General features: G+C 31.3%; 5 protein-coding genes and 1 pseudogene across 5 annotated transcripts; all 6 read left to right on the forward strand.

Annotated features, from left to right (window-relative positions):
• Nucleotides 1–9,693: 9,693 nt before the first annotated feature.
• LOC141704440 (histidine-containing phosphotransfer protein 1-like) lies at nt 9,694–11,276 on the forward strand. Its single transcript, XM_074507678.1, has 5 exons — nt 9,694–9,765; nt 10,007–10,140; nt 10,251–10,319; nt 11,038–11,110; nt 11,229–11,276. The coding sequence occupies exons 1-5, from the start codon at nt 9,694–9,696 to the stop codon at nt 11,274–11,276; spliced, it is 396 nt and encodes a 131-aa protein (XP_074363779.1).
• A 3,418-nt stretch (nt 11,277–14,694) lies between these two features.
• LOC141704438 (glucan endo-1,3-beta-glucosidase, acidic-like) lies at nt 14,695–16,419 on the forward strand. Its single transcript, XM_074507676.1, has 2 exons — nt 14,695–14,853; nt 15,286–16,419. The coding sequence occupies exons 1-2, from the start codon at nt 14,766–14,768 to the stop codon at nt 16,260–16,262; spliced, it is 1,065 nt and encodes a 354-aa protein (XP_074363777.1). The 5' UTR covers nt 14,695–14,765; the 3' UTR covers nt 16,263–16,419.
• Nucleotides 16,420–18,221: 1,802 nt separating this feature from the next.
• Nucleotides 18,222–19,836, forward strand: LOC141704435 (glucan endo-1,3-beta-glucosidase, acidic-like). Its single transcript, XM_074507674.1, has 2 exons — nt 18,222–18,379; nt 18,637–19,836. The coding sequence occupies exons 1-2, from the start codon at nt 18,298–18,300 to the stop codon at nt 19,602–19,604; spliced, it is 1,050 nt and encodes a 349-aa protein (XP_074363775.1). The 5' UTR covers nt 18,222–18,297; the 3' UTR covers nt 19,605–19,836.
• Nucleotides 19,837–37,546: 17,710 nt separating this feature from the next.
• Nucleotides 37,547–39,510, forward strand: LOC141704436 (glucan endo-1,3-beta-glucosidase-like; annotated as a pseudogene).
• A 16,396-nt stretch (nt 39,511–55,906) lies between these two features.
• On the forward strand, nt 55,907–57,532 carry LOC141704441 (uncharacterized). Its single transcript, XM_074507679.1, has one exon. The coding sequence runs from the start codon at nt 55,907–55,909 to the stop codon at nt 57,530–57,532; it is 1,626 nt and encodes a 541-aa protein (XP_074363780.1).
• A 9,919-nt stretch (nt 57,533–67,451) lies between these two features.
• Nucleotides 67,452–68,215, forward strand: LOC141704437 (glucan endo-1,3-beta-glucosidase, acidic-like). Its single transcript, XM_074507675.1, has one exon. It carries the CDS (start codon nt 67,549–67,551, stop codon nt 68,023–68,025), a length of 477 nt encoding a protein of 158 aa, XP_074363776.1. The 5' UTR covers nt 67,452–67,548; the 3' UTR covers nt 68,026–68,215.
• The last annotated feature ends 3,874 nt before the right edge of the window (nt 68,216–72,089 follow it).

A 72,089-nucleotide genomic window follows, 5' to 3' on the forward strand; every position in this document is an offset into this window, starting at 1 on the left:
GGAGAACTTAGGAGAATTTCTTTTAAGTACTCAATTTCTGAACTTGATTTAGTTTTTGTTGAAGTCTCTGTGGTTTTTAAGAGTTGTTGCATCTGGTACTTGATTTGATGATTTTTGTTTATGTGGTTTGGTTAACTTGTGTGTGGCTATTTTTGTTTTTAAGACTTGTTTATGCATAAGCTGTTACTACTGATTTTGGGAATCTGTTAAGACGTTTATTATGCTGATTGTGATATCTTAAGTGTTAATTTATATTTTGAGATATGGATAGATTTAGGGGAGTTTTATAAATTCTCCTAGATGTGTGTAATCATCAAAAAGGGGGAGATTGTAAATCCCTTAGTTTTGATGATCAACACAGTAAGCTATAATACTGTTATCCAAGCTTGTTTTCAGGTAATCAGCTTAATGACTTTGTCATTCTAAGCATAATTGTAGCAAGCTGTTATAAGACAAATTTGTATCTCAGCAAGCTATGATCAACAGTGTCAGAATAACAGCAAGTTAAGATGCACAGTCCAGATTCAATAAGGAAGTCGAATTTCATGGAGATTTTATAGGAACTTCTTTTTTATCATTTGTAAGGACTTCTCTAATAAATATACGTGCATTATAGATATAGAGCTCAAGTATAATTCATTTTTACTTATTCAAATTGATTTCCTAAAGAATAGAAGTTTGTTTTTCTTTCAAACTCTATCTTCTATCTTCTGTTAAAAGTTTTATACTCTACAAAATAGAAGAGATGTTTTCTGAATGTTGTTCATCCTTCTTTCTCTTCTATCTAACGTACACATGAACGTTGGAAACCATCCCAATGATCTTAAATGGTAGAATTGGATTCTAGCTGTTGTAATTTGTTGAGAATGTTTCAAACGTTAATATGTGGTTATATATGTGGTTTCTTGCAGTTTTATGACTGACGACTTGGCAAGCAAGAACACATAAAACTCTTGATCTTTATTGATTTCAAAATACTCTCGAGCTCCTAATTATATACACGTATTTATTGAAGAGAGTCTATAGTTTGAGTTGTAAACTTTATCATTGATTTCTATTGTTGAAATTGTATTGATTAGTTACTGGATAAGTTGGCTAAGAGAAACAAGGGTTTAGTGGTACTTGCTAGAGGAGTTTGTAATACGGGGTAGTATAATACTTAGAGAGTAGGTTCTTAAACAGGGTTTCAGCAAGCCATTATCAGCAGCGGGTATAAAAGGAGATATTTTGTTGTATCTTGTAGTTGTAACTTTTATTGATCAATAATATATTCGCTTACCAAGTTTGGTAAGGGACCGGGACGTAGACCATAGGGGATTAGGGGTCGAACCTCGCTAAAATTCTTGTGTGTTCTATTTATTTTTCTGCACATTATATTCTGTATTGCATTTAGTTATCTCAGCTTACTATCATTGTTAGATTATAGTTCTGTTGGTAAAATCTCAGTAAGCTATTATCGGGTAAAATTTAAAAGTAATCATAGTTAGCCATAATCACCTATTCACCCCCCTCTAGGTGTAATTTCAGTTTATACATACCAAATTTTTATATATTATTTTGTTGCCTAAAATTTTTATACCGACCAAATTTTTAATGTTTCGGTAATTATAATATAATATTACAATATATTACAAATTATAGATAAGATATTTTTTTTAATCGATGAAAAGTGTGTCTAGAGTAGGGGTGAGAAAATTGTGCCTTCATCAGTGAATTGATTACCTAATCTTCTTTTGATCTTTAACTACTTCAATTAATAAATTCTTAATGACATCAATTAATAAATTGATTTGAATAATATCATTATAATTAGAATAAAATTAGAATATTTTAAATATAAGAGTAATTAACTAAATTAACACATAACTATACCAACCAAAATTTTAATATTTATTGTATAATATAGTACAATATACATAGCTTATATTAGTTTTTTCTTTATATATTATATATACTTGAATCAGGTGACATCCACCTACTATTTGTATAAATATGTTTCCTCAAATTTATTTTATTTGCTGTATAAAAATCATATAATGAAATTTGATGTACCTGGTTAACCAACACAATAATGAAAAATGAATAGGGGTTGGTTAGTGGTTAGCCCCTTAACCTTAATAGGTAGCTCAATCCCCAAATGAGCGTGTTTGGATTTATAATTTCATGGGTGAAAATATAAACATCAATACACATAGATGGTAAACCATATAATTTTTACCAATCATTTCATTTCAATTCCATTTACGGCTCATTCAAATTTCCAAATCAAATGCCTCTTAGGCTCTTAAAAGGTAAAAGTAATGGGTTTCCATTAATGAATGTTTAAAACATCGGTTGCTGAAATGGAACTGTTGTTAAAATTGTTAGTAAACATCGGTCCAAAACCGATGTGAAAAATAGGGATCTTTTACTCAATTTTTAGCATTTTACATATCAGTTGTGAACCATTATTTATTGATATTTTTCTTGTGATATATATATAAAGACATAATCTTATATATTCGATATCGAAATGACCGATGGACATCTCAATCATGTGTAGCACCTTTATATCTTGGAAAATAATGAACTAACGTATATATCCATAATATACGTTTGATGTTTTATGAACTGGCGTATAAAATAGAGTCAAATGACCATAATATGTCTCCCTCCTCAAAATTCAACGTGTAAATCATTATATAAGTTGCATTTTTTAATTATTGTGCGACGTAAAATCCACAACATGCTTTATAAGTTATAAGTTATTCCCCATATAAAATATTTACATAATCTAGTTTTACTTTATTTTACATTAAAATATTATATGTATACTAAAACTTCATTCTGCAAAAGGCACTCACAAGTACAAAACATACTCCAATATTACAAAATCTACATAGTTAAGAAAAACCTACTCACACATCTTTTTCTTCAATTTACAATTTAAAAAAAAACTACATCTCACTTCCAATCATAATGTGTAATATAAAACCTACTTCAACTACTTATTAATACAAAACCTACTATTTATAGAAAATAATTCCATTATGAAAAACCTACTCTCCACCATACTAAATGCTCTAGCTAAGTACTCCAAAACTTACTTCATAATACTTAAACCTAATCCATTCTATAAAATATACTCGATATAAAATCGTTCTTCGTGCTATAAAACTTAGCCCATGGTACTAAAACCTACTCCACCCTTCAAATAAAAATGAAAGAAATCACTTATTCGCGATATTGTATTATGGTGCAATTTATATAAGAAAAAATCTTTCCTCACAAAAAAATACAAAATCTATTCTTCTTTAATTTTAGATTATATCTGTAATTATAGTTTATATATGTGTTTGAATCCATTGTGCAAAGTAGTGAAGCATCATTAAATGAATACATGAATGTACTCGAGATAACTGATATTATTATATTTTTCTAGATTTACCGGAAAGTTTTTATATGTTACATTAAGAAAATCAACATAAACCTACTCAATTCATGAATGACAGTGCTGTTATTTCAATTCAGTGCCACTGGATGAATACAATAATTAAAGCCTACATTAATTAAAGCCTCAATGACATTAGCTACAACTTTACTTTTAATTTTTGCACGGGACTACGCTGGGCGAGGGTTGGATCCAGCCCATGTCAAATTTTCTATGCCCATTTAATATGTAGTCTTCATTCTGGCCTTCTACAAGTCTAGCCCAATTAAAAAAAATTTAAACCCAACTCACGTAACAATCTATCATTATAATAGTTTACCAAAATTAGGTAGACCAGTACCTTCCATTGTGATGTCGTAAATCAAAGCAAATTTGAGGGGGCACCTAGATGAAATGCTGCTCTTTATAAAAAAAACAAACCCCATATTTAACAAAAATTGGCAGTTCGCCCGATATTTATGAAAATTTAATATAATTTGCTTTATCCTAGAATTCTTTTCTAATTTGATATTTTGTCAAATGTTGTTTAGATATCTCTACTTAGTTATACCGATAAATTACTTTCATTTTTTTATTTATCCTTTGATACACCATCAAAAATAAAAATCTAAGAAATATTTAAATAAATATTATAAATTTACATTAATACATATTAAATAAATAGTTTCAAATTTAAATTTACAAGATTTGACCACATTTCACTAAAAGAGTGTATGGTCGAATTTAGGATTAGGTTTAATTTTATATTATATTTTGTTGTCCGGAAACTTTACACCGACCAAATTTTTATATTATATTTTCTTGCGCGAAATCTTTATACCGATCAAAATTTAATGTTTCTATTATCCAATAAAAAAAAATTAAAATTCTCATATCACCTATATTTTTTCATCATCATAAATATTTGTACATGTGATACATGTTATGATATTATTAAAGTTTTAAATTAATATAATTTTATTTGGTTTGTCATTTTAACGGTCAAGCATTAGTTTCACTAGTACCGCTAAATAGCGTTTAGTCCTGAATTGGTATTTTGATATTTTTTAAAAAGATTTTTCATCGATCCAACCATATGGATGTCAAAATTTATATATTTTACTCATATAACCAAAGTTTCATATCAAAAAAATTATTTTTCTTTGCCATTTTAACGGTCAAGTATCAGTTCGACTAGTACCGTTAAGTAGTGTTTAGTCCTGATTTGGTGTTTTGATTTTTTTAAAATATTATTGATCAATTCAACCATATGGATGTTAAAATTTATATATGTTAGTGATATAACCAAAGTTTCATATCAAAATAATTTTATTGGATCTAAAGAAGCGAACCAATAATCAAAATTATAATAAAATTACATGCTATATATCAACTAAGTATCATTTATTATTCAAACAACTCGAATCATGTAATAAGAGCACTTTACTAAATTTTATATTTTTTTTGTCAGGAAATATGTATTGTTACATAAATTGCACTGTAATACAATATCGCGAATAAGTGATTTCTTTCATTTTTATTTGAAGGGTGGAGTATATTTTAGAAATATGGGCTAAATTTTACCGCACAAGGCACGATTTATATCGAGTACATTTTATAGAAAGAGCAGGTTTAAGAATTATGGAATAAGTTTTGAAGTACTTAGCTAGCACATTTAGTACTTTCGAGAGTAGGTTTTTCAGAATGGAATAGTATTCTAGCAAATAGTAGGTTTTGTACTAAGAAGTAGTTGTAGTAGGTTTTATATTACATATATAGCATGATTTAAAGCAAGATATAGTTTTTTAATTAAATTGTAAAATCAAGGAAAATATGTGTGAGTAGGTTTTTCTTAATTGAGTAGGTTTTGTAATAGTGATGTATGTTTTGTACTTGTGAGTACGTTTTTTTAGAATGAAGTCTTAGTATAAATATTATATTTTAATATAAAATAAAGTTAGAATAAATTGTTTAAATAATTTTTTATGAGGAATGACTTATAACTTATAAAGCATGTTATGGATTTTACAATGCACAATAGTTAAAAAGACAACCTATGTAATTATTTCACGTCGAATTTTGAAGAGGCAAACATATATTAGTGGTTTAGATTTACTTTATACGTCGGTTTATAAAACATCAAACATACATTGTGGATATATTCGTTAGTTCATTATTTTCCGACATATAAAGGTGCTACACATGATTGAATTATATGTCGGTCATTTTGATATCCAACATATAAGGTTGTGTCTTTATATATATATACACATATATATAGACATATATATATACATATATATATATATATATATATATATTTGAGTCAACCTTGACCCTCTCCTTCCCACATCAAGGAGAAGGTAACTTCTCAACGAAACTAATCATCTTATCAGCGAGTAAAGGGAGGAAACTTCTCATGATTTACATTCAGAGATTAATTGTAATTCTTTTACTTTGGACTAGCGTAATTAATCTTCTAATTGATACTTTACCATTTAGTTTTAAAGAATACAATTGTATATATATGTATACATGTTTTATCAATTTTATTAATTTACTCCACCTATTTTCCTAATTGAGTTCGTATCAAATCCTCTTCAAATTAGCCCTTCAGTAATATATCTCTCTACCTTTTCTATCTCGCTCCCTCTCGTTTTTTCATGTTATGTTTTTTTTAATTTTATTCACTTGTAGAATATAATCATATTAGATTTATTGTGGTTACTAATCTTGTCTCACAAGGGATATTATTTTAATGTATAATTTTTTTGTCTCGATTATGATATCCATGTTCCTTTTTTTGTTCAAATAACATTGTTAAAATACAAAATGACTATTTTGTTAGTTTGATACTTTTAAGAAAAAAAAATTTGATTACCTATTAAGTATGTATATTTATTGCTACACAAAGAAAATTTATTCACAAATAATATTGATAGACCCGACGATTATTTACATGGATATAATTTTCCTAATTTTTTACAATATTGCGTTTTTTAAGAGCCATGATAGTGAATTTGATGTTATTATTAATTATATTTTTTATTAAAAAATATATTTATTAAATGAATTATTACATATATATATATATATTTAATTAGTGTATAATTTATTAAATGATATTTTTTCTAAGGTTTTAATGTTACAACACATTATATCCTTATATATTATAAGCGTTTGGCGTTTGGTCCTGTATCGCCAAAACAATCTCAACCGTTTATACGATATTTTTAAAAATAGACGATCAAAATTATATCTTATTAGAAAACCTCCTCTAAAATCAATTAAAAACATTCTTAATACAACCATGAATAAAAAATGATCACGTTGTTCTAATACTAAAACACGAGACTACGATGCAGTATTTAAATACAATCCTATGATTAGAAGTTCAGCAAATATATAAAAGGATTACATTGTTCTACTAATCCTTAGCCGCTAAAATATGATCCAATGATACAACAATAATATAAATCAATATTTTACTATATATAGCTATATAATATACATGATAAAAAATTATTAAATTCAACATCCATATATTTTTCAATATATGCATATTTGTTGAAATAATATTGCAACAAAATATAAAAAATAATAACAATATAAATATAGACATCAAAAGTAATAATATAAGTACATTAAAGTTTTTAAAAATAAATTCATAAATTTTTTAAAAGTAGAACATGTATATTTTAGAAAAATCGTGCATCACATGGGTTATAAGCTAATATAATAAAATAATTATACTCTCTCTTTGAGAACCACATTCATTTTTTTGATGTCTTATAAAATAATGAACCTCCATTTATTAATTCTGTTGGGATTTTAATCTAAATTATATGTTTACTCCCTGTTTTAATTATTTAGGCTAATATTTAGTCACCTAGTTAGTCACTTAGTTAGTCATGTAGTTTAGACTTGGTCATTTATTTTTGTTGAGCTATTTTAGGAGAGTCATGCGGTGATGGGAGTGTTTGAGTTTTTCCAGGAGAAGGTTGTTTATTTGTAGCCATTATCTTTATTAGTCTATATATTAGACCTGTAAGTTATTTTTTATTTCTCTGAGACTTAATAACAAAATGTCTTCCTAGTTCTTCCAAAATAAGTGTTTATTGTGTGTTTATTACACGTGCTTATAAATATATATACATTAAATCTGTTCTTATATTCTACACTTGGTATCAGAGCTAGGTAATTTATGCCCAAGTACATGCGAGGAAAACAAGCATGGGCGTGCCAAGGATGAAGGAAGGTGTTGTCGGACCCAGTTATCCTATGTTGGCCAAAAACAATTACACGGCGTGGTCGTTAAAAATGAAGGTATTCATGCGGGCACAAGGGGTCTGGGAAGGTATTGAGAATAGCGACCCGAAGGGTGTAACTGATCCAAGGCAGGATAATGTGACATTGGCAGCCATTTATCAGGGAATTCCAGAAGACATATTGTTGTCCGTGGCGGAGAAAGAGACAACCAAATAGGCTTGAGATGCTATCAAAATAATGTGTGTCGGAGCTGATCATGTTAAGAAAGCAAAAATGTAGACTCTTAGGTCCGAGTTTGAAGCTCTCAACATGAAAGAGACAGAAAATATCAATGATTTCTCATTAAAATTGAATAATATTGTGAGTAATATTCGAGCTCTACGAGATAAAATGGAAGAGTCCTGTGTTGTGAAAAAATTACTACGAGCAGTCTCACCAAAATTTTTGCAGATTGCTTCAACTTTTGAACAATTTGGTGACTTGGACAACATGTCTGTTGAGGAGTTAATCGGGAGGCTAAGAGCTCGTGAAGAGAGGATTCGTGGACATGTTGGAGACAATGGAAATCAGCTACTGTTAACTCGGGAAGAATGGCAGGCAAGATCCCGTGGAGGATTATATAATAGAAATGGTGGACGTGACAAGAGCAAAATAAAATACTATAACTGTAACATCTTTGGCCACTACGCTGTAGAATGTTATAAACAAAGACAAGACAAGGAATGGAAACAAGAAGTGAACCTCATACACATGGATGATGATGAACCAGCTTTGTTATAGACAGAAGTAGCATGCTAGACGGGAAAATAAGAAATGCCATACGGGTAAACAAGACATGTCAGACGGGCAAAGAAAAGGCCAGACAGGCTATATTGAAGTGCCAAATGAGCAGAAAAGTTGAAAGCCACACAGGTTAGGTTAAAAGCCATACGGGCTGCTAGTATTTGTTGAGAAAAATTTAGATTAAGGGGGAGATTGTTGGGATTTTATTCTAAATTATATGTTTACTCCATGTTGTAATTATTTAGGCTAATATTTAGTCACCTAGTTAGTCACCTAGTTAGTCATGTAGTTTAGACTTCATTTATTTTAGTTGAGCTATTTTAAGAGAGTCATGGGGTGATGCGAGTGTTTGAGTTTTTCCCGGGGAAGGTTGCTTATTTGTAGCCATTATCTTTAATAGTCTATATATTAGACCTGAAAGTTATTTTTTATTTCTCTGAGACTTAATAACAAAATGTCTTCCTAGTTCTTCCAAAATAATTGTTTATTGTGTGTTTATTACACGTGCTTATAAATATATATACATTAAATATGTTCTTATATTCTACAAATTTAACATCTACTATCTCATTTTTATGGATTGAAATTAAAATCAGTCATTAATTTAGCAAATTTTTTCCTAAACTTAAATTTGATAAATAGGAAGAAGTTATCACATACAATTAAATTGAGTACTCCCTAATAAATATTCAAGGGAAAATAAAAAAAATTAAAACAAAATAAATTCTTTAGGTAATGAGTAGTTTTTGTTTTTATCGTCTACATTTGAACCACCCAAAAGTTTTCTTTTAGTTCAAAATGATCAGAATCAGCCAAAATTTCTCATCTGTATTTTTTATTTTTATATTATATCTATAAGAGCATTTTAACTAAAATTTTCCATCACATTAATTGCCCTTTTTTATCACAGCTAACATTTATTTATGACATTAAATGTTTTAAACATAAAAAGTCTAACGTGGGTGGGCCTACCTATTTTAGGTAGGTAGATGGCTATATGTCCAACGTAAAATAACCAAACACAAGTCACAAGTAACATCTTTAGTTTAAAGTATAAAAAGTCTACCGTGGGCCCGACTACTTCTTCTAGGTAAGTAGATGGCCATATCTCCTAGGTGAAACAACAAGCACAAGCATAAAATCAGAGGCAACATCTCTTACAATTTAAATTTCCAATAACTTATAGAAACTACTTCGCGCAGAACTCTCAACATTTTATTTGAATACTAGAAATGGCTAATGTCAGTACTATTGTTCAATTACAAAGACAAATACTTGACTATACTACCTATTTGTATAATGAGGTATTTTTTTCTTTCTCGATCATTTATGTACACTTAATTTACATTTTTTTCTCTTGTGTGTGTAATGATATGCTTACATATAAAATGTTCTTATATGTTTTTTATTATTTTGTGTTTGTGTTTTACTTGAAACTCAGCAAGATGTGCTTATGTGCATTTCTATTGTTGAATTTGTGTGTGTATTGTTTATTGTTTATGCTTACCCATTGATGATGTTTTTTGTTAGTTACGAAAAAATTAGGCATATCTGGACGATCAGTTCAAAAACCTTCAAAAGCTTCAAGACGATCTTAGCAACCCAAATTTTGTGGTTGAAACTGTGTCGAACTTCTTCATCAATTTTGAGAGAACTGTTCTTAATATTACAACAGCTTTGTAAGATTAATTCGACTTTGTTGTGTGTGGACATTTTTGGCCGTATTGTTGCTATTGATTAATATAATAAACCATACTTTATTCCTATTCCTATGTACCTTTATTTCTAGGCACCAACAGCTCATTGAGTGGAAAAAAGTTGAAATCCTTATCTTTTCCCTCAAAGGTTCCACATCGAGGTAAATTAATTTTATTAATGCATATGTGTAAAGTCATTATACCATGTATATATGTGGTGGGAAGCCATTTTCCACCTAAAACTTCTCTACTCGGTCCTAGTTTTGGTGTTTTAATGTTTTTCACATATAGTGTAACATCTTACTCAATTCATTTGCGGTTCAACTATAATTATTACCACAAGCATGTCCTTACTATAATATGAAAGTTTAATCAGTCACGATTCATATGCTTGTTAAACATTTGTTACGGTGCCTCATATATGTTTAAATATAATTAGCAGAGATTTCATTTTAAATAATTTAATTATTATAAGATGTTTACAAACTTACATCTATTGTGAGCCCTTATCAATTTTTATTATAAGCACTAGTTACTTTATTATAAGCAACACAACTATAAGCATGTGAATGCTAATTAGTAGCCACCACTTGTGGGATAAAATAGTTCAAAACTGAATAAGCCAAATTTTTAGTTGTCATGGTTAAAAGATTTAAAAGAAAGGGATAATTATAACTTATCAAAAATCATTGGTTTTTGTTTAACCAATATATTATGTTGTTAATATTATTGGAGCCCACAGACTTCACGAGGCATGTATTGTTCTCCTTGAGCACTACAATCAACAAAATGTTGAAGGGTAATTTTATTGTGAAGGGTATATTTTCATTAGTGGTGTAAGTTTATTGTTATTAACTAACTAAAACTTTATATTTGCAGATGTTTCGATTCGGTACAAAAAATGCAGACAGAATATTTTTTTGTGAAGAACAAGCTTGAGACCTTGCTCAAGGTACTTTTAATCTAGAGTAAATTTGGTGCCCATAAATACCTACATTACATGTTCTTATAAGATGAAAGCATATTTTGTAGAAGGGATTGTAATATAATCATTTGTTTGAAAATTGTAGTTACACAACGAACTTATTGCTGCTGGTGGATCAATTCCAAGGCAATGAAGTATTGCGGCACATGCTGGAATAGGTGGAATAGCGTCATGACATCTTAAAATAGTTGTTCTTGTTAAATGTTTTTTTTTGCTTATGGAGCTATGAACCATATTTTTGTTATTAAAAACTTGTGTTTTGGTTTATGGAGTATATTATATTACTCCATTGTACTCTTTTAATTTTTATGATTAAATTGTTTCAAACATTCTTGGGGTAAGTATTGTTTAATTATAATTGTGCATGTAGTTTGAGGCTTTTATTAATTATACTTAATTAATTAATTAATTAGAAATGATAGATAAATTCAGAATTTTACTATTTAGACCATTAGAATATGTAAATTACATAATTATTTTTAGGATATGGGGACAAAACTAACGGACATAAAGATCTTATTGTGTTGCATATGTGTAGTTATTTTTTTTAATAACTACACATGGTTGTTTTTGATAAGTGATAAATCTTGTGTTCATAAACTCTTATCTGATTTTATTACTTATGTTCAAAATCAATTTAATGTCACTATTAAGATGTTTCGTTCAGACAATGGTACTGAAATTGTGAATAAGAATGTGTCTGATTTGTGCAAGTCTTTTGGTATTATCCATCAAACCACATGTCCTTATTCTCCTCAACAAAATGGATTAGTTGAGAGAAGACATAGGCAACTTCTCAATATTGCTAGGGAAATCAGATTTCATGCCAAAATACCAGTGACTTTGTGGGGTGACTGTGTTTTAACTGCATGTTACCTTATCAACAGAACACCCACACCTCTGCTTAAGGGAAAGTCACCTTATAATCTGTTATTCAATAAAACTCTTAATTTCTCACTCCTAAAGGTGTTTGGGTGCTTATGTTATGCAACAATTATTCCTCAATCATCTGATAAATTTGCTCCTAGATGTATTAAGGGGGTTTTCATAGGTTATCCATTTGCTAAAAAAGGGTACAAGGTTCTGAGTCTTGCTGATAGGAAAGTGTACATCTCAAGGGATGTTCAATTTGTTGAGGATTCATTTCCTTTTGATACAATCACTGCTGCTGATTATACCACATTACCAACCATGTTCCCAGAAACTAGTTATTCTGTTTATGACACTGATCCCATCACTATTCCACCTGTTATTTTCCCTATTGTGCATGACAATTCAGGTTTCTCTTCCATTGTAGATGATACTACAGTTTCTGATTCTAGTGTACCTCCAGTAGTGTCTACTAGACCTCAACGACATAGACAAGTTCCTACTAAATTTCAGGATTTTACTGGTTTACCTCCATCTTTACATACACATCTAGCTTCCAGTGTTAAAATAGCAGAACCTACAACATATAGAAAAGCTGTGAAATCCAGTGACTGGTGTGTTGCTATGGTCAAATAGACAGATACAAAGCCCGTTTAGTGGCCAAAGACTTCACTCAAACTGAAGGCTTAGATTTTTTTGACACTTTTGCTCCGGTCACAGAAATGACCACATTCATGGTTATCCTTGCTATAACTGCTATGCAGAACTGGACCATCACTCAATTGGATGTTACAAATGCCTTTCTTCAGGGTACTTTACATGAAGAGGTGTTTATTGAGTTACCATATGGCTATCAGTTACCTAACCATATCCGGACTAAATACCATGGTATTCTCTTGGTCTGTAAATTGATAAAATCCCTTTATGGTCTTAGGAAAGCCCCCAGGGAATGGCTTACTACCTTGTCTGAAGCATTACTGCAGTTTGGTTTTACACAAACCTTTAGTGACTCCAGCTTGTTTGTATTTAGAACTGGGGCTAAGATTGTTGTACTCCTCGTTTATATGGATTATATGGTCCTCACAGGGAATGATTCTACTTTTATGGTTGAAGTAACTGCTTTTCTAGCTAGCAAGTTCAAAATCAAAGACCTTGGTCCTCTCAAATATTTTTTAGGGTTTGAAACTTCACGGACCTCAGCTGGTATTTACTTGCATAAGAGCAAGTATTCTATATACATTATCAAGGATGTTGATATATGGATGCCCATCCAGTGCTTGTTCCTCTAGATCAGAATCACAACCTTACTGCAGACTCTGATTCTCCTTTTCTTCAAGATATTTCAGATTACAGACGCCTCATAGGCAGGCTTATCTATATGACAATAACTAGGTCAGACTTGTCCTATGTAGTTCATATTCTGGCTCAGTTTATGCATAAACCTCAGGAAGTTCACTGGCTAGCTGCCCTCAAGATGGTTAAATATCTGAAACACATATGTGGCCAGTGTATCCTACTATCTAACTTGTCTACATTTAATCTCAAAGTTTTTACTGATGCCGATTGGGGGGGTTGCAAACAAACAAGACAATCTCTGACAGGTTTTTGTGTAACTCTTGATCAGTCATTGATTTCCAGGAAATGCAAACGGCAAGCTAGTGTTTCCCGTTCTACTGCTAAGGCCTAATACAGGGCCTTAGCTGATGCTTGTTGTGAGCTCTCTTGGTTGGTTTCCATGTCCCAAGAATTGTCTACACCATCCATTACTCCCGTTTATGTTTACTGTGATAACAAGTCTGCGCTTTATATTGCTTCGAATGCTGTGTTTCATGAACGCACAAAACATATTGAAATTGATTGTCATCTTGTGCGTCAAAAACTTCAGCAAGGATTTATTGTTACTCATCATTTGCCTTCGACTGAGCAACCTGTTGATTTGTTCACTAAATCTCTTCCTTCAGCTCAGTTAGCCTATCTGCTGTCCAAGTTAGGAGTGTGCAATTTGGTTCCCACTCCTCACTTGATGGGGGATGTTAGATATATAGATGCAGAGGTGGCAAGTAAGGCCAATTCAGGAGAAATCAGTCAAAGTACAGCTGGACAAAGTCAAACAGAAACTGACAGACAGATAAATATCTTCATCCCTAAAATGAGATCAAAGTTTTGGTGATAAAATATGTAAAATTTATATTCATGAGCACTTATTTTCGTTCCGTTTAAAAATTCGGGAGTACGATTAAGGAATAAAAATGAAACTATTTTACTTATTTTGCACTTGCTTTCCATCTTTATAAAACTCAGGAATAAGGGGTAAGCCAAGGCGAATAAGGCCTATATTTAGGTTCCCTAAAATTCAGTGCCCGTTTAGATAATGCGATTACAACTCAGTTATGAGAATGAGATTTCAGTACAATAAATATATTAGAACATCATTTTCATTCATGTTAACCGAGTTAAAATCTCGTGCGTTAATTTTTTTTAACTATTTTCATGTAATATATACTAGGTCCGAGGAGCTAGAATTGGCAAGAGCCTTTGCCGGGCCTGACTATTCAAAAACCCAAAAAGAACGCTACAAGACGCGTTTGGAATAAAATGGCAATTGGATGTATTAAATAGACGTTTGGATTTTTGCTTGGAATAATTTGCGATGCTTGGCTGAACGCTTGACTGAACACACCTTGAGTCTTTTGACGTACGAGGGGCTTCTAAATTCGTTCTATTTAAGTGTAGTTAGAATGTACACGATTCTATGTACAATTTTTCGATGTCTCCACTAAATTTTATGAAGACAATAGTTCTGTTTTTCGTGATCTTGGTGCCTGTCTTCAAGATAACAGGTTCTCCAACTTTCTTATTCTTATGGGTTTTATAAGAGTTAAGGCATCCTCTTGTTTCTTACTCTTCCTCGGTTTTTTATATGACGTGACGCTTTGATTTTACACCTATTTCAATGTGCTTCGATCTATTAGTTAGAAATATAAATTTTTAATTTTTTTTTTGTGAATTAAAATATATGTTGTCTATTTTAATTCAAAAAAAGAAATTTTTACAAACAATATTTCTAACTACCGTTTTAAATCATATTGAAATGTGGCAAAATCAAAGCGTCATATATAAAGAACAGAGAGAGTATTTTCTAACGGTGAATTATGTTTCTTATACCATATTGACGGGATTTCAGATAATTTATTTAGAGATGCACTGTTTTTTTTATAAAACTACTACTTGTGAATTTATTTTCTTAATATTTTAATATTTGTGTTTTGCAGGAGCGCAACCAATCGGTGTGTGTTACGGGAGAAACGGTGTTGGTTTAACATCACCGGGACAGGCAAAGAAAACAATTGATTTGTTGAATGCAAATCGATTTGGAAGAATTAGACTTTACGATCCAGTCCCTGAAGCACTGGACGCTCTCAAAGGAACAAACATAGAGGTCATTCTTGATGTGCCAAACTCAGACCTTGAATCCCTTTCAAACTCAGATCCTACTGCAGCAAGAGCATGGGTTCAGAATAATATTTTGACTTATACACCAGGAGTAAATTTTCGTTACATCGCTGTCGGAAATGAAGTTGATCCGAATCCAGAAAAGAGTACTTCCAAGTATGTTGATTTTGTTCTCCCCGCCATGCAAAATGTGCATAAAGCAATAGTCGACGCAGGATTACAAGATCAAATTAAGGTTTCCACAGCCACATACTCGGCCATCAGGAGTGGATTTCCTCCGTCACAGGGCTCCTTCCTCGACACTGCAAAGGGCTTCATTGTACCAATCATTGAGTTCTTAGAACAAAACAATTTGCCACTGCTAGCAAATATTTACCCTTATTTTAGTTATCTGGATTCTCCTCCTGATCTTCCATATGCTCTATTTACATCAGAGAAAGTGGTTGTAAAGGATCCAGGGAATAATCTCGAATACAGAAACCTTTTCGATGCATTGGTAGACACTTTGTATTCTGCTGTTGAGAACGCTGGGGGTCCAAACATCGAGATTGTTGTGTCAGAGAGTGGATGGCCTTCTGCAGGTGGTAGAGAGGCCAGTTTTGAAAACGCGCAAACCTATGTTCAGAATTTGATCGATCATGTTCGAGGAAACGGGACACCTAAACGACAAGGAAAATCCATTGAAACGTACATTTTTGCAATGTATGATGAAGACATGAAAGAAGGTCCAGACACTGAAAAACATTTTGGGCTCTTCGACCCAGCAGGGCAATCCAAATACCAACTCAATGTTTGAGCTAAGATTTTCGTATATTTGTCATTCTGAGAAAATTTTCTTATCATTTTCGCATTATAAATAATTCAGGCTGAGAGGCCATCTATATGTGTAAGCTAATAAGTTATATGTACGTTTCAGCAAAGAATAATCAATCTTATATGCATGATATTTACAATGTCTTTGAGTAACTCATCATCTCTGATCCCCTCCAAATATTTGGCTGTTATGCTTCTGCGAAATATAAAAACTATTTTCTACAATTTCTTTATTAGTCAGACATCGCCTACACATAAAAGAAAAGGCAACATTCATTCGTAACATATGGTTACGAATAACATCATGCATGGACAACACAAGATGTCAAGAACTAGTAAATTTATTTGTTTTGTTTAAAGCCGATTCAACCCAATAATATTACGGTTTTAAATTTTTGGGTTGGGTTGCCCGAAAATAGGGCCGGTTTATGTCGGTTTATTCAATTTGAACGAACCATGTAAACCTCTATCTCATGTGGCTCAAGTGGTGATTTAAACAAAGGAAACAGTTTGTAATGATATTATTTAGAGGGTGAGCACCAAAAGTCCAGCCAATTGCAAAAATCGTCCGGACTGCACCAATCTATACTATAAAATGCGAATTTTAATTTAAAAAAAATTTGATTTTTAATTTTCATGGTGTAGTTGTGGTTAGAATTTTGGGAAACCGCGTGGTACGGTATCGGTTGCGGTTTTAATTTTTCAATCTATATATAGTTCAAACTGTATCTCACTGCATTATTATAATAAATTATATAATTATGTTTTAATATTTGTTAACCTACGAGGATACTGTATGCATAAACTTATAAATTTAGGCAAGTATGCTTGGTTATTATATTTTACTTATTTCGTATATACATGTATAATAAACAAGGCAGGTGTGCATGCACTGTGTCTTAAAAAATTGAATTACTAATGTGTTCGATTGAACATGTCAATCTAATATCTTTTTCTTGAACAATTTGACTTGCCAAAGCATGTTGTTATCAAAAGAGTAAATCACACATGATGATATTTCTAAATTTAATTAACTATTATAAAAACAAAAATGTTAGTTTCCACAAAAAAAATTCACAATTTTTTTTTCAAATGATGATGTGTGAGATAATAGATAACAACCTTTTTAAATATATCATGAAACACCACGTGCATAAATATGCGTACACAAATCAAAAATAACCACGTGTTAGCCATATTATTTGGTAAAATTTTTGGGGGAAAGTTTTTTGGACCTCAACTTGTGAGTAATTTTTTACTATAATCTAGATATAGAATTATGTACAAATTACATTATCGGAAGTGTAAACCGCTATGAACCGTACCACAATAATGCACCGCGTTTTCGGCGTTTTCGTGATGTGTTTTATCCGATTTTAAAATTTTCTATGCGGGGTGCAGGTTGAGAACTTAATAAAACCATGTGAGATTTGGTCGGCGGTTTTTGAGAAAAATCTCACAATTCCACCGCGATCGGATCGCCCCTATATTAATTTCAAGGAGAAGAGCAAAGCTTCATAGACTCGATCCAGTATTGACATCATACGACAACGTCAGATGAATGAACCGACTTGGTCCTCATTTGCCTACTTTTCTATATTATTTTAATCTGTTAAAAAACTAAAGACATTTCATAGCTTAATTTCCAACTCATCTGGACCTTTTGAAACAAACTGTGATACAGAAATGATAGGTTTGTACAATTGAACCGTGTGAATGAGACTGAATCTAACTAGACTCCGGCTGCGAGACCATAGAAAATAAGCAAACAGCCTATATAAACTACTTTTCAATCAATTACTCCCATCTATGACGACAACACTTCTGTGGCATGTTCCGAAACAAATTGGCAATTTGACGACTTAAATATATGTGTAACAAATTCTCGGAAATTATGGCTCGTATGTAATTATTAGCATTATTAGTTGACTTGACATGTAGCTGACTACTATATAATTAGTGTTGTAAGATTGTATGAAGTAATTCACCCAACATATATAATTTCTATACGATTATATATGTGTGATTCTGCCATGTTAAGTTTTATGCAATCTATGTTTCTGTTTCTGGGGATCTGTATGCTCGCCAGTAACATATCAGGTTTAGTTCTCTCTTTCTCAAACACGTTATTAAGTGGCTTGTTAGTATAATGATAATGATACGTTGAATCGTGTTGTGCACTTATATGTCTTAGTTTGATACGATATTAAGTGACTTGTTATGTCTTTTGATACCATGAATATTGATGTTGTATAAGGTAAACTCAGTTTGTTTTGCATACTATGCTAACTAGCTGATCATATAAATTTTTCAGAAATGTTGTGATATTTAATTATGATGCGTTTTGATATTCACAGGGGCACAATCTGTAGGTGTGTGTTATGGGAGAAACGGAGATAATTTGCCAAACGAACAGGAAACAATCGATTTGTTCAAGGCCAATGGTATTAAAAAAATGAGACTTTACAATCCAGTGCAGGAGGCATATCAAGCTCTTAGAGGATCAAACATTGAAGTCATTCTTGACGTACCAAACAGGCAACTTCAATCTCTTCAAGATCCAGCTGCAGCAAGAACCTGGGTTCAAGATAATATTCAAAACAACATTCCAGGAGTAAATTTTCGTTATATTGCTGTTGGAAATGAAGTTGATCCGGATCCGAACAGTGGTACTTCCCAGTATGTTGATTATGTTCTTCCGGTCATGAAAAATGTGCATGATGCAATTGTAGCAGCAGGACTGCAAGATCAGATTAAGGTTTCCACCGCTACCTACTCAGGTGTCACTTCTGGATTCCCCCCCTCGCAGGGTTTATTCGATGAAAATGCAAAAGGGTTCATGGATCCAATTATTAAGTTTTTAGCCCAAAACAATTTGCCACTGCTAGCAAATATTTACCCGTATTTCAGCCACGTAGGAACTAATCCTCCGGGTGATCTTCAATATGCTCTGTTTACAGCACCAAATGTGGTTGTAACAGATCCAGTTGGTAATCGTGAATACAGGAACCTTTTTGATGCATTGTTAGATACAATGTATTCGGCTGTTGAAAATTCTACAGGTCAGAACATCGAGATTATCGTGTCAGAGAGTGGATGGCCTTCTTCAGGTCATAAAGAGGCAAGTGTAGAAAATGCAGGAACTTATAATCGGAATTTGATCAATCACGTTAAAAATGGGACACCAAAAAGACCAGGGAAACTGGTAGAAGCATACATATTTGCAATGTATGACGAAAACAGGAAAGGAGGGTTAGACACAGAGAGAAATTTTGGGCTCTTTAACCCCACAGACCGGAAGCTCAAATACCAACTTAGTTTTTGAGGTATGAATTATGATTCTGAAAAGAAGGCCCATTATCAACAATATGGATCAGGAAAAGATTGCAGTCATGTTCATGTTACTCCCTCCGTCCCTAAAAACGTTTGCTCTTTGTGTTGGACAAGTTTGCCAATTCACATTTTTGATCGTTAATATTTTTAAATTCGTATTAGTATTAAATATAAAAATTTCACTGTATTAAAGTACTGATAAATACGAATTCAACGAGATCACTCATGACTATGTTTAATATTATAGATTAAACGTATATTAGTAGTCAATCGTTTACCGTGAACAGTACCGAAAGTCAAAAGAGAAAACATATATTGCGACGGAGGGAGTATGCAGAGTGTTTTACTTTTTTGGTTTCAGATCAATTTGTTGGCACCCAACTGTCATGCGTACGTTGGGTTAAATGGCGTTTTGGTCACTCAAGTGACCACTAACTTTCACTTGGGTCATCGAACTCAAAAAGCTGTCAATGAGGTCACTGAAGAAATAATAATGTTCAACTTAATCATTGCACACGTTAAAAATTTCACGAACGTTAAATCTCGTTGACTATAGACGGTTCTCCGTTAAATATGTACAAGTCGGATGCCACATCAGATAATTGACCCGCCCAATCCTAAAACCACCCAACAAATTAAACCCGACCCAATTAAAACCCACGACCCTTTTAACTTTTATCCCAAAATTAAAACCCTTTATCCCAAAATTAAACCCCCCTCTTTACGATCTAAACCCTAATCGCAAGAATGGTTCGAACTCGATCGGGTGTTGAGGTTCGTTTAACTCAACCAATCGATGATATCGATAGCAATGATACCGATTACCTGTTTGCATCTGATGGAGATAACAATGAAACGGAGAAGGATAACGAAGCTGAATCAAATTTTGAAGATGCAAATCAGACCACCGATAAAGAAGCAACGTAAGTAATGTTATATCTGAACTTTTTACAGTTAATTAGGGCTAAATATTCTTGCTTTGAATATATGATTTTATATGGTCATATTTGCAATTAGGGTTCTTAATTTGTTTATATTTAACAGGAAAAACTTGTACAATGTGACAGTCTATTATGGAGGTTATTTTGTTCATGTTCCGTATTCCTCCTACACAAGTAATGTCAAAAAGGTTTATAAGGAAATCGACTTTGAAAACCTTGGTATTAATGATTTAAAGACCACATTTGGTGCTGTTGTTGGTGAGTATGATTCCCTTTATTTTAGAACTCTTGCATTGAAGATTTATGTACTGAATGTTGAAAGTAAGCCAATATTGATTGAATTAAGTGGAGCATAGATTTTGCACCAGACACCTATCTACCAACTTGAAGAGCAAACATCCAAGTAATTTGGTCATGAGTGCATTTTTTGAAGCATCAACAGCAACTCACCCCCAGGCCCATAAGAAAGCAATGAAGGCACTTGAGCAAGCCTCTAAAGGTGCTTTTGAGAAGATGAGTGACTTAGAACCAGGTATGTGGTCCAAGGCTTTCTTTAAGACACACTCATTGACTGATTCCACTGAAAATAATATAAGTGAGTGTTTTAACTCATGGATTTTGAAAGCAAGATATATGCCTATTATTGATATGCTTATAGAGATCCATGACATGCTTATGACAAGAGTTCATCAAAAAAGAGATAGAATGTCAAGACAAGATATTGTTATTATTCCAAAAGCTAAACAAATTTTAGATGAAGCAATTAAGGAATCATGTGGGCTTACTGTTCTGTGGGATGGTAGGGAGACTTATGTTGAAAGGGTAGGGGCACATCTTGTTCAGTTAATCTGCAAAGAAGGACCTGTTCTTGTAGAGTCCGGGATTTGTTAGGTATACCCTGTTGTCATGGTGTTACTGCAATTCAAGAGGCTAGAAAGAATCCCATTGATTATGTTCACTCATGTTATTTAAAGGAAACATATATGTAGACTTATTCATACTGTTTGGATGTGATAAGGGGGGAAGATTTTTGGGAAGATGTGGAGGGTGACTTGGTGTTATCTCCACTAATTAAAAAAAAACTAAAAGGCAGACCCAAAAAGATGAGAAGGAGAGAGGGTTGGGAGGGTGTTGTGTCCAGTGGTAAGAAGGTAAGAGTTAGCTATGAGGGTAGATTTATGCATTGTGGTCTGTGCAGAGAAGCTGGCCACAAAAGGGGTAAATGTCCAAATAAAGATAAGTTCCCAGAGAATTCAAAGAAGAGGAACAGGGGAAAGAAGACAAAGAATGAACAAACTGCAGAAGATGAAGTTATGGAAGAACTGGAGAGGCAGGGGAGAGAGGAAACAACAGGTGAAAATGATATGATGGATGAGATCTTGAGAGAACAAGAACAAACACAAGGACTCGATGAATTGGAGGCCTCAATCCAGAAATCACAGCCTAAGGAAACTACCAGCAGTTTTATGAAATTTGTAAGTTACATCAGTTTATGTTGATAAATGTTTAACATAAGTTTATATCAATGGTTTGTTTAATACATTTTTTATTTATATTGTAGATGCCAAATCCGGGGTTGAGGAAGCATATGGGACAAATGAGCACCGGCAATACTCCACCTGTTAGCACTCCACCCATGACCACTCCAACTGTGACTAATCCACCAGTTAGAAACAAACCTCCAACAAGTGCAGTGGGACAAATGAAAAAATCAACTCCAAGAAAGAGAGTAGCAGGACTGCCACACCTAAGAAAAAAATAGATGAATTACTTATGCCAAAGTTAGAACCATTTGAGTACTTTAAACTCTTGTCATTTGTGACATTGAACTACTATTTATGTAGTATAACTCTATGTACGCACTATGGATTAATCTTCTGGTCTTAATATATAACTTTGGCACTGTGTTTATTTCGAACATCTCAATGTTATACTATCACATAAACATAAACATTTCATTCATGAAAACATAAACAATAACATCCATAACATTACATTCACTAATTTTGACATAAATGTTACATCATTAACATTACTTAAAGAACATAACCACAAAACAAACTAAGATAACAAAGCATAGCATCTTCTTCGTTCTGAAATGAGCTTTTTCCTTCACCATTTCTGTTACGTCGTCCGTCTTTTTTTGCATTGCCATACGCTCTTCATCAATTACTAACATTTTCCTTTCTACGAAACTCAACTCTTGCTTGATTTTAGCCAATTCGACATCTTTCATCTTCAATTTTTCCTTCAATCCATGTATAACTTCTCGGGCTCTGTCAGTGTAGGGTGGATCAGCCCATAAAAAAAATTGCACTTCTTGCAGGGATCCCTATAGTTCTTGCAGCCAAAAAACCTCCGACCCGGATCTTGAGTACCTTCTTTCCAAGCTTCTTGAAGGGGTGATACAATATCACACTTACATTTAATATTATTATATCCATGATCGACACCGAAGTTGTTTTTATGGATTCTATACGAGTTAAATGAATTGTTCACAGATGGGGCTGAGGCTGTGGAGCTTTTGGAAGTGGACATGGTAGAAAGAAGGGTAAAAGGAAGAACCCTAATTGCAAGAAAATAAACTGAAGAAGAAGAGAAGTAGTGAATATGGGTTATGGGTTTTAATTTATGGGTTTTAAATGGTCTGGGCGGGTACAACGGTCACATGACGTGGAAGCCATGTCACTTGCTGATTCAGCTTTCCGTCCAAAACTTAACGACACTAACGGGTAGTGACTTGATTGAAAATTTTTATGAGTACGATCAGTTGACTGACAGCTTTTTGAGTTCGATGACCCAAGTGAAAGTTAGTGGTCACTTGAGTGACCAAAACGCCATTTAACCCTGCGTACGTTCTAGCAAGCAATGCAAATAATACTCCCTCCCTCTCTAAAAACGTTTCCTATTTGTGTTGGACACGTTTGCATGCACATTTTTTATTGTTAATATTTTTAATTTCATATTAATATTAAATATAAAAACTTCATTATATTAAAGTACTCATAAATACGAATCCAACAAAATCACTCATGACTATGTTTGATATTATAAATTACATGTAAATTAGTAATCAATCGCTTACCGTGAACAGTACGAAAATTCAGAAAGGGAAACATTAGGACGGAGGGAGTAATCTTTTAATGTCATTGCCTTATTGACTTGCTTTATTTGTGGAATTTAGCATCCAAATGCACTCAAATAGTCAGATGTATGTCAATAAGTTTAAAACCATACAAGAACAAATACCAACTTGTTTTTTTAGCTGTGATTTTAAATAAATCAAGCAATAAAATATAAGGCCAATAAGCATTTAACAAATGAGAGGGTAACAGAAGGATGACGATTTCAAGAGCCTTAAGTAGACCGAGTTCTCTTCGAGCCGAGTCAAGCAGAACTTTTTTTTTTAAACGAGCCGAGTCGATTAAATCAAATTTCTACTTGGGTATTAGATACCGCCTGTGGTTCTCATATCTGCAATTTGTTGCAGGGACCAAAGAGAAGTAGGACTCTTTGAGGAAGAGGAGGTGATTCTACTGATGGGAAATGGAGCAAGAGTTGCTGCTGAAGATGTAGAATCATTTCATTTACATATGCCTACGGGCAAGACTATTGTTTTAAATAATTGTTATTTTGTTCCCTCGATTGTGAGGAATATTATTCCATGTTAGACTTGGCTGGATTTTCTTTTATTATTGAGAATAATGAATGTTCTATTCTTAGAAATAATATTCTTTATGGACGTGGTGCTTTAAATAATGGTCTGTATTTATGTGACATAATTTACTTCAGATTGAACAAACTAATAAAAGAAAAGGGATGATGAAAATCTCACTTTATAGTGGCATTGCAGTCTCCATTTAGTAGACATGGAGAGAGGACTGTAAATTTGCTAGGAATGGTACACACAGATGTATGTGGACCAATGTCTACGCAAGCCATGGGTGGATTTTCATACTTCATTACTTTCATAGATGATAGATCTGGATTCGGATATGTGTTTAATGAAACACAAGTCTGAGGCCTTTGAAAGGTTCAAAGAATATAAGTATGAAGTGGAGAAACAACCAAACATAGTATTATAACTCTTCGATCAGATCGAGGTGGTGAATACTTTAATGGAGTGTTTCTAGATTATCTCAAACTAAATGGTATAGTCTCCCAGTGGACGCCTCCAGATTGGTATCTGAAAGGAGAAATCGAACTTTGTTAGACATAGTTCGGTCCATGATGAGCTATGCAAATCTTCCAGTATTCCTATGGGGTTATGCATTGGAAACCTCAGCATATTTACTGAATAAGGTGCCTTCCAAATCTGTTCCTCAAACTCTGTATGAGATATGGAAAGAAAGGAAACCGAGTCTTAAACACGTTAAGATTTGGGGATGTCCAGGTTATGTCAAGTATGTTGACCCAGATAAGCTGGAATATCGATCCGTAAAATGTAGTTTTGTGGGATATCCTAAAGAGACTTTAGGGTACTACTTTTACACCGATCATCGGGTGTTTGTCTCTAGACATGCTACCTTCTTGGAAAAGGAGTTTATCCTTGAAGGAAACAGTGGGAGCAAAATTGAACTTGATGAAGTTCAAGAAGCACAAACTACTACGGATCAAATGGAAACACATGTTCTGACTGAACAACCTTTTGTGGAATAGCCCATTCATAGATCATGGAGAGTGTCTCACCAACCTGAGAGGTAATATGGCCTTGTCATTGAGAATGACAATGAGTTGTCGATCATTGATGATGACGACCCTGTGACCTATAATGAGGCTATGAGTAGTGTTGACTCAGAGAAATGGCATAGTGCCATGAAATCCAGAATGGAATCTATGTATACGGTATACAAAAAATAGATTATAGCAGATGGCCAGGTGGAGACCTATAAGGCCAGGCTTGTGGAAAAAGGATTCAAACAAAGGCAATGGATTGACTTTGATGAAACCTTTTTACCTGTAGTCCTGTTAAAATCAGTTTGGATTTTGCTTGCGATTGCTGCTTACTACAACTATGAGATCTGGCAAATGGCCAGATGGTGGTTTTCTTTCCAAGGGAAATGAAAACCTAGTGTGTAAGCTACTGCGAACCATATGTGGTTTAAAGCAAGCTTCTCGAAAGAGGGAACATTCGTTTTTGATGAGACAATCAAAGAGTTTGATTTTATCAAAAACGCAGATGAACCATGCGTCTACAAAAGGGTTAGTGGGAGCGCGATAACATTTCTTGTATTGTATTGAATTAGAGTTGACACACATAACAACATAGCAGACCCACTCACAAAGATACTTTATGAAAGTCACTTTGATCGTCATAAAGATAAGATGGGTATTAGATACCAGAGTGATTGGCTTTAGTACAAGTGGGAGATTGAAAGGAATATGTCCTAAGTCCAATCATGTATGAGGATTTAGGAATAACTTTTATGTAATCTGTTTTGATTTCATTGATATTAATAAAATACTTGTTTTATTTTTATTACGGGCTTTATCTATTTAAGTGTTTAAATAAGATATACTATAGTTTAGAGTAAAGCTTTTTATAGATTATGATGAGATCATAATAGTGAGACCTAAAAGATGATAACTCTAAACTTAAATAGTTCCTGGTCATATGATTACTAACTGGTAATTAATAATAAGCAAAGATCAGTACATACTATGCTTGCTTCATTATGAAGGATGTCTGTTCTCATAGACATTTGTGTGGTGACACTATAGCTAGTATGTAGGTGCTTATTATAGAAGAAGTTCACTGAACATGACTCGCCCAGCTGAACAACTGATGAAGTTCACTCACGTGTCAGAAGTTGTTCACATAGTGATAGTTGTACAAGTATCCTTAGACTTGAGGTCATCATAGTCATCTTGCGTACACTGAACTATGCTTTGGTTTAGTTCTTAGTCTCCAGGGATAATTATTAGGGCTCTACTGGGTATAGGAATTTGTACACGAAGATAGTGTATGATCAATATAGGATCTACCCCTTCCAGTGAAGGAAGCGAATGTTCAAGGCTGATCCACTTATGCTAGTTCAGGAATCTCTGGCCAGAGTGAATGAAATTAGAAAGGAGTTTCTAATTTGCATAGAACTAAGCATAGTATATGGTAAGCAAGTGATTGAATTAGATAGGCTTGACACGAGATCCATGCCTTGTATTTAATCGGGATATTGTAGGGTAGAAGGAGTTTATTGTACGGTAACTATTCACTGAATAGGTTCTTGGTATTCTAAGCAGTGAATTCATGTTATCCGGATAGTCGCGATATGCTGAGAAGTATCCCTCACGATGTAGAATAAATGTGATTAATTAATTAATCATATTTAATAAATTAGAGAATTTATATAAATAATGATAAAATAGTTTTATTATTATTTATTTCTACTACTGGCTTAAAATTGAACCTACAGGGTCACACCATAAAAAGAGAATGATTTAATGGTGGAGGAATTAATTATTAATGGCTGATAATTATTTATTTATGAAATAAATAATTAATTGGCAAAGTTAATAATTGATTAAATGAGATTTAATTGATTATAAATTAATTAAGAAAAGTTCTTAATATTATTAATTAAAGGATTTAATTTTTGGAAATTAAATCAAGAGAGAGAATTATTTCTAAAGTGTTTAGAAAAAGGATTAATAATTAAAAGGTGTTTTAATTATTAATGAGAATAATAATATTATTATTTATGGGAAAATTTCAGCTGAAAATTTTGCCTATAAATATACTATTATAGACCCTATTTTCATTCTAACCTGGAACCCCAAAAAAAACCCAAAAAGTTTGGAAAACCTTATTCTCTCCACCTCCTTCCTCCTCTTTAACATCATTTTCTTGGTGGATACCGGTGGAGTGCTTCACACTTGAGGAGCAACTGCTAAGGATCTCTGATCGTTGTCTCCGAATTATTTTAAAGGTTAGATTCGATCCTATATTTTTACCACATTTTATATGCTTTTATTTGGATTTTATATGTGTAAAAGTGTTTTGCCATGCCCCGCTGCGATTAAAAATCCAACAGCAGGTACTCTACACTTTGCTAGTCCTGTTAATTCTTCTACTTCAAATTTGACTGAATGGAATATTGATACTGGAGCAACTGACCATGTTCCTCCATATCTTCATTTGCTACAGAATCCTATTAATTGTCAGTCACTTCTGCAGTTACCAAATGGTAATAATACTTTGGTTACTTGTATTGGTTCAGTGCATATCTCTCCGCAGATAACTCTACATAATGTCTTAGGAGTTCCTGATTTTAAGTACAATTTGTTGTCTGTTTCAAAATTTTTGGCCAACAATTATTCTTCTATGATTTTTAACAATCACAAGTGTTATCTTCAAGACCCTGCATTGATGAGGGACCTCGAGATTGGTAAAGCACAAAATGGATTGTACATCCTCAACTCTAGCGCTAAGTCTTCTCTTTCTTCTCGTGTTTTTACTGTTTCTCCATCCTGCAATACTGATCTCTGGCATTCCAGAACTGGGCATGTGCCTATAGCTGTATTGAAGTTGTGTCCTTTTCAATGCACATCTTCTATGTCTCATTCTTGTGACAGTTGTCATTTATCTAAACAAGTTAGAAGTTCTTTTACATCCAGTATTAGTAGTACTTCTTATTCATTTGATCTTGTACATATGGATCTTTGGGGTCCATATAGAGTTAAAACCCATGGCAACTGTTCTTACTTTCTTACTCTTGTAGATGACATGACCAGAGCAACTTGGTTGTTTTTGATAAGTGATAAATCTTGTGTTCATAAACTCTTATCTGATTTTATTACTTATGTTCAAAATCAATTTAATGTCACTATTAAGATGTTTCGTTCAGACAATGGTACTGAAATTGTGAATAAGAATGTGTCTGATTTGTGCAAGTCTTTTGGTATTATCCATCAAACCACATGTCCTTATTCTCCTCAACAAAATGGATTAGTTGAGAGAGGACATAGGCACCTTCTCAATATTGCTAGGGACCAAGTGAAAGTTAGTGGTCACTTGAGTGACCAAAACGCCATTTAACCCTGCGTACGTTCTAGCAAGCAATGCAAATAATACTCCCTCCCTCCCTAAAAACGTTTCCTATTTGTGTTGGACACGTTTGCATGCACATTTTTTATTGTTAATATTTTTAATTTCATATTAATATTAAATATAAAAACTTCATTATATTAAAGTACTCATAAATACGAATCCAACAAAATCACTCATGACTATGTTTGATATTATAAATTAAATGTAAATTAGTAATCAATCGCTTACCGTGAACAGTACGAAAATTCAGAAAGGGAAACATTAGGACGAAGGGAGTAATCTTTTAATGTCATTGCCTTATTGACTTGCTTTATTTGTGGAATTTAGCATCCAAATGCACTCAAATAGTCAGATGTATGTCAATAAGTTTAAAACCATACAAGAACAAATACCAACTTGTTTTTTTAGCTGTGATTTTAAATAAATCAAGCAATAAAATATAAGGCCAATAAGCATTTAACAAATGAGAGGGTAACAGAAGGATGACGATTTCAAGAGCCTTAAGTAGACCGAGTTCTCTTCGAGCCGAGTCAAGCAGAACTTTTTTTTTTAAACGAGCCGAGTCGAGCTGAGTCGAATTTAATAACCAAGCGGAAAGTGATGTTCAAACTTGACTCGTTTATAAGTGAGTCCGAGCCGAACACGAGTTTGTTCACGAACAACCGAACTGAATCAAACTCGAGCCGAGTCGAGTTGTCCACTAATAATTTGCATAATTTTTCAATCGAATAACCTTAAATTACAGTTTATAATTTTATAAGTTGTATTGAGATGAACTACTAGTCTTATCTTACAATTATAAATTCACACTCTACACTTTTTTCTTATTTTATATAATTTTATTTCCCAATGCGACTTTTAAAAATATAACCAATTTTATTTTTTTAATTATTGAGACATTCGTAACTTTATAAATCGTACATTACTTTTAAAAATGACGATATCATAATTTATTACATTTTGCTGTTATTTAAATTGGACTTATGTAAATTCCAAGTTATTTAATGGCGTTTATGAAATACGAAGAATTGGAGATGAATGTATCATGATAACAATTTGATAGTTTACTTACGAAACAACTAAGTGTTAAATTAATAAAAATAAACCAAAATTCTAAAATAATTAAATTATTTATAATTAATGATGAAAAATGTACTAATAAAAATATTTAAATGATTATTTATAAACTTTATCCGAGTCGAGTTACCCAGTTAGAGCCGAGTCTGAGCCGAACCCGAACTAAACGAACCGAGTCCGAGCCGAACAGACAAAAAGTTCAGCTCAGATTATTTATTTATCCGAGTTCATTTTCATGTTCAATACTGACTCGTTTAAGAAAACGAGTCAAACCGAGTTCACTTAAATGACTCGATCCCGAATTTCGTTTAAAAACAGTTCTGTTCATTTATAGCCCTAGCCTTAAGCCAATGCCAACAAGACTTGTACTCAAGGTCCCCAACATTTAGTGTCACAAATATGTATAGTACTATATATAAGCCCCATGAGTTATCAAAGTAAAGTTATAATAGAAATTACCTACACTAAAAGAAAATAGGATTAAATACAACTGATTTAAATTTGAAAGGGGTTAAATTCGACCGCAGGCGGTCGAATCCTTTGGAAACGGCTAAATTCGACTAGCCTCAGTCGAATTCCAGCGGTCATATTTAAATGGTCGTATCTACAATCAATTTTAAACGAAAATGGTTGAATTTTTTTTTCGATTGAATTTAGCCCAAATAAAAAACTAGAGGGAATTTTCCTGCAAAAATATTTTATTTGGCACTCCTAAATTTAACCGATTTCAGTCAAATTTTTTATTTAAAAATAGAGGGAAATTCGCTCATACTTTTAAAATTTTTGAAAAGAAGTGAGGGAAATTTCCCGCCCTTTTTGAAATTATATTTCAATGGAATTCAGATGTATTTATGATTTTTCAGAATTTTATTTTTTGATAAAAAAACTTATTTAATGGTAGTGAATATTTTGAAATTATGAATATTGGAGAGAATATTTTTATTGACATCCGTACGGTTGGATCGAAGAAAAATATTTTTTTAAAAATCGTAATACCAATTCAGGATTAAACACTAGTTAGTTGTATTAGTCAAACTGATACTTGACTTTAAAAATGGCAAACCAAATAAAATTATTTTGATATGAAATTTTCTTTATCTCACTAATATATATATATATATATATATATATATATATTGACAACCGTACGGTTGGATCGATGAAAAATATTTTAAAAAAAATCGAAATAGCAATTCAGGACTAACCAGTAGTTGATTATACTAGTCAAACTGATGCTTGACTTTTCAAATGGCAAACCAAATAAAATTATTTTGATCTAAAATTTTCATTATATGACTAGTTTATATATATCTATTGACATCCGTACGGTTGGATCGATGAAAAATATTTTTTAAAAAATCGAAATACCAATTCAGGACTAAACACTAATTAGTTGTAGTGCTATATTCGTGTGATGCACAGTTCTTCTAAGTAATTTTTATTTACTATTTTTATTTTTAAATTTTATATATATATATATGAGAAACCAATAATTATATAAACTTTTTATATTAATTAAATTCAAGTAATTATAATTAATTAGTTCATTTCAATTTTATTTTAGTCCAAACCGAATATTATTTCACTTTAGCCTGAATGAGTAGTATGCATTATTTAATTTTTCAATTTTAACTGTTTTAGTCTGCTTCAATAATATAATTTTTTAACTGCGTCAGTAGTATTTATCATTTTGTTTTAGCCAGATTCGAGTAATTCAACCAACTAATTTTTTTTTTTGTATGTTTCAATAGTATTTTTTTGTTTAAACCCGAATAAATAGCACATGTTATTACTTTTATCCCAGGGATAATACCTACAACCGAATTATCTTTTGATTTTAATTTTATTTTACACCGATTCAATAATATAATCTTTTTTTGCCGGCTGAATAACATGTAATATTTTGTTTTGGTCGGAGGTGATCTAATTCTATTTGTCTATGTATAATTATATTGGAGTAATAATTTTAACGAGAGTGCTTTAATTTATTAATAAGAGTGCTTTATGTAATCTGGATGACCAAAATACAGATGACTACCGAATTTTTTCTAATTTGTAATATTATTTTAAATAATATAGATAATATAGATGTAGAATAATACACATAACTATATAAACTTGTTATATTAACGAAATACAAGTAACTGTACTTAGTCTGTTTTTAATTTTATTTTAGTCCGGTTTGAAAATTATTTTATTTTAGCCCGAATGAGCAATATATATAATTTTTTTCCCGATGTCATTATATGGACCAACGAATTATTTTTCAATTTTAATTTTTTAATCCTGTTTCAATAATATAATTTTTAAACATCGTTAAATATATTGTAAATATTAATCTATTAATCAGAGTGTTTAATGTTAAAGATAATTATATATTTAGACGATGACCAAAATATAGCAGATGACCAGATGGCTACCAATAAAACTTATAATGTTTAATTTTTGTTATGCAAGACATTCATGTACTTTAACAAGACTAAGTCAAAATTAATAGTACTAAGTAAGTTGTATGATAATCTAAGTTTGCATTCCGTATTATATCACTTAAGTTTGTAAAAGTTTAAATAGATTAGACTGGAGTATTTTTCTGTAAACAGTCTCAAGCCTAAGAATAAATTATGGAAGAAGATCATGAAGATCATGCCTCAGAGACAATGTGAAGAAGTTTGGAGTTGAATAAATCTGTTTTGGGAAAAACATTATAAGTCAAGAAATCTATAAGTCACAGATTAAGTCTTATAGAGAAGTCATTCGAGAACTCAAGAATGACTTATTGAGAAGTCAAGAAAAGCTTTTAGAGAAGTCTCAGAGATATCGACAAGCCAAAATGAAGACATGAAGATTGAAGATATCGATAAGTCAAAATATCACTAGAGATCTCTGAGATATCGATAAGTCAAATTATGGAAGAAGATCATAAAGATCATGCCTCAGAGACAATGTGAAGAAGCTTGGAGTTGAATAAATCTGTTTTGGGAAAAATATTCTAAGTCAAGAAATCTACAAGTCACAGATTAAGTCTTATAGAGAAGTCATTCGAGAACTCAAGAATGACTTATTGAGAAGTCAAGAAAAGCTTTTAGAGAAGTCTCAGAGATATCGACAAGCCAAAATGAAGACATGAAGATTGAAGATATCGATAAGTCAAAATATCACTAGAGATCTCTGAGATATCGATAAGTCAAATTATCACTAGAGATCTCTGAGATATCGACAAGTAATTTCTTCACCGGAGAACTCAGAGATATTGATAAACCAAAATGAAGAGATGAAGATTGGAGACCTCGACAAGCCTAATTCTCTTATAGAGAACTCAGAGACTTCGATAAGTCAAAACAACTATAGACTAATAAGAGATCTCGATAAGCCATTATACTTATCGGGATGTCGAGTTCTCTATATAAAAAACTGGAGAACTCAAGTACAGAATGCAGACCAGTTAAATATCTAAGATTATCAATCAACAAACAAATCAATCACTGATTTGAAAGGTCTACAAAATGCAACTTGAAGAGTACAAGATCAAAGACCAAGATTAACTGACAAAGTAGAAGTCACAGACATGCACGATTTGCAAAGATACACTAAGCCAGAAATAGAAAGTTTTAGTTAACTTAAAGTAGGGTTTAGTACATACTATTGCATGCTGTGTTAAATCAGTGTTTACTGTTCTATAAAGTAAACACTGGATGCTTTGTTTTTTAAGAGTAACAAAAAAGATCTAGAAAAAATCTTGTAACTCTCAAGAGAGAAGCCGAGTTCTTAACATACCAAAAACCCAAAAATTTATAGCAAAAAACTAGCTTGATTTTTATATAAAATTAAGTGAGTTTTGAAATATTGTGTGCACTGTCTTTAATTCCGTTAATATAATATTGTTACATTTTTTATCTGCTTTGTTCATCTAGTTTAAGATAATTAAAAAGCCATTAAAATTGTCCAAAACACATTCACCCCCCTCTGTTTTGTAATCATTACCCAACAAGTAGTATCAGAGAAAAATCTGAAAGTAAACATATTAAAGATCTTGAAAGAATGAATACACAAAATTTTAGCAATATCAAAATTCCTACCTTCAACAGATCTAACTACGCACTATGAAAAAAGAAAATGTTACTGTTCATCAGGATGGCCACTCCTTCATACATTCAGATCATCAAGAATGGGCCTTCACCCCCATGGTAAGAGTTGAGGAATCTACAGATGGAGACATGGTCATTCCAGCATATTATGCTCCTAAAGATCCTTCAGAATATAATGAAACTGAAAAAGAAATAGTATCTCTAGATAGTGGCTTGCAGTTGATCTTAATAGAGTCACTTGACAATATAATGTACAACAACATTGTCAACTGTGACATAGCCAAACAAATCTGGGAGAAGATAGAGATCTTATGTGAAGGAACAGAGGAGGTTAGGTCAAACCAAAGGAGGATTCTGGTTTCTCAGTATGGAGGGTTTTTGGCTAAACCAAAAGAAGGTATCACTGAAGTTTTTGAAAGGTTCAATAAATTGATAAATGACTTGCAGCTACATGATAAATATTATGAAGCTGAGGAGGTTAACCTAAAGTTCCTGCTAGGTCTTCCTGACCATCTTGAACAGAAAATATTAGCTATTATAGAAGGAAGAGATTTAAGCAGAATAACTTTGGAATTTCTATATAGAATCTTGAAAACTTTTGAACTTGAAATGATGCAAAGAAAGTCATTGAAAGCACACCATGGTCATGTTGTTGATGGTTCAAGTGCTTTGATTGTGAATGATAGAGAAGAAAGTGAAGATGAGCAAGATGATCAAGTTCCAATTGTTCAAGCTGTGGAACAAAAGAATAAAGGACCTCAGAAGCAAGTTGTATCGGAGCTGGAGGAAGATGAATATTACACCCTGGATGAGTTAGATGAAATGGATCAATCCATGGCTTACTTGGCTAGGAATTTTCCAACATAAGAGTCAAGAAGCCAAGATTTTTCAAAAGCAAGGGACAATCTTCTAACAGTAATAATTGGAAACCAAAATCTCAGCACAATTCAGCTAGCAAAGGTGGCTACAAAACAGGATATATGGACAGATCAAAGATAAGGTGCTTCAACTATGATGAGTTGGGTCACTTTGCTATTGAATGCAAAAAGCCTAAAAAGGTGAATAAAGACAAGGCCTATCTTGAACTGGAAGCAAAGTATGAAGCTCTCTTGAAGAAGCAGTCTGGAAAAGCTTATATTGCAGAAGGAAAGAGTTGGGATGATACTGATGTTAATGATGAGGATGAAGAGGTTGAAACTATGCACTCATGACTTTTGAGCATGGAGAAACATCCATTTCAAAATTAAAGGTACCAACTCTAACCACTATTGATTTAAATGCTAGTCAATATAAGGAGACTGTGGAAAAAATGAGTGTGGAGATGTTTCATATACACACTAGCTTAGTGGAAGCTACTGAGGAAGTCAGTATGCTAACAAAAGCTAATGAGAAGCTTGAGAGTGAGAAGCAAAAGATGGATCTAATCCTTGTGGAGTTTGAGTCAGTCAAGCAAGAAAATGAATATTTGAAAAATAAGCTAAAGTGTGCCAATGAGATTGAAACTGTGTTAAGAGAAAAGATTGAGAAGAATGAGGTGAAACTGAAATCATTCGGGAATGCATCTGAGTTGGTTGGTCAGTACCATGAGAAGAACAAGCCATGTGCTAACATAGCTATTGGTCTTGATTATGATGCTTTGAATAGCAACAAGAAAGCTGTAGGTGATAAAGGAAAAACAACAGAAAATGAAGATGTCCCAGCTATGCTGAGAAAAGTTGGTTCACCTATTTTTAAAGCATGTGAAGTAGATTTCAGTGAAGAAGAGGTGATCATAAAGCAAGAAATTGCTGATTAAGATAATGAGAAGAAAAATGCTGAAAAAACTCCAACTTCCAAAGCTGAAAAGAAGCCCATGGCCAACCAAGATTCCAAGACACCTGTTAAGGAAATGAAAACTGAAGATGCAAGAAAGAAGAAGAAGAATAGAAATGGAAATATTGGGAAAAACAAAAGCAACATTTTTGCTTAAGTTGCAGATGCTCCAAGAAAACAATTTATGAGACAAACCTTAAGTCTGACATTAAAATGTAAAAGAGTTTTTCATAGCTTAATATATAGTAAGATATTTGTGTAGTGTTCACTTGTGTTGTTGTGTTGTTATGTGTTGCTCCGTTTCCGTCACCTACGCTGGCGCGCAGTGGCCGTAAATTGTAGGCTTTCGAGGCCAATTTGAAGCTTCGGAAGGGTTTGGGTTTTTCTGCTTGTGCGACGTGCGAACACGATTGTAGCTGAAAATTGGCCCGGATAAATCCAAACTACTTTTGTTAAATTTAATATCCACCAGATGTGGCCTCTTAAATAATTAATTGGATTTTGATAAGAATAATTATATTTGATTTGAATAGTAATATGATTCATTTATGAATTGATTTATTAATCAACTAATTAATTAACACGTTTAATTAATTACATAAAATAACGCACAAATTTCCTCGATCCTATATAATATTATTATAAGGCCTAGGGTTAATGTTTCCTCGAAATAAAACACAGTGCCTCGTAAACATAAAATTTAATATTTCCTTGTTTTCTGGTGATAGTTTCTTACTCTATTCTATCGCTGAAGGTGTTGTTCGCATAAAATAGCCGTTTTTTTATTATATAATGGATGGGAGGCTATCGTCTTGCACATATAGTGCGAGATGAAATAACTTTAAAGAGACGGTTTCTTCCACCTTACTCGAGAACTCTCTCTGATTATATCATTTCTTTCGTTTATTTATAGTTTCTCACATGTTCTGTTATTTGCACAGACGGCTGATTTGTTTGTACTATTCGCAGATGGTGTAACAACGTTATCTAACTCCAAAATCGACTTTGTCTTATGATTAGGACACTGGCTGCTTGAATGGCAAATTCGCAACCCTACTACTAACTTATAAGGTTCATATTTGGCCAGCTTTTGGGAACTTAATTAGAGAGATAAGCAGCCTCTCGGATTAGATCAAAGAGAACTTCACCAAAATTATCACGCCCTTTTGCGTGCAATACCTCATGCACAATGTGTAAATCGTTTCTCCTATGTTTTCTATTTTTGATGTTACCTCAGATTCCAAATATTATATCATTATTAATAATAATAATTATTATTATTAACCTAACCTTTCTATTTAAGAAAATATTTACAATTATATCATTATTAATAATAATTATAATATAATTATTTTATTTTATTAAACAGAGACTTGGAGGACAAACAGAGAACATATCGTGTTTTAGTTCAATAAGATAAATAATGTTTTAAGTTGAAAAATAACGGTGAGAAGAAAACAAAAGAAAGAATTAGAAATAGAATTTTCTGAGTCTATCTTGGCATATATACTTATTTCTGATTTATATAACTTAAAAGTGAGAGGTAAATGATGTTGTCATCCTTAATTTTAAGTACTTCCAGGGAAAATTTAACGCTTTTTTAACATTTATAAATCATTCAAGAAAATATAAAAGTATTCTCCGCAAAATAAAAAATATGACAAAAGAATTCAAAAAAAATAATTCTTGAATCCCCTGTACACAATTTAGTAAAAAAAAACTTCATAAAAATACTCTTCTTTCTAAGCAGATATATATCCAGTATGTTTGGTTTAATTATACCACGTGATAGTTTGTACACGTACTTCGTGAATAAGACCGAATGTAGCTTCATCTCGGCTGCTAAACCATCGAAAATAAGCAAACAACGTATGGACGAGTTTTCAAGAAAACGACCGTATGACCCCAAGTCCTATCTCTGTCAAAACACTTATTATATAAGTGTAATAAGAGTTTCTGAGTTAATACACTAAATATTTGAACACGTACAATTTATATACAATTTTTGCCATGTCTAAGCTAGGATTTATGCAGTCTTCATTTCTGTTTCTTGGGATCTTTATGCATGCCATTCAAATAACAGGTTTATCTCAAACATTTTATTTGTCGTGCATGTGTATTTAATAATAAATTTTATGTTTAAGTACCAAATTCGCATCTGAGATTCAACCTCGAGGCATCATTTGGCATCATTGATAGTACTCATTCTAAATGAGTTTAAACAGGGGTGTTAATTAACTTGGAGTATCAAAAGTTTTGAAATTTGAAAAATTTATTGACGGCAAATTTTTCGCTGGGGACAAAGATATAAAAATTAGATTTCAGTCAGTTTTATAATTGCAACCAATTTCGGTATATTTTAGTTTCTAATAATTTAAATTCTTTTGTGGAGGAATTTTTCCGCCGATGTTCAATAAATATATGTGACTGTTAGTGGTGATTTTGTAGAAGTGACCGACTGGTTATGGTTATTTTAAGGTGCGGTCGAAAGTTGTGGGTCACAAATCTATTTTTGTGTGTGTTATTTGAGTTGACTTTATAAGCAACCGTGAATATTCACTTTTAGCACGGTCACTTTTTAATCAATCATTTTTAGTCATATTTTCTTGTAGTGAATAAAAATGCCCCGAAAAGATTAAGGCAAAGGTAATCTGGTAATTTCACATCTCATTGCTCCCGAAACAGGAAACAAAAAAAATGTTATGGAAATAACATTTTCCTTGAATTAATGCATGTGTATGAAATTTTTAGTAAAATACTAATCACTTCTTGCATGCCTGCATTTACAGAAGCACAATCAGTAGGTGTGTGTTATGGGAGAAACGGAAATAATTTGCCATCTCAACAGGCAACAATCAATCTGTTCAAAGCCAATCGAATCGGAAAGATAAGACTCTACGATCCAGATCAGGCAGCACTTCAAGCTCTCAGAGGAACAAGCATAGAGGTCATTCTTGATGTGCCGAACTCTGACCTTCAATCCCTTCAAGATCCCGCTGCAGCAAGAACATGGGTTCAAAATAATGTAGAAAGTTACACGCCAGGAGTAAATTTACGTTACATTGCTGTCGGAAATGAAGTTGATCCGAATCCAAACCGGGGTACTTCCCAATATGTTAGTTATGTTCTTCCGGCTATGAAAAATGTGCATGATGCAATTGTGGCAGCAGGACTGCAAAATCATATAGGTTTCCACCGCAACGTACTCAGGTGTCACTAATGGATATCCTCCGTCACAGGGTTCATTCCAAGATAGTGCAAAAGGGTTCATGGGGCCAATCATTCAGTTTTTAGCCCAAAACAATTTGCCACTGCTAGCAAATATTTACCCTTATATTAGCTTGCTAGGAAGTTCTCAGATAAGTCTTCAATATGCTACGTTTACATCACCAAATGTGGTCGTATCTGATGGCAGTCGGACATACTGGAACCTTTTTGATGCATTGCTAGATACTATGTATTCGGCTGTTGAGAGAGCTGGTGGTCCGAACATCGAGATTATTGTGTCAGAGAGTGGATGGCCTTCTGCAGGCGATAGAGAGGCAAGTCTACAAAACGCAGGAACTTATATTGGAAATTTAATCTATCACGTTAAAAATAATGGGACACCAAAAAGACCAGGGAAACTTATAGAAGCTTACATATTTGCAATGTTTGATGAAAACCTCAAGGGAGGGGCGGAGACTGAGAGAAATTTTGGGCTCTTCAACCCCAACCAGCAGCCCAAATACCAACTCAGTTTTTGAGCTATGACTATAAAGAAAATAAGGCCCATTATCGACAATATGGACCACGTAAAGATTACAGTCACGTTAAGGAGGGTAATTCTACTTTTTTACGTCTGAGATCAGTTTGTTTTCACCAGACTGCAGTCTGGCTGTCATTTGTACGTTCTAGCAAGCAATAAAAATAAATAAAACCAGAAATTAAGCATAATGAAGTTTTTTTGTTCTCATTTGATTTTGCTTCATGGCTTTCTATAAGTCATCAAGTGATTCCAAGATACTTCAGAAGTGATTTTGATATAGAAATTCTAGTAATTAGTGACAGGTTCATCGAATATTATTTATTGGGAGTATCAGATCAGTCAAACTACTCGTGTTTCTTCGTACTCCATCATTCACTACTCAGCCTGTTACTTGATGAGTAACTTTTTCTTAGTACTCCATCGAATATGTTTCTTAGTGATTTGTATTTTGCTTTTTATAAATTTGATCACCTGAAACACTTAAATTTGCAGCAGCACTTAAATTCTGATCTTCCTGCCATAAAAAAGTATAATAGTATTGGCAAGAGTACAAAATCAAATTTGCAAAAGGGGTTTATTAAATTAATTTACCGCATATATTAAAGCATAGTTTAGTGACATTAACTGAATGACCTGGTCCTGGTCAATTTGGTATGAATGTCATTAAACGTTTGAAGAATTCTTAACTGTTTTATACTTTCTGAGAGACAAACTTTGGTTTTAAAGTTAGGGTCACTAACATTTTAAATTTCTCATTTGAATTCATGCACTAATACGCAATAGGTCCCGGATGCTAAAATTGACAAGAACCTTGCAGATCCGGCCTGGACGAGTGTCCTAGAGGAACTTTAAAATGAAATTATTTGGGTTATGGTTTTAAATCCCAGGTCATCCCTCATTAATATTGGGTTATGGTTTAATTACATTGTTTTTATATTATTTTAAAAATATTTACTCCATGATCACTCTGATTTTCATATTTTTGGTACCTGTATTTTGTTTATGCCTGGCAACTTGGTAAGTGTCACTATTTAAATATTAATAAAGTATGTTAATGGATGATCGAACCAAATTTTCATATCAAAATAATTTTATTTGGTTTGCTATTTTAATAGTCAATCATCAGTTTAACTAGTACACCGAACTAGTGTTCAATACTGAATTGGTGTTTCAATTATTTTAAAAATATTTTTCAACGATCCAACCGTATGGATGTCAATAGATATGTATATTAATAATATAACCAAATTTTCATATCAAAATAATTTTATTTGTTTTGCCACTTTAATAGTCAATCATCGGTTTGACCTATACAACTAACTAGAGTTAGTTTAATCCTGAATTGGTGTTTTGATTATTTTAGAAATATTTTTCAACGATTCAACCGTATGAATGTCAATAGATATGTATATTAATGATATAACCAAATTTTCATATCAAAATAATTTTATTTGGTTTGCCATTTTAACAGTCAATCATCGGTTTGACCAATACAACTAACTAGAGTTTAATCCTGAATTGGTGTTTTAATTATTTTAAAAATATTTTTCAACGATCCAACCGTATGGATGTCAATAGATATGTATATTAATAATATAACCAAATTTTCATATCAAAATAATTTTATTTGGTTTGCCATTTTAACAGTCAATCATCGTTCTCACCAATACAACTAACTAGAGTTTAATCCTGAATTGGTGTTTTGATTATTTTAAAAATATTTTTCAACGATCCAACCGTATGGATGTCAATAGATATGTATATTAATAATATAACCAAATTTTCATATCAAAATAATTTTATTTGGTTTTCCATTTTAACAGTCAATCATCAGTTTGACTTGTACACTAAACTAGTGTTTAATCCTGAATTGGTGTTATGATTATTTTAAAAATATTTTTCAACGATCCAACCGTATGGATGTCAATAGATAAATATATTAACGATATAACCAAATTTTCATATCAAAATAATTTTATTTGGTTTGTCATTTTAATAGTCAATCATTAGTTTAACTAGTACACCGAACTAGTGTTTAATCCTGAATTGGTATTTCGATTATTTTAAAAATATTTTTCAACGATCTAACCATATGGATGTCAATATATATATATATATATATATTAATGATATAACCAAATTTTCATATCAATATAATTTTATTTGGTTTGCCATTTTAACAGTCAATCATCGTTTTCACCAATACAACTAACTAGAGTTTAATCCTGAATTGACGTTTTGATTATTTTAAAAATATTTTTCAACGATCCAACCATATGGATGTCAATAGATATATATATTAATGATATAACCAAATTTTCATATCAAAATAATTTTATTTGGTTTGCCATTTTAACAGTCAATCATCGGTTTGACCTATACAACTAACTAGAGATTAATCCTGAATTGGTGTTTTGATTATTTTAAAAATATTTTTTCAACGATCCAACCGTATGGATGTCAATAGATAAATATATTAACGATATAACCAAATTTTCATATCAAAATAATTTTATTTGGTTTGCCATTTTAATAGTCAATCATCAGTTTGACTAGTACACCGAACTAGTGTTTAATCCTGAATTGGTATTTCGATTATTTTAAAAATATTTTTCAACGATCTAATCATATGGATGTCAATATATATATATATATATATTAATGATATAACCAAATTTTCATATCAATATAATTTTATTTGGTTTGACATTTTAACAATCAATCATCGGTTTCACCAATACAACTAACTAGAGTTTAATCCTGAATTGGTGTTTTGATTATTTTAAAAATATTTTTCAAAGATCCAACCATATGGATGTCAATAGATATATATATTAATGATATAACCAAATTTTCATATCAAAATAATTTTATTTGATTTGCCATTTTAACAGTCAATCATTGGTTTGACCTATACAACTGACTAGACATTAATCCTGAATTGGTGTTTTGATTATTTTAAAAATATTTTTCAACGATCCAACCGTATGGAAGTCAATAGATATGTATATTAATGATATAACCAAATTTTCATATCAAAATAATTTTATTTGGTTTGCCATTTTAACAGTCAATCATCGGTTTGACCAATACAACTAACTAGAGTTTAATCCTGAATTGGTGTTATGATTATTTTAAAAATATTTTTCAACGATCCAACCATATGGATATCAATAGATATATATTAGTGATATAACCAAAAATTCATATCAAAATAATTTTATTTGGTTTGACATTTTAATAGTTAATCATGGGATTGACTAATATAACTAACTAGTGTTGAATCATAAATTGGGTTTTCGATTATTTTAAAAATATTTTCAATGATCCAACTGTATGGAGGTCACATATATATTAGTTATAAACTAAAATATCATATCAAAATAATTTTATATTAAATGATTTTATCAAAATATTTAATTTTTTTTCTGAAATTTCTAAAATGTCACGCAAATAAATAAATGCTGACATTAATATGGTTGGATCATGAAATAATATTTTTTAAAAATTGAAATTATCTAAAATCATGTGCTAATTTGAGAAAAGTCAAATTTACCGCAAAAAATTTGGGAAAAAAGTTGAATTTTCCTCTTTGTTAACTTACGACGAATTTTAATTTCCGTCGTAAATTGGTGGATCCGATCTTTTTCATCACAAATTTAGATAATTTTTTTTATTTAATTCTAAGTTAAAATTTTAATAAAAATATTTAACTTACGACGAAATAATCAAATTGTCGCAACTTTAAATGATTTTCATTTTTCCGCCAAAATTTTGGGGAAAATTTTGAATTTCCCTCTTTGATACTTACGACGCATTTTAATTTCCGTCATAAATTGGATGATCCGATCTTTTCCGTCACAGATATTTCGTCGTAAATTTAGATAAAATATTTTTTTATTTAATTTTAAGTTAAAATTTTAATAAAAATATTTAACTTACGACGAAATAATCAAATCGTCGCAACTTTAAAAGATTTTTATTTTTGTTTAATCGTGTCGTGCATAATTTTATTGATAAAATACTAAACTTGCGGCGGTTTTGAGTTTCGTCATAAATAATTACGACCTTTTACTTTGTTCCGTCGTAAGTTGGGCGCACATTTTTTTCCCGTCGCAAGTTTTCCGTCTCAAATGACCATATTTCTTGTAGTGTGTAGTAAATAACACCATTTCCAAAAGAAATGATTACTTATTGAATTAATCATAATAACTATTTTAAGATGAAAGTTATGAAACATATATACTAATCACTGAAAACCTCATCCAGCAAGCAGATACTTTTAGTCACTATATTTAAATTGTAACTAATAGATGTTGAGACCACTATTTTTATTCTTTCTTTTCTTTAAAATGTTCAAGGCAATTTGAAAACATGACTAGCTATCATACGTGTATTACTAAAGTCTCTTTTCTATACAATTTAGTTGCATATTTATTTTCCAATTGTACATTTAGAATTAGAAATGTTGGAGCATATCCAATGGTGACAATAAAAACTACTAAATAAAATTTGATAAAATAATAATTATATAAAATTTTATCTTGAATAATGGAGTATAATAAATGATAATATCACTAATATAAAAATCAGTAAAATCCACCCCAAAAAATGGTTGAATTTAACTATAATCAACCGCATTCAGTGGCTTTTATGTAAAATCGACCTGAACAAGTCGGTGACTTTTAAGAGGGTGGAATTTATATTTTTCGGTAAAATTTGAATCTCCCGCCCAAAAATAAATTCCACCAAAATCAGTCGATTTTAATGAAACATGTTTAAAAAAATAATGAAAACCTCACAAGTTCTGGATTGCCCTTGCTGAGTTAACTCAGTTTGAGTTTAACACATATTTCACACACAAGCCTTGTGATATTCGAGTCCAAGTTTGGTACTGGGCCTGGATAAAGAGTATGTATTAGGCCCAAAACTAGTCATCCATTTGCAGTGTTATATATAGGTTATCCAGTATTTTCATAATTATGAACGAAATGAATTGAATGTTTATTTAAACATTCATTTTTATGAAGTGATGATGCTTAAGGTGTATTGAAATTACATCATTATCATTCATTATCATTCATGAATTGGTATAGGTTGATTTTCTTAAGAACTCAATTCAGTAAGAACTTTTCAGTAAGAACTTTTCAATAAATTCAGAAAAATATATAAGTACTAGCTATCTTGAGTTCATCCATATATTTATTTAATGTTGTTTAGCTACTTTGCAAAATGGATTCAAACACGTATATAATATTGTTTTAGAAAACTATAATTAGGGATATAATCTAAAATTAAAGAAGACTAAATTTTGTATATTTTTTCCATGAATGATTTATTCTTACATAAATTGCACTGTAATAAAATATTTCTTATTTTAAGTATTATGATGTGATATTCCATATTTTTTCATTATTATTATTATTATTATTATTATTTGAATATGTTTAGGTGGTTTTTTGATTAGGAGGGAATAAAATGGTGGATGTTTTATTCTTGTTTGATGAGTTTGTGTTATTAAATGGTAATGTGCTAATTGTTAAGTATTATATCGATCCTTATTAATTTCTAAAAATATTTACTTAAATGTATTATTTTCAAAAGTTTATTTGAAAATCGATCATTTTATTGATATCGGTAAATTGAGTTCGTTTAGTAATATTAGGGATTGGATGGATATTCTGTCTGCTATGTGTTGTATGTAATATTAATTGTGTGTGACTCAATTGTGATTGAGGATTATTTGTATTATTAATTACTGAGTCGTATCATTTTGTTTTTGTCATTAAAAGTGATTTTTATTAAAAATCTAATTTAATAAATATTTAAATTATCTTTAAAATTATTTTTATGACTTTATAATTACAATAATTATTTTTGGAATTTTATAAAATTTAGAAATCAATATTTCATCAATTATTTAGCCCTATATGATTTTCCGATTTCATTTATTTGCAAAATCCGTATTTAATTTCAAAATTCTTCAAAAATTACGAAACTCATATTGATCTAAGTTTGGAATATTTTGAAAATTTTAAAATTATTTTGAGAATTTTTGGGATTAATTTTATCCGCGCGTTGAATCCTTTAATTGTTAAAAGCGGGTATAAATTGCGTTTCAAAAAGTATTTTAAAATTATGAAATTTATTTTTATATAAACTTCGGGATATTTGTAACATTTTAAGACTATTTTCATGATTTTCTGAATTTGTTTCTAGTGCAGCTCGGTTCGTTAATTGTAAAATGCGGGTTTGATGTTAAACTCAAAAATATTTTAAAAATTATGAAATTTTTATTTTACTAGTTTTCTAATTATTCTGAGAATTTTTGAATTTGTTTGGTCATTTTTCTGGTTTTATTTACCGGCGCGTTTATTCGATAAGTTGAGAAATGCGGGGCAAAGCAAAATTTTCAGGTATAAATAAGGATACGTGTGTTGCTTTCTCTGTTAAAAAAACAAAAAGAAAAATCCTATAAACTAAGCTGGCGTACCCCACCGCCAGACCCTCTCCCTTCTCTATGTCTCTCTGTCCCTCCCTGTTTATATACTTTTCAATTTTCAAAAATTCATATCTCTCAAACCGTTCATCCAAATTTCAGTTATTATATATATAAACGATTAGCACTTCGATACCTACGCCTAGGTATATATTTTGCAAGATTTTGAGGAGATAATTTGCGGGGCATATTTCCGTTATATTTCCGTTTTAATTTATTTTCGGGACATTAAAAAGGAGTATGACGGTGTTGATTACTCCACATGGCATCTCAGCGTGTATATGTCTATGACTATTAATTTTGAATTTTTCTGAAGATATTTTCCGGACATCAGATATTCTCCTCGGGGTGACCAGAATTTATTTTGGGTAAGGATTCCGAGAATCCGCTTTTATATTTTGGGTATATTATAGCATGTTAGTGTTTATATATTTATTTCGTAATTTTTGAATTGGTTGTAAAAGTAATTTTGACCGTGTTATTCATATCTGGAGTGTTTATACGCGTAAATATGAATTACTGTGTTGATTGTCGTTGGTTGTGCCGATATGATATCGACTAGCAGTCCGAGAAATAGAGGAGGTGCTGTCCGATTTCCAAGAAAATATTATTTTTAGTTCTGAAGATTATTATTTTTATTATTATTCGAAAATAAATCCAAATTATTTAGTTAATGAATTTTAATTGATTATTTAATTAGAGTTAATTATTTCTTATGATTTAAAAATTCCGAAAAATAGTTTCGAGTTTTAAAATATTATTAAAGCTCGATAAATATTATTAAATGATTTATTATTATTTTATTCGTATTAAATAAACTGTTCATCCGTTTATTACGAAACGAACGCGTATAGACTCAGAAAAATATTTTGCTTTCTTTAAAAATACTTTTTAGACCTAAATTCTTTTGTTTCGGGGACTCGATTGTTTTTGCAAATCATTTTGAGTCGTTTATTGATCAATAAATCATATTTTGACCCGTTTTAAATTCATATAGTACCGAGTCAAACCTTTTGACGAACCGAGGTATGTGCTATATGAATTATGTGATACGTGAGTTATGTATTTACGTGCTATGTGAATTACGTGTATACGTGGGTCATAAGTCTTGTATTTGGATGTTTTATTTATGTGTGGGCTATCGTATGGGTAGACGGTAGGGTTTTCACGCGCAGTTCGTCGAGTAATTATCGTTTAGACGATTAAAGTTATATCTTTTAATTATAGATGCAGATCATTCGAGTTGATCAGGGAAATACATTGGATAAAGAATGGAATGGAATGGTATTGGATATCTGGCTTCTAGCAATCGCAGGAGCAGTATATCAGTAAAGTGTTGAAAAGAAAGACAGTGATGTTTTGAGACAGAATGTCAGAATAGATGTGTCATTGCGAGTGTGACTAACTGCTAAATCTCAAAGGCATGTATCCCTATCATCACTTATCATTCAAGTGATATTTATTTTAAATTTTCTAATGCAAGTATTTCTTTCCTTATTCTCAATTTGGAATAGATAAATGTTTTACATATCGCTGAATTAAATGATTCTATTTATGCAAGTACTCTTCTGCTATTCTATGTTCAGAATAGCTAAGTGATTTTTACTTATCAAATAAATGAATTTATAAATGTTTTGGGTTTTGAGAAAAAAGGAGTTGGTTTTGCGAGTATTCCTACCCAAGTAAATGGGGGAATAAAAGTTTATAAGGGTGTCGAGTATTATGACCCCTCTCAATAAAACGTTTTGAGATTGGATGGTTGCGTAAGAGGCCGTGGCGGCGGTTCAGTGTGAGCTATGTGTTATACAGGATATAACATCTTGCTAGGCCGATATGTGCCTTGGGTACCCCTTTATTTAGTTGGATATGCTTCGGCATACCGGTGTTGCTCCGCGGCTGATCACCGGCGGCAACACACCGTCGTTTGAGGATTCCAATCTAAATTATTATATTGCTTTTGATAATATTATAAGGTATGATTTATCAAGTGTTTTGGTTTTGAATAAAGTTTATGATTTAGTCCATAATCACTGTTTCACGTTGTTGTTTACGATATTTCCGTAAACACAGTTTTACGAGTTTTATCCTCGTCAAGATTCAAAGTATTATTGAAGCTTTTCGCTCGAAAATATCAAAAAGAGTTTTAAATACAGTGAGAAACAATTATCCGATTTTTAATAAATTTTCTGTTTCAGCAATTATGATTTTAAATATTCTGCTCTAATGCAGATGTCGGTTTTATATCAAAAGACCATATATATATATTATACTGAACTTACTGAGCATTTCTTTCGCTCATACTTGCCTGTTTTTAAATTTAACCTCCAGTGAGGATTAGCTTGCGCTGTTTAACTGTGTAATTCAAGGAAGCAAAGAAGAAGCTCTTGGAAGGTGGTTGGTCCAGGGTTTGCGAACTAGTGTAAGTTTTATTATATAAAGTTGTTTATATTATATTATATTATAGTTGTGTATTTTATTTGGGCCTAGTATACTTCATTTCAAAGTTATACTAGTGGGTTTAGTTTTGAATTGGATTTTGTTAAAAAGAGTTTTACAAGAAAGTTAAAAATTTATTGATGGAATTTGGATATCTTGTTTCTAGAAATGTAACCTTAAAAGATCTTGGGTGTAGTTTCGGGTCGTAAATGATAAATATCTTCCGCTGGCATTTGTATTTCGATTTAACAGGTTAATTTGGATTGAGATTTCATAGTGACGACCAAATCCTCTGACCCCGGATTTGGGGGCGTTACAGGTTGGTATCAAAGCCGAGGTTATAGTAAACTAGAAACGAGAGTGTGTAGGAGTGTGTATAGCTATGTGAGGACGTTTGAGCTCATATCGAGTTCCTGTTAGACTATTGGATATAGTACCAACGAATAAGTTAAGATAGGCACATTCATTTCAGATGATTCTGCTGAGCTGGATGGAACTCTAGGAAGCTGCAAACTTCTATTGTGGAATCTTCCGAGACTATGATTCGACGAAGATGAAGATTATCGATATCTTTGGAATATGAAGAAGCGTCTAGAATCAGATGGCGAGTCAACTGGAGAGTTCAAATTGGAGATAAATATTAAGACTTTGGTAATACCTTCTTTTTCTATAAATTCTTTTGACTTCTCTCAAAAGGAAATATCAGTTAGAAGACATAATCCCTAACACCAGTTTAATCATTTTGTGCCAGAATTTTTATTCTCAGGACTTTATTTCCATCAAAAATATCAGCTTTGAAATCTTTCCAGTTTTATTTATTTGATTTGGGTACCTTTAATATTCTTTTATTCTGACTGAGATTAACAACCCTAACTATAAGGGACACAAGGTATACCTGTCTTTGTGATAGGAGTTGGATGGGACGCCATCACTTGTGTGTGTTGTGAATACATGAAGGTTAACAACCTTTAGTAGTGTCTTAATTTGGACACGCAATACCAAGTTCGTTTGGTCATATTGATCTCTCAGTTATTCTTTAATTTTAATAATATCTTTGTCAAATTCAGATTTTGGTTCCGTTATGGTATCAAATTCTTTTCTTTTTGAAATTTCATGATTTTATCATTCCAAATATTCGAAGGTATGCCAATCAAGTTAAGCTGAGTTATCCTGATCAAGTCAAAGTAAGGCGACGTGATGGAATTACGAAGGACGACAATGGAATGCAATGCGATTAAAATATCAGTGGCATATAACGAAGTATGTCTGTCTCTTTATTTCTCTCTCTATTTATCTCTATCTCTCTTTCTTTTTCTTTTTCTTTCTCTCTATCTTTCTTTCTATTCTTCTTTCTCTCGATCAGTAAAAGTGATTCTATTCAGAAATTGGTCAAAAGATACGTGGAAGGAACAATAGTGCGGAGTGAAACTCATGTGATAACTGTGTGGTATAAGAAATTTCAGTGTTATTTGAAATTTTGAGAAATGTTATGTATGCAAGATTGGAAAGTTGAAAAGTAAACCCCTAGTGTCCTCTTCTGCTGATTCCGAGGACGGAATCCTTATAAGGGGGGTAGATTGTGATATTCCATCTTTTTTTTCAGAATTATTATTATTATTATTATTATTATTATTAATATTATTATTTGAATATGTTTAAGTGGTTTTCTGATTAGGAGGGAATAAAATGGTGGATGTTTTATTCTTGTTTGACGAGTTTGTGTTATTAAATGGTAATGTGCTAATTGTTAAGTGTTATATCGATCCTTGTTAATTTCTAAAAATATTTACTTAAATGTATTATTTTCAAAAGTGTATTTGAAAACCGATCATTTTATTGATATCGGTAAATTGAGTTCGTTTAGTAATATTAGGGATTGGATGGATATTCTGTCTGCTATGTGTTGTATGTAATATTAATTGTGTGGAACTCAATTATGATTGAGGATTATTTGTATTATTAATTACTGAGTCGTATCGTTTTGTTTTTGTCTTTAAAAGTGATTTTATTAAAAATCTAATTTCATAAATATTTAAATTATCTTTAAAATTATTTTATGCCTTTATAATTACAATAATTATTTTTGGGATTTTATAAAATTTAGAAATCAAAATTTCATCAATTATTTAGCCCTATATGATTTTCCGATTTCATTTATTTGCAAAATCCGTATTTAATTCCAAAATTCTTTAAAAATTAAGAAACTCATATTTATTTAAGTTTGAAATATTCTGAGAATTTTAAAATTATTTTGGGAATTTTTGGGATTAATTTTACCCGCGCGTTGAATCATTTAATTGTTAAAAGTGGGTATAAATTGCATTTCAAAAAGTGTTTTAAAATTACGAAATTTATTTTTTTATAAACTTCGTGATATTTGTAATATTTTAAGACTATTTTCGTGATTTTCTGAATTTGTTTCAAGTGCAGCTCGGTTCGTTAATTTTAAAATGTGGGTTTGATGTTAAACTCAATTTTTTTTTAAAAATTATGAAAGTTTTATTTTACTAGTTTTCTAATTATTCTGAGAATTTTAGAATTTGTTTGGTAATTTTTCTGGTTTTATTTACCGGCGTGTTTATTGGATAAGTTGAGAAATACAGGGCAAAACAAAATTTTCAGGTATAAATAAGGATACGTATGTTGCTGTGCTCTGTTAAAAATAAAAAAGAAAAAGAAAAATCCTATAAACTACCCTGGCGTACCCCCACCCCCTTATTCATTTTCTTTCCTCCTGTTCCACCGCCACACCCCTCTCCCTTCTCTCTGTCTCTCTGTCCCTCCTTGTTTATATACTTTTCAATTTTCAAAAATTCATATCTCTCAAACCGTTCATCCAAATTTCAATTATTATATATATAAACGATCAGCGCTTCGATACCTACGCATAGGTATATATTTTGCAAGATTTTGAGAAGATAATTTGTGGGGCATATTTTTGTTATATTTCCGTTTTAATTTATTTTCGGGACATTAAAAAGGAGTATGACGGTGTTGATTACTCCACATGGCATCTCAGGGTGTATATGTCTATGGTTATTAATTTTGAATTTTTCTGGAGATATTTTCCGGACATCAGATATTCTCCTCGGGGTGATCAGAATTTGTTTTGGATAAGGATTCCTAGATTCTGCTTTTATATTTTGGGTATATTATAGCATATTAGTGTTTATATATTTATTTCGTGATTTTAGAATTGGTTGTAAAAGTAATTTTGACCGTGTTATTCATATCTGGAGTGTTTATACGCGTAAATATGAATTATTATGTTGATTGTTGTTGGTTGTGTCGATATGATATCGACTGGCAGTCCGAGAAATAGAGGAGGTGCTGTCCGATTTCCAAGAAAATATTATTTTTAGTTCTGAAGATTATTATTTTTATTATTATTCGAAAATAAATCCAAATTATTTAGTTAATGATTTTTATTTGATTATTTAATTAGAGTTAATTATTTCTTATGATTTAAAAATTCCAAAAAATAGTTTCGAGTTTTAAAATATTATTAAACCTCGATAAATATTATTAAATGATTTATTATTATTTTATTCTTATTAAATAAACTGTTCATCCTTTTATTACGAAACGAACGCGTATAGACTCAGAAAAATATTTTGCTTTCTTTTAAAATACTTTCCATACCTAAATGCTTTTGTTTCGGGGACTCGATTAATTTTGCAAATCATTCTGAGTCGTTTATTGATCAATAAATCATATTTTGATCCGTTTGAAATTCTTAAAGTACCGAGTCGAACCTTTTGACGAACCGAGGCATGCGCTATATGAATTATGTGATACGTGAGTTATGTATTTACATGCTATGTGAATTACGTGTATACGTGGGTCATAAGTCTTGTATTTGCATGTTTTCTTTATGTGTGGGCTATCGTATGGGTAGACGGTAGGGTTTTGACGTGCAATTCGTCGAGTAATTATCGCTTAGACGATTAAAGTTATATCTTTTAATTATAGATGCGGATCATTCGAGTTGATCAGGGCAATACATTAGATAAAAAATGGAATGGAATGATATTGGATATCTGGCTTCTAGCAATCGCAGGAGCATCATATCAGTAAAGTGTGGGATAGAAAGACAGTGATGTTTTGAGACAGAATGTCAGAATAGATGTGTCATTGCGAGTGTGACTAACTGCTAAATCTCAAAGGCAAGTATCCCTATCATCACTTATCATTCAAGTGATATTTATTTTAAATTTTCTAATGCAAGTATTTCTTTCCCTATTCTCAATTCGGAATAGATAAATGTTTTACATATCGTTGAATTAAATGATTCTATTTATGCAAGTACTCTTCTCCTATTCTATGTTCAGAATAGCTAAGTGATTTTTACTTATCAAATAAATGAATTGATTAAATGTTTTGGGTTTTGAGAAAAAAGGAGTTGGTTTTGCGAGTACTCCTGCCCAAGTAAATGGGGGAATAAAAGTTTATAAGGGTGTCGAGTATTATGACCCCTCTCAATAAAACGTTTTGAGATTGGTTGGTTGCGTAAGAGGCCGTGGCGGCGGTCCAGTGTGAGCTATGTGTTATACAGGATATAACACCTTGCTAGGCCGATGTGCCTTGGGTACCCCTTTGTTTAGTTGGATATGCTTCGACATACCGGTGTTGCTCCGCCGCTGATCACCGGCGGCAACACACCGTCGTTTGAGGATTCCAATCTAAATTATTATATTGCTTTTGATAATATTATAAGGTATGATTTATCAAGTGTTTTGGTTTTGAATAAAGTTTATGATTTAGTCCATAATCACTGTTTCACGTTGTTGTTTACGATATTTCCGTAAACACGGTTTTATGAGTTTTATCCTCGTCAAGATTCAAAGTATTATTGAAGCTTTTCGCTCGAAAATATCAAAAAAAGTTTTGAATACAGTGAGAAACAATTATCCGATTTTTAATAAATTTTCTATTTCAGCAATTATGATTTTAAATATTCGGCTCTAATGCAGATGTCGGTTTTATATCAAAAGACCATGTATATATGTTATACTGAACTTGCTGAGCATTTATTTCGCTCATACTTGGCTGTTTTTAAATTTAACCTCCAGTGAGGATTAGCTTGCGCTGTTTATTTGCGTAATTCAAGGGTTTGCAAACTAGTGTAAGTTTTATTTTATAAAGTTGTTTATATTATATTATATTATATTATAGTTGTGTATTTTATTTCGGCCTAGAATACTTCATTTCGAAGTTATACTAGTGGGTTTAGTTTTGAATTGGATTTTGTTAAAAAGAGTTTTAAAAGAAAGTGAAAAATTTATTGATGGAATTTGGATATCTTGTTTCTAGAACTGTAACCTTAAAAGATCTTGGGTGTAGTTTGGGGTCATAAATGATAAATATCTTCCGCTGGCATTTGCATTTTGATTTAACAGGTTAATTTGGATTGAGGTTTCATAGTGACGACCAAATCCTCTGACCCCAGATTTGGGGGCGTTACATATGAAGTAAGTTTTAAAGTACTTAGTTACCACATTTAGTATTTTCGAGAGTAGGTTTTTCATAATGGAATAGTTTTCTAGTAAATAGTAGGTTTGGTACTAAGAAGTAGTTGTTAGGGGTTTTATACTACACAAGTTTTATACCCGTGCCAATGCACAGGATGATTCCAAATATTTTTTATAAAAATTTTAAAATCGATAATTATTCTTTACATTAATAAATTTTAATATAAAAATTTTATTTCTTAAATTTTTATATTTCTTAAGTATGTTGTATTTATATATTTAATTATTTTTACATTTTTATATTTCATCGGGACAACCTTTATATACTATATATTAACAATTTTAAAAAAAATATTACGGATTTTAAAGTGTTACTAATATGTATAACTGTATTTCATAAATATGCATAATTATTTTTTTATTTTATTCTTAAATATATTAACATTCTAATAACATGTAATATATATTTGTACATATTTATTTTTACATGATTTATTTTTCAAAAAAAAATCAAATTTGTTCATTTAGTTGTTATTACATAATTAAAGGAATTTGATGAGAATTGAAATGTTGGTTGTAGTTTGTACCTTACACTTTTTTCAAGTATGTTTTTAATAATATTTTATTAATTTTTAGTTTTTTTAATAACATTTAAAAAACATACTTTGCAATATATTATCAGGGTTATTTTTTCATTTTATTAAAATTGTATTTTATTTTAAGTTGTATTAATTTTTAATAATTATTATATTTCTTTTCATAATTTATTATTTATAGAATTTGTAACATTGATAACCAAACATATAGTAAATGTTTTCATTATTTAATAATATCAAAAATTATTTTTACACTGCACATGAAAATTTATAAATAGATTTTTACATAAGAATTGTTTATTGACAAAATGAGTTGACTTATTTACTTTTTGATATAAATATCTTTTACCAAAAGTATTATTATTTTTTTATTCTAATAACTTTATTTACATGATGATTACATAATGGTTATGTGTGACCCTCGATTATGATATTATATTTTAATGATTAATTACTAATTATAATATTAGTCATGATCACTAAATCCTAATTACAATATTATAGTAATGACGATCAAACTATAACCAATTTTTATATAAGAATATTTTTGACAAAATAAGCTGGTTTATTTACTTTTTAATATCAATATTTCTTTATCAAAAATACTATTATTTTTATTATTCAAATAACTTTATTTACATGGTAGTCATATTATTGTATTTTTATATTTGACATCAATAACTTAAAATATAACATATGCATTATAGTTTAGTTTATTTCTTTCATTGTTTGATTTTTTTTCATATATAAATTTGTAAAGAGAATATTTTAATCATATCACATAATATGGTTATGTAATAATTTTTCTCTTATTTATATATTTCTTTTCTTAATCTTATGAAGTTTAATTGTTTGAGATTTGTATTTTACGTGTTTGTAATAATATTTTATAATTTTTCGATTCTTGTAATTATCTTGAAAAAATACTTTACACCTAATTTTCATAGTACTTTTAAATATATTTTATAAGATTTGTATTTCAATTTTCAATTTTAATAGTTTTTATTATTATTATTATTATATTTCTTCCTAGTCTGTAATTTTCCATTTTATCAAATAAAGCAAAACATATATAATATTTTTCCTTAAATATAATATAAATTTATAAAATTATCTATTCAAAAATATTTTTAATTAAACTTACCTATTTCAGTTTTTTAAGAGAGTGATACTACCTTAACCCGATTAACAAATAATTTGTTGATTTTTACTTATATTTATTTTTATTAAGATAATTGTTACTTGTATTATATATATAACACTTTTAATATTATTTATAGTATTTAAGTATTTATAATTGTAATTAAAAATTTTAATTAATTACTTGTTATGTAATACAATAATAGAATAAATTAATTAAATATTATCTTTAATGTATTTTATTATATTTATATTTAAATTTTGAATTGTAATAGTTTTTTATTATTATATTTCTTCCTTATTTTTAAGTTTTATAAGATTCATGTGCTTTAAAGGTTTTCAAAGACAAACTATAATTTTCTCTTTTTACAAAACAAAACAAAACATGTGTATTACTTATACCTAAATATAGTTTAAATGTGTTCTTTATTTAGTGAGAAAAATGGATGAATTGGAGAGGGAAGCTAATTTACATGAAATGTCAGGGATGGAATATGATGATTCTACTGGATCAGATGAGGGTTTTTATCCTAGTAGTGAGGAGAGTGATGAAGAGTTCTGTTTTGCTAACCCTCTCCCAGATAAACAGAAAATGAAGTGTGTAGATGGGGTCTTTAATGTTAACACATCTGCCAACAATATTAAATTTAAAGCTGGGATGGTATTTGGTAGTAAGAGTGATTTTAAGCAAGCTGTGAGGTCGTGTTCAATGGCTAATGGTAGACCCTACAAGTTCCTACATGATGACTTAAAAAGGGTCCAAGTTGGGTGTGCACATGGGTGTCCTTTTAGAATGTGGGTAAGTTATAATAAAGAAAAGGATGTGTGGCACTTAAAGTCAATAATAGATGAGCATAACTGTGTGTGGAATTATAAAAACAAGCTAGTCACTACCAAGTATCTTGTAGATCTGTATGGGGATAAAATTAGGAAAAATCCAAACTGGAAAATTGGAGAGATGCAGGAAGAGTTTAAAAGGGTACTCAAGGTAGATGTGTGTGATTCTAAATGCTCCAAAGTTAGGAAACAAGCTCTTTGTGATATTGAGGAGAAAATGAAAGAACATTATGCCAAAATTAGGAAATTTGCAGGTGAGGTTTTAAGGAGTAACAAAGACAACACAGTTAAGATCTCTACTACAAGGTTGCAAGAAGGAGATGCAAACAGATTTAGAAGAATATATGTGTGTTATGCAGCCTTGAAGAATGGATGGACAAATTCTTGCAGACTAGTTCTAGGCCTTGATGGGTGCTTCTTGAAGACAGTGACTGGTGGCCAATTGCTTTCTGCAGTAGGGAGAGATGCAAAAAATTGTATTTACCCTGTAGCAATGGCAGTAGTTGAAAGTGAAAACTATGAGTCATGGAAGTGGTTTCTGGAGCTGTTAATAACTGATCTTGATCTTGAAGATGGACACAGGAAGACACTCATTTCTGACCAACAAAAGGTACTTATTTCCCAACTTGTACAACTTTCAATGAATTTTCATCTTGATCTAAATCATGTATTGTTTATATGTCAGGAGCTGGACAAGGCAATCAGGGAATTGTTACCACAAGTGGAGCATAGATTTTGCACCAGACACCTATCTGCCAACTTGAAGAGCAAACATCCAAGTAATTTGGTCATGAGTGCATTTTTTGAAGCATCAACAACAACTCACCCCCAGGCCCATAAGAAAGCAATGAAGGCACTTGAGCAAGCCTCTAAAGGTGCTTTTGAGAAGATGAGTGACTTAGAACCAGGTATGTGGTCCAAGGCTTTCTTTAAGACACACTCATTGACTGATTCCACTGAAAATAATATAAGTGAGTGTTTTAACTCATGGATTTTGAAAGCAAGATATATGCCTATTATTGATATGCTTATAGAGATCCATGACATGCTTATGACAAGAGTTCATCAAAAAAGAGATAGAATGTCAAGACAAGATATTGTTATTGTTCCAAAAGCTAAACAAATTTTAGATGAAGCAATTAAGGAATCATGTGGGCTTACTGTTCTGTGGGATGGTAGGGAGACTTATGTTGTAAAGGGTAGGGGCACATCTTGTTCAGTTAATCTGTAAAGAAGGTCCTGTTCTTGTAGAGTCTGGGATTTGTTAGGTATACCCTGTTGTCATGGTGTTACTGCAATTCAAGAGGCTAGAAAGAATCCCATTGATTATGTTCACTCATGTTATTTAAAGGAAACATATATGTAGACTTATTCATACTGTTTGGATGTGATAAGGGGGGAAGATTTTTGGGAAGATGTGGAGGGTGACTTGGTGTTACCTCCACTAATTAAAAAAAAACTAAAAGGTAGACCCAAAAAGATGAGAAGGAGAGAGGGTTGGGAGGGTGTTGTGTCCAGTGGTAAGAAGGTAAGAGTTAGCTATGAGGGTAGAGTTATGCATTGTGGTCTGTGCAGAGAAGCTCGCCACAAAAGGGGTAAATGTCCAAATAAAGATAAGTTCCCAGAGAATTCAAAGAAGAGGAACAGGGGAAAGAAGACAAAGAATGAACAAACTGCAGAAGATGAAGTTATGGAAGAACTGGAGAGGCAGGGGAGAGAGGAAACAACAGGTGAAAATGATATGATGGATGAGATCTTGAGAGAACAGGAACAAACACAAGGACTCGATGAATTGGAGGCCTCAATCCAGAAATCACAGCCTAAGGAAACTACCAGCAGTTTTATGAAATTTGTAAGTTACATCAGTTTATGTTGATAAATGTTTAACATAAGTTTATATCAATGGTTTGTTTAATACATTTTTTATTTATATTGTAGATGCCAAATCCGGGGTTGAGGAAGCATATGGGACAAATGAGCACCGACAATACTCCACCTGTTAGCACTCCACCCATGACCACTCCAACTGTGACTAATCCACCAGTTAGCAACAAACCTCCAACAAGTGCAGTGGGACAAATGAAAAAATCAACTCCAAGAAAGAGAGTAGCAGGACTTCCACACCCAAGAAAAAAATAGATGAATTACTTATGCCAAAGTTAGAACCATTTGAGTACTTTAAACTCTTGTCATTTGTGACATTGAACTACTATTTATGTAGTATAACTCTATGTACGCACTATGGATTAATCTTCTGGTCTTAATATATAACTTTGGCACTGTGTTTATTTCGAACATCTCAATGTTATACTATCACATAAACATAAACATTTCATTCATAAAAACATAAACAATAACATCCATAACATTACATTCACTAATTCTGACATAAATGTTACATCATTAACATTACTTAAAGAACATAACCACAAAACAAACTAAGATAACAAAGCATAACATCTTCTTCATTCTGAAATGAGCTTTTTCCTTCACCATTTCTGTTACGTCGTCCATCTTTTTTTGCATTGCCATACGCTCTTCATCAATTACTAACATTTTCCTTTCTACAAAACTCAACTCTTGCTTGATTTTAGCCAATTCGACATCTTTCATCTTCAATTTTTCCTTCAATCCATGTATAACTTCTCGGGCTCTGTCAGTGTAGGGTGGATCAGCCCATAAAAAAAATTGCACTTCTTGCAGGGATCCCTATAGTTCTTGCAGCCAAAAAACCTCCGACCCGGATCTTGAGTACCTTCTTTCCAAGATTCTTGAAGGGGTGATACAATATCACACTTACATTTAATATTATCATATCCATGATCGACACCGAAGTTGTTTTTATGGATTCTATACGAGTTAAATGAATTGTTCACAGATGGGGCTGAGGCTGTGGAGCTTTTGGAAGTGGACATGGTAGAAAGAAGGGTAAAAGGAAGAACCCTAATTGCAAGAAAATAAACTGAAGAAGAAGAGAAGTAGTGAATATGGGTTATGGGTTTAAATTTATGGGTTTTAAATGGTCTGGGCGGGTACAACGGTCAAATGACGTGGAAGCCATGTCACTTGCTGATTCAGCTTTCCGTCCAAAACTTAACGACACTAACGGGTAGTGACTTGATTGAAAATTTTTATGAGTACGATCAGTTGACTGACAGCTTTTTGAGTTCGATGACCCAAGTGAAAGTTAGTGGTCACTTGAGTGACCAAAACGCCATTTAACCCTGTGTACATTCTAGCAAGCAATGCAAATAATACTCCCTCCCTCCCTAAAAACGTTTCCAATTTGTGTTGGACATGTTTGCATGCACATTTTTTATTGTTAATATTTTTAATTTCATATTAATATTAAATATAAAAACTTCATTATATTAAAGTACTCATAAATACGAATCCAACAAAATCACTCATGACTATGTTTGATATTATAAATTAAATGTAAATTAGTAATCAATCGCTTACCGTGAACAGTACGAAAATTCAGAAAGGGAAACATTAGGACGAAGGGAGTAATCTTTTAATGTCATTGCCTTATTGACTTGCTTTATTTGTGGAATTTAGCATCCAAATGCACTCAAATAGTCAGATGTATGTCAATAAGTTTAAAACCATACAAGAACAAATACCAACTTATTTTTTTAGCTGTGATTTTAAATAAATCAAGCAATAAAATATAAGGCCAATAAGCATTTAACAAGTGAGAGGGTAACAGAAGGATGACGATTTCAAGAGCCTTAAGTAGACCGAGTTCTCTTCGAGCCGAGTCAAGCAGAATTTTTTTTTTAAACGAGCCGAGTCGAACTGAGTCGAATTTAATAACCAAGCGGAAAGTGATATTCAAACTTGACTCGTTTATAAGTGAGTCCGAGCCGAACACGAGTTTGTTCACGAACAACCGAACTGAATCAAACTCGAGCCGAGTCGAGTTGTCCACTAATAATTTGCATAATTTTTCAATCGAATAACCTTAAATTATAGTTTATAATTTTATAAGTTGTATTGAGATGAACTACTAGTCTTATCTTACAATTATAAATTCACACTCTACACTTGTTTCTTATTTTATATAATTTTATTTCCCAATGCGACTTTTAAAAATATAACCAATTTTATTTTTTTAATTATTGAGACATTCGTAACTTTATAAATCGTACATTACTTTTAAAAATGACGATATCATAACTTATTACATTTTGCTGTTATTTAAATTGGACTTATGTAAATTCCAAGTTATTTAATGGCGTTTATGAAATACGAAGAATTGGAGATGAATGTATCATGATAACAATTTGATAGTTTACTTACGAAACAACTAAGTGTTAAATTAATAAAAATAAACAAAAATTCTAAAATAATTAAATTATTTATAATTAATGATGAAAAATGTACTAATAAAAATATTTAAATGATTATTTATAAACTTTATCCGAGTCGAGTTACCCAGTTAGAGCCGAGTCTGAGCCGAACCCGAACTAAACGAACCGAGTCCGAGCCGAACAGACAAAAAGTTCAGCTCAGATTATTTATTTATCCGAGTTCATTTTCATGTTCAAGACCGACTCGTTTAAGAAAACGAGTCAAACTGAATTATCTTTTGATTTTAATTTTATTTTACACCGATTCAATAATATAATCTTTTTTTGCCGGCTGAATAACATGTAATATTTTGTTTTGGTCGGAGGTGATCTAATTCTATTTGTCTATGTATAATTATATTGGAGTAATAATTTTAACGAGAGTGCTTTAATTTATTAATAAGAGTGCTTTATGTAATCTGGATGACCAAAATACAGATGACTACCGATTTTTTTCTAATTTTTAATATTATTTTAAATAATATAGATAATATAGATGTAGAATAATACACATAACTATATAAACTTGTTATATTAACGAAATACAAGTAACTGTACTTAGTCTGTTTTTAATTTTATTTTAGTCCGGTTTGAAAATTATTTTATTTTAGCCCGAATGAGCAATATATATAATTTTTTTCCCGATGTCATTATATGGACCAACGAATTATTTTTCAATTTTAATTTTTTTAATCCCGTTTCAATAATATAATTTTTAAACATCGTTATTAGTATTTATTATTTTATTTTAGCCCGATGCAGCAAATCCAACTAACTATATTTAATTTTTTAAGCCCGTATTAATAGTATAATTTTGTTTCAACCAGGATGGACGTGTATTTATATTATTATTATTTTTATCTGGGGGCCATTATACCTACCAATAAATCATCTTTTAATTTTAATCTTCTTTTAGACTGGTTCAATGGTGTAATCTTTTCTTGCTGGGTTCAATAATATATATTATTTTGTTAGGCCCGGGGTTGTTATACAGATTTAATATTATTTATATTTATATAAATATATTGTAAATATTAATCTATTAATCAGAGTGTTTAATGTTAAAGATAATTATATATTTAGACGATGACCAAAATATAGCAGATGACCAGATGGCTACCAATAAAACTTTTAATGTTTAATTTTTGTTATGCAAGACATTCATGTACTTTAACAAGACTAAGTCAAAATTAATAGTACTAAGTAAGTTGTATGATAATCTAAGTTTGCATTCCGTATTATATCACTTAAGTTTGTAAAAGTTTAAATAGATTAGACTGGAGTATTTTTCTGTAAACAGTCTCAAGCCTAAGAATAAATTATGGAAGAAGATCATGAAGATCATGCCTCAGAGACAATGTGAAGAAGTTTGGAGTTGAATAAATCTATTTTGGGAAAAACATTATAAGTCAAGAAATCTATAAGTCACAGATTAAGTCTTATAGAGAAGTCATTCGAGAACTCAAGAATGACTTATTGAGAAGTCAAGAAAAGCTTTTAGAGAAGTCTCAGAGATATCGACAAGCCAAAATGAAGACATGAAGATTGAAGATATCGATAAGTCAAAATATCACTAGAGATCTCTGAGATATCGATAAGTCAAATTATGGAAGAAGATCATAAAGATCATGCCTCAGAGACAATGTGAAGAAGCTTGGAGTTGAATAAATCTGTTTTGGGAAAAACATTCTAAGTCAAGAAATCTACAAGTCACAGATTAAGTCTTATAGAGAAGTCATTCGAGAACTCAAGAATGACTTATTGAGAAGTCAAGAAAAGCTTTTAGAGAAGTCTCAGAGATATCGACAAGCCAAAATGAAGACATGAAGATTGAAGATATCGATAAGTCAAAATATCACTAGAGATCTCTGAGATATCGATAAGTCAAATTATCACTAGAGATCTCTGAGATATCGACAAGTAATTTCTTCACCGGAGAACTCAGAGATATTTATAAACCAAAATGAAGAGATGAAGATTGGAGACCTCGACAAGCCTAATTCTCTTATAGAGAACTCAGAGACTTCGATAAGTCAAAACAACTATAGACTAATAAGAGATCTCGATAAGCCATTATACTTATCGGGATGTCGAGTTCTCTATATAAAAAACTGGAGAACTCAAGTACAGAATGCAGACCAGTTAAATATCTAAGATTATCAATCAACAAACAAATCAATCACTGATTTGAAAGGTCTACAAAATGCAACTTGAAGAGTACAAGATCAAAGATCAAGATTAACTGACAAAGTAGAAGTCACAGACATGCACGATTTGCAAAGATACACTAAGCCAGAAATAACAAGTTTTAGTTAACTTAAAGTAGGGTTTAGTACATATTATTGCATGCTGTGTAAAATCAGTGTTTACTGTTCTATAAAGTAAACACTGGATGCTTTGTTTTTTAAGAGTAACAAAAAAGATCTAGAAAAAATCTTGTAACTCTCAAGAGAGAAGCCGAGTTCTTAACATACCAAGAACCCAAAAATTTATAGCAAAAAACTAGTTTGATTTTTATATAAAATTAAGTGAGTTTTGAAATATTGTGTGCACTGTCTTTAATTCCGTTAATATAATATTGTTACATTTTTTATCTGCTTTGTTCATCTAGTTTAAGATAATTAAAAAGCCATTAAAATTGTCCAAAACATATTCACCCCCTCTGTTTTGTAATCATTACCCAACAAGTAGTATCAGAGAAAAATCTGAAAGTAAACATATTAAAGATCTTGAAAGAATGAATACACAAAATTTTAGCAATATCAAAATTCCTACCTTCAACAGATCTAACTACACACTATGAAAAAAGAAAATGTTACTGTTCATCAGGATGGCCACTCCTTCATACATTCAGATCATCAAGAATGGGCCTTCACCCCCATGGTAAGAGTTGAGGAATCTACAGATGGAGACATGGTCATTCCAGCACATTATGCTCCTAAAGATCCTTCAGAATATAATGAAACTGAAAAAGAAAAAGTATCTCTAGATAGTGGCTTGCAGTTGATCTTAATAGAGTCACTTGACAATATAATGTACAACAACATTGTCAACTGTGACATAGCCAAACAAATCTGGGAGAAGATAGAGATCTTATGTGAAGGAACAAAGGAGGTTAGGTCAAACCAAAGGAGGATTCTGGTTTCTCAGTATGGAGGGTTTTTGGCTAAACCAAAAGAAGGTATCACTGAAGTTTTTGAAAGGTTCAATAAATTGATAAATGACTTGCAGCTACATGATAAATATTATGAAGCTGAGGAGGTTAACCTAAAGTTCCTGCTAGGTCTTCCTGACCATCTTGAACAGAAAATATTAGCTATTATAGAAGGAAGAGATTTAAGCAGAATAAATTTGGAATTTCTATATGGAATCTTGAAAACTTTTGAACTTGAAATGATGCAAAGAAAGTCATTGAAAGCACACCATGGTAATGTTGTTGATGGTTCAAGTGCTTTGATTGTGAATGATAGAGAAGAAAGTGAAGATGAGCAAGATGATCAAGTTCCAATTGTTCAAGCTGTGGAACAAAAGAATAAAGGTCTTCAGAAGCAAGTTGTATCGGAGCTGGAGGAAGATGAATATTACACCCTGGATGAGTTAGATGAAATGGATCAATCCATGGCTTACTTGGCTAGGAATTTTCCAACATAAGAGTCAAGAAGCCAAGATTTTTCAAAAGCAAGGGACAATCTTCTAACAGCAATAATTGGAAACCAAAATCTCAGCACAATTCAGCTAGCAAAGGTGGCTACAAAACAGGATATGTGGACAGATCAAAGATAAGGTGCTTCAACTATGATGAGTTGGGTCACTTTGCTATTGAATGCAAAAAGCCTAAAAAGGTGAATAAAGACAAGGCCTATCTTGAACTGGAAGCAAAGTATGAAGCTCTCTTGAAGAAGCAGTCTGGAAAAGCTTATATTGCAGAAGGAAAGAGTTGGGATGATACTGATGTTAATGATGAGGATGAAGAGGTTGAAACTATGCACTCATGACTTTTGAGCATGGAGAAACATCCATTTCAAAATTAAAGGTACCAACTCTAACCACTATTGATTTAAATGCTAGTCAATATAAGGAGACTGTGGAAAAGATGAGTGTGGAGATGTTTCATATACACACTAGCTTAGTGGAAGCTACTGAGGAAGTCAGTATGCTAACAAAAGCTAATGAGAAGCTTGAGAGTGAGAAGCAAAAGATGGATCTAATCCTTGTGGAGTTTGAGTCAGTCAAGCAAGAAAATGAATATTTGAAAAATAAGCTGAAGTGTGCCAATGAGATTGAAACTGTGTTAAGAGAAAAGATTGAGAAGAATGAGGTGAAACTGAAATCATTCAGGAATGCATCTGAGTTGGTTGGTCAGTACCATGAGAAGAACAAGCCATGTGCTAACATAGCTATTGGTCTTGATTATGATGCTTTGAATAGCAACAAGAAAGCTGTAGGTGATAAAGGAAAAACAACAGAAAATGAAGATGTCCCAGCTATGCTGAGAAAAGTTGGTTCACCTATTTTTAAAGCATGTGAAGTAGATTTCAGTGAAGAAGAGGTGATCATAAAGCAAGAAATTGCTGATTAAGATAATGAGAAGAAAAATGCTGAAAAAACTCCAACTTCCAAAGCTGAAAAGAAGCCCATGGCCAACCAAGATTCCAAGACACCTGTTAAGGAAATGAAAACTGAAGATGCAAGAAAGAAGAAGAAGAATAGAAATGGAAATATTGGGAAAAACAAAAGCAACATTTTTGCTTAAGTTGCAGATGCTCCAAGAAAACAATTTATGAGACAAACCTTAAGTCCGACATTAAAATGTAAAAGACTTTTTCATAGCTTAATATATAGTAAGATATTTGTGTAGTGTTCACTTGTGTTGTTGTGTTGTTATGTGTTGCTCCGTTTCCGTCACCTACGCTGGCGCGCAGTGGCCGTAAATTGTAGACTTTCGAGGCCAATTTGAAGCTTCGGAAGGGTTTGGGTTTTTCTGCTTGTGCGACGTGCGAACACGATTGTAGCTGAAAATTGGCCCGGATAAATCCAAACTACTTTTGTTAAATTTAATATCCACCAGATGTGGCCTCTTAAATAATTAATTGGATTTTGATAAGAATAATTATATTTGATTTGAATAGTAATATGATTCATTTATGAATTGATTTATTAATCAACTAATTAATTAACACGTTTAATTAATTACATAAAATAACGCACAAATTTCCTCGATCATATATAATATTATTATAAGGCCTAGGGTTAATGTTTCCTTGAAATAAAACACAGTGCCTCGTAAACATAAAATTTAATATTTCCTTGTTTTCTGGTGATAGTTTCTTACTCTATTCTATCGCTGAAGGTGTTGTTCGCATAAAATAGCCGTTTTTTAATTATATAATGGATGGGAGGCTATCGTCTTGCACATATAGTGCGAGATGAAATAACTTTAAAGAGACGGTTTCTTCCACCTTACTCGAGAACTCTCTCTGATTATATCATTTCTTTCGTTTATTTATAGTTTCTCACATGTTCTGTTATTTGCACAGACGGCTGATTTGTTTGTACTATTCGCAGATGGTGTAACAACGTTATCTAACTCCAAAATCGACTTTGTCTTATGATTAGGACACTGGCTGCTTGAATGGCAAATTCGCAACCCTACTACTAACTTATAAGGTTCATATTTGGCCAGCTTTTGGGAACTTAATTAGAGAGATAAGCAGCCTCTCGGATTAGATCAAAGAGAACTTCACCAAAATTATCACGCCCTTTTGCGTGCAATACCTCATGCACAATGTGTAAATCGTTTCTCCTATGTTTTCTATTTTTGATGTTACCTCAGATTCCAAATATTATATCATTATTAATAATAATAATTATTATTATTAACCTAACCTTTCTATTTAAGAAAATATTTACAATTATATCATTATTAATAATAATTATAATATAATTATTTTATTTTATTAAACAGAGACTTGGAGGACAAACAGAGAACATATCGTGTTTTAGTTCAATAAGATAAATAATGTTTTAAGTTGAAAAATAACGGTGAGAAGAAAACAAAAGAAAGAATTAGAAATAGAATTTTCTGAGTCTATCTTGGCATATATACTTATTTCTGATTTATATAACTTAAAAGTGAGAGGTAAATGATGTTGTCATCCTTAATTTTAAGTACTTCCAGGGAAAATTTAACGCTTTTTTAACATTTATAAATCATTCAAGAAAATATAAAAGTATTCTCCGCAAAATAAAAAATATGACAAAAGAATTCAAAAAAAATAATTCTTGAATCCCCTGTACACAATTTAGTAAAAAAAAACTTCATAAAAATACTCTTCTTTCTAAGCAGATATATATCCAGTATGTTTGGTTTAATTATACCACGTGATAGTTTGTACACGTACTTCGTGAATAAGACCGAATGTAGCTTCATCTCGGCTGCTAAACCATCGAAAATAAGCAAACAACGTATGGACGAGTTTTCAAGAAAACGACCGTATGACCCCAAGTCCTATCTCTGTCAAAACACTTATTATATAAGTGTAATAAGAGTTTCTGAGTTAATACACTAAATATTTGAACACGTACAATTTATATACAATTTTTGCCATGTCTAAGCTAGGATTTATGCAGTCTTCATTTCTGTTTCTTGGGATCTTTATGCATGCCATTAAAATAACAGGTTTATCTCAAACATTTTATTTGTCGTGCATGTGTATTTAATAATAAATTTTATGTTTAAGTACCAAATTCGCATCTGAGATTCAACCTCGAGGCATCATTTGGCATCACTGATAGTACTCATTCTAAATGAGTTTCCACCGCAACGTACTCAGGTGTCACTAATGGATATCCTCCGTCACAGGGTTCATTCCAAGATAGTGCAAAAGGGTTCATGGGGCCAATCATTCAGTTTTTAGCCCAAAACAATTTGCCACTGCTAGCAAATATTTACCCTTATATTAGCTTGCTAGGAAGTTCTCAGATAAGTCTTCAATATGCTACGTTTACATCACCAAATGTGGTCGTATCTGATGGCAGTCGGACATACTGGAACCTTTTTGATGCATTGCTAGATACTATGTATTCGGCTGTTGAGAGAGCTGGTGGTCCGAACATCGAGATTATTGTGTCAGAGAGTGGATGGCCTTCTGCAGGCGATAGAGAGGCAAGTCTACAAAACGCAGGAACTTATATTGGAAATTTAATCTATCACGTTAAAAATAATGGGACACCAAAAAGACCAGGGAAACTTATAGAAGCTTACATATTTGCAATGTTTGATGAAAACCTCAAGGGAGGGGCGGAGACTGAGAGAAATTTTGGGCTCTTCAACCCCAACCAGCAGCCCAAATACCAACTCAGTTTTTGAGCTATGACTATAAAGAAAATAAGGCCCATTATCGACAATATGGACCACGTAAAGATTACAGTCACGTTAAGGAGGGTAATTCTACTTTTTTACGTCTGAGATCAGTTTGTTTTCACCAGACTGCAGTCTGGCTGTCATTTGTACGTTCTAGCAAGCAATAAAAATAAATAAAACCAGAAATTAAGCATAATGAAGTTTTTTTGTTCTCATTTGATTTTGCTTCATGGCTTTCTATAAGTCATCAAGTGATTCCAAGATACTTCAGAAGTGATTTTGATATAGAAATTCTAGTAATTAGTGACAGGTTCATCGAATATTATTTATTGGGAGTATCAGATCAGTCAAACTACTCGTGTTTCTTCGTACTCCATCATTCACTACTCAGCCTGTTACTTGATGAGTAACTTTTTCTTAGTACTCCATCGAATATGTTTCTTAGTGATTTGTATTTTGCTTTTTATAAATTTGATCACCTGAAACACTTAAATTTGCAGCAGCACTTAAATTCTGATCTTCCTGCCATAAAAAAGTATAATAGTATTGGCAAGAGTACAAAATCAAATTTGCAAAAGGGGTTTATTAAATTAATTTACCGCATATATTAAAGCATAGTTTAGTGACATTAACTGAATGACCTGGTCCTGGTCAATTTGGTATGAATGTCATTAAACGTTTGAAGAATTCTTAACTGTTTTATACTTTCTGAGAGACAAACTTTGGTTTTAAAGTTAGGGTCACTAACATTTTAAATTTCTCATTTGAATTCATGCACTAATACGCAATAGGTCCCGGATGCTAAAATTGACAAGAACCTTGCAGATCCGGCCTGGACGAGTGTCCTAGAGGAACTTTAAAATGAAATTATTTGGGTTATGGTTTTAAATCCCAGGTCATCCCTCATTAATATTGGGTTATGGTTTAATTACATTGTTTTTATATTATTTTAAAAATATTTACTCCATGATCACTCTGATTTTCATATTTTTGGTACCTGTATTTTGTTTATGCCTGGCAACTTGGTAAGTGTCAGTATTTAAATATTAATAAAGTATGTTAATGGATGACCGAACCAAATTTTCATATCAAAATAATTTTATTTGGTTTGCTATTTTAATAGTCAATCATCAGTTTAACTAGTACACCGAACTAGTGTTCAATACTGAATTGGTGTTTCAATTATTTTAAAAATATTTTTCAACGATCCAACCGTATGGATGTCAATACATATATATTAATGATATAACCAAATTTTTATATTAAAATAATTTTATTTGTTTTGCCACTTTAATAGTCAATCATCGGTTTGACCTATACAACTAACTAGAGTTAGTTTAATCCTGAATTGGTGTTTTGATTATTTTAGAAATATTTTTCAACGATTCAACCGTATGAATGTCAATAGATATGTATATTAATGATATAACCAAATTTTCATATCAAAATAATTTTATTTGGTTTGCCATTTTAACAGTCAATCATCGGTTTGACCTATACAACTAACTAGAGTTTAATCCTGAATTGGTGTTTTGATTATTTTAAAATTATTTTTCAACGATCCAACCGTATGGATGTCAATAGATATGTATATTAATAATATAACCAAATTTTCATATCAAAATAATTTTATTTGGTTTGCCATTTTAACAGTCAATCATGAGTTTGACTAGTACACCGAACTAGTGTTTAATCCCGAATTGGTGTTACGATTATTTTAAAAATATTTTTCAACGATCCAACCGTATGGATGTAAATAGATAAATATATTAACGATATAACCAAATTTTCATATCAAAATAATTTTATTTGTTTTGCCATTTTAATAGTCAATCATCAGTTTGACTAGTACACCGAACTAGTGTTTAATTCTGAATTGGTATTTCGATTATTTTAAAAATATTTTTCAACGATCTAACCATATGGATGTCAATATATATATATTAATGATATAACCAAATTTTTATATCAATATAATTTTATTTGGTTTGCCATTTTAACAGGCAATCATCATTTTCACCAATACAACTAACTAGAGTTTAATCCTGAATTGGTGTTTTGATTATTTTAAAAATATTTTTCAATGATCCAACCATATGGATGTCAATATATATATATATTAATGATATAACCAAATTTTCATATCAAAATAATTTTATTTGGTTTGCCATTTTAACAGTCAATCATCGGTTTGACCTATACAACTAACTAGAGATTAATCCTGAATTGGTGTTTTGATTATTTTAAATTTTCAACGATCCAACCGTATGGATGTCAATAGATAAATATATTAACGATATAACCAAATTTTCATATCAAAATAATTTTATTTGGTTTACCATTTTAATAGTCAATCATCAGTTTGACTAGTACACCGAACTAGTGTTTAATCCTGAATTGGTATTTCGATTATTTTAAAAATATTTTTGAACGACCTAACCATATGGATGTCAATATATATATATATATATATATATTAATGATATAACCAAATTTTCATATCAATATAATTTTATTTAGTTTGACATTTTAACAGTCAATCATCGGTTTCACCAATACAACTAACTAGAGTTTAATCCTGAATTGGTGTGTTGATTATTTTAAAAATATTTTTCAACGATCCAACCATATGAATGTCAATAGATATATATATTAATGATATAACCAAATTTTAATATCAAAATAATTTTATTTTGTTTGCCATTTTAACAGTCAATCATCGGTTTGACCTATACAACTAACTAGAGATTAATCCTGAATTGGTGTTTTGATTATTTTAAAAATATTTTTTAACGATCCAACCATATGGAAGTCAATAGTTATGTATATTAATGATATAACCAAATTTTCATATCAAAATAATTTTATTTGGTTTGCCATTTTAACACTCAATCATCGGTTTGACCAATATAACTAACTAGAGTTTAATCCTGAATTGGTGTTATGATTATTTTAAAAATATTTTTCAATGATCCAACCGTATGGATATCAATAGATATTTATATTAGTGATATAACCAAAAATTCATATCAAAATAATTTAATTTGGTTTGACATTTTAATAGTTAATCATGGGTTTGACTAATATAACTAACTAGTGTTGAATCCTAAACTGGGTTTTCGATTATTTTAAAAATATTTTCAATGATCCAACTGTATGGAGGTCACATATATATTAGTGATAAACTAAAATATCATATCAAAATAATTTTATATTAAATGATTTTATCAAAATATTTAATTTTTTTCTGAAATTTCTAAAATTTCACGCAAATAAATAAATGCTGACATTAATATGGTTGGATCATGAAATAATATTTTTTAAAAATTGAAATTATCAAAAATCATGTGCTAATTTGAGAAAAGTCAAATTTACCGCAAAAATTTTGGGAAAAAAGTTGAATTTTCCTCTTTGTTAACTTATGACGAATTTTAATTTCCGTCGTAAATTGGTGGATCCGATCTTTTTCGTCACAAATTTAGATAATTTTTTTTATTTAATTCTAAGTTTAAATTTTAATAAAAATATTTAACTTACGACGAAATAATCAAATTGTCGCAAGTTTAAATGATTTTCATTTTTCCGCCAAAATTTTGGGGAAAATTTTGAATTTCCCTCTTTGATACTTACGACGCATTTTAATTTCCGTCATAAATTGGACGATCCGATCTTTTCCGTCACATATATTTCATCGTAAATTTAGATAAAATATTTTTTTATTTAATTTTAAGTTAAAATTTTAATAAAAATATTTCACTTACGACGAAATAATCAAATCGTCGCAACTTTAAAAGATTTTTATTTTTGTTTAATCGTGTCGTGCAGAATTTTATTGATAAAATACTAAAATTGCGACGGTTTTGAGTTTCGTCATAAATAATTATGACCTTTTACCTTGTTCCGTCGTAATTTGGGCGCACATTTTTTTCTGTCGCAAGTTTTCCATCACAAATGACCATATTTGTTGTAGTGTGTTATTATGATTAATTCAATAAGTAATCATTTCTATTTAGCAAAAAAAAATAAAAAATAAAATAACACCATTTCCAAAAGAAATGATTACTTATTGA

Source organism: Apium graveolens, unplaced genomic scaffold (genome assembly GCF_009905375.1).
Source record: "Apium graveolens cultivar Ventura unplaced genomic scaffold, ASM990537v1 ctg7847, whole genome shotgun sequence".
Classification (NCBI taxonomy): Eukaryota; Viridiplantae; Streptophyta; class Magnoliopsida; order Apiales; family Apiaceae; genus Apium; species Apium graveolens.

Bases quoted from the DNA above. Each gene is read 5' to 3' on its own strand.
- LOC141704440 (XM_074507678.1), top strand. From the start codon at position 9,694: ATGGCTAATGTCAGTACTATTGTTCAATTACAAAGACAAATACTTGAC. The intron at 9,766-10,006 runs GTATTTTTTTCT...CGAAAAAATTAG, and splicing joins CTACCTATTTGTATAATGAG to GCATATCTGGACGATCAGTT. The intron at 10,320-11,037 runs GTAAATTAATTT...TTATATTTGCAG, and splicing joins CTCAAAGGTTCCACATCGAG to ATGTTTCGATTCGGTACAAA.
- LOC141704438 (XM_074507676.1), top strand. From the start codon at position 14,766: ATGTACAATTTTTCGATGTCTCCACTAAATTTTATGAAGACAATAGTT. The intron at 14,854-15,285 runs GTTCTCCAACTT...TGTGTTTTGCAG, and splicing joins GCCTGTCTTCAAGATAACAG to GAGCGCAACCAATCGGTGTG.
- LOC141704435 (XM_074507674.1), top strand. From the start codon at position 18,298: ATGTGTGATTCTGCCATGTTAAGTTTTATGCAATCTATGTTTCTGTTT. The intron at 18,380-18,636 runs GTTTAGTTCTCT...TGATATTCACAG, and splicing joins GCTCGCCAGTAACATATCAG to GGGCACAATCTGTAGGTGTG.
- LOC141704441 (XM_074507679.1), top strand. From the start codon at position 55,907: ATGGATGAATTGGAGAGGGAAGCTAATTTACATGAAATGTCAGGGATG.
- LOC141704437 (XM_074507675.1), top strand. From the start codon at position 67,549: ATGGGGCCAATCATTCAGTTTTTAGCCCAAAACAATTTGCCACTGCTA.